The sequence below is a fragment of the Eretmochelys imbricata genome, chromosome 1, assembly GCF_965152235.1.
Source record: "Eretmochelys imbricata isolate rEreImb1 chromosome 1, rEreImb1.hap1, whole genome shotgun sequence".
Classification (NCBI taxonomy): domain Eukaryota; kingdom Metazoa; phylum Chordata; order Testudines; family Cheloniidae; genus Eretmochelys; species Eretmochelys imbricata.
In genome coordinates, this window is record NC_135572.1 from 7,440,403 (window position 1) to 7,511,840 (window position 71,438).

General features: G+C 47.0%; 3 protein-coding genes and 2 pseudogenes across 3 annotated transcripts in view; all 5 read right to left on the reverse strand.

The window, feature by feature from the left end:
• Positions 1 to 5,962: 5,962 nt before the first annotated feature.
• On the reverse strand, positions 5,963 to 6,898 carry LOC144279342 (olfactory receptor 51G2-like). Its single transcript, XM_077840807.1, has one exon. It carries the CDS (start codon positions 6,896 to 6,898, stop codon positions 5,963 to 5,965), a length of 936 nt encoding a protein of 311 aa, XP_077696933.1.
• Positions 6,899 to 31,534: 24,636 nt separating this feature from the next.
• On the reverse strand, positions 31,535 to 32,470 carry LOC144279358 (olfactory receptor 51G2-like). The gene has a single exon (XM_077840812.1). It carries the CDS (start codon positions 32,468 to 32,470, stop codon positions 31,535 to 31,537), a length of 936 nt encoding a protein of 311 aa, XP_077696938.1.
• A 24,562-nt stretch (positions 32,471 to 57,032) lies between these two features.
• Positions 57,033 to 61,903, reverse strand: LOC144259690 (olfactory receptor 51G2-like; annotated as a pseudogene).
• A 4,245-nt stretch (positions 61,904 to 66,148) lies between these two features.
• Positions 66,149 to 67,084, reverse strand: LOC144279366 (olfactory receptor 51G2-like; annotated as a pseudogene).
• Positions 67,085 to 69,089: 2,005 nt separating this feature from the next.
• Positions 69,090 to 71,438, reverse strand: part of LOC144259691 (olfactory receptor 51G2-like) — a 2,523-nt gene continuing 174 nt past the window's right edge. Inside the window, exons 1-2 of the mRNA XM_077807997.1 lie at positions 70,674 to 71,438; positions 69,090 to 69,149 (exon numbers count right to left, since the gene is read on the reverse strand). The exon at positions 70,674 to 71,438 is cut by the window's right edge and continues 174 nt beyond it. Coding sequence (XP_077664123.1) covers positions 69,090 to 69,149; positions 70,674 to 71,438 — 825 coding nt within the window. The remainder of the gene's footprint in view (positions 69,150 to 70,673) is intronic.

Genomic DNA, 71,438 nt, shown 5'->3' on the forward strand with positions numbered 1-71,438 from the left:
GATGGAACCCTATAAATTCAGCTGGGCTGGTCTCTCTCACACTGCTCTGCTGGTGACACAGCCAGCCTTTCCAGGCAGTGTTGTCACCCAACATGAGAGCAGGTGTTGCCACACACCCAACTGAGCTACTGAGTGCTTTACCTAAGCCACTCAAGGACAAACAGGAGACAACAAACAATTTCCCAGCTCCCCAGCCTTGCACCCTTGCTGAAGTATAAACCCAGAATTATACCCTCTTGCACTGCACAGGGATCTGTAAAAATTTATTAATATAGGTAGCTTTCCACTGAATGTGGGAAAGGTATGTAACTGCCTTTGTTTACAGAGCTGAGATTTTCCCAGATGCTTCAATCAAAATACCCTGGTTATGATAAAACCTAAAATAAGTTTATTAACTACACAAAGATAGATTTTACATTATTATAAGTGATAGCAAACAGATGAAAGCATATTACCTAGCAAATAAACAAAGCTGCAAACTAAGGGTAACACACTAGATAGATAGGTTTTGAAATAGCAATTTCTCATCCCTTCTGATGATCCATGTAGTGCACCAGGTTTCCATACACAGGTTAGAAATCCCTTTTCCCTGGGACCAGCACTTCCCCTAATTCAGTCTTTCTTCCTCAGTTTTTCTAGGAGTTTACTTGTGCGGGGAGTGAGGCCAAAGAGAGTATCAATCCCCACCTTATATAGTTTTTCCATATGGGTGGAAACCCTTTATTTTAAGCCAAGTTCCCAGCCCAGTTTGTGGGAAAATACAGGTACCAATATGGAGATCAATGCCATGAGATCTGGTCCCATGTCCTTGCATGCCTATTGAGCCATGATAGCCATTGCTCATAGGCTGGTGGAAACATTCACAGGAAGGTTTCAGAGTAACAGCCGTGTTAGTCTGTCTTCGCAAAAAGAAAAGGAGTACTTGTGGCACCTTAGAGACTAACCAATTTATTTGAGCATGAGCTTTCGTGAGCTACAGCTCACTTCATTGGATGCATCAAGTACTCCTTTTCTCCTTACAATGTGTATGATAATCAAGTTGGGCCATTTCCAGCACAAATCCAGGTTTTCTCACCCCCCCCACCCCCACACACAAACCCACTCTCCTGCTGGTAATAGCTTATCTAAAGTGGTCGCTTTACTTGGGCGAGTCTCACAATTCTCCCACTCTTTGAGATGGGAACACAATCCCAACTATGCTAAATGCTATCACCAAGAAGGTCTGAATGGAAACCTGAGTCTTTTCCATTCAGGGTTTGTGACCAGAGCTAAACAGTCACCTCCAGCTTCTTTAAAACTAATAGGTTTATTAGGAAACAGCAGAAAACATCAGAGAAAATGGTTTTAAAATAACAGGAAGCTGTCACACATCTACACTCATTTATCTCATGTATCACAACAACCTAAGTTAGACATGCTTTGCTCTGGAGATAGAGAAACAGAACGGCCCGACTTACATTCTTTCGGGAAGCCAAGGAGCTCTTGGGACACAGCCTAGTTTTCATGTGTCTCTGAGAGCATCTTCCCATCTGTTTTCCCCTTTCTTGTGGAAGCAGCTTGTGACGTTGCACTCCATGTCCTTGGGGAGGTATGCTTGTGAGTGTGAGTGTGATGTGGCTGGAATGCGCTTAACACGAGAGGTCTCTTGTGTGATGTTATTGGAAAGCTTGTGGTCTGCTGGGTATTTTCATCCTATTTGTTTGCATGTGTTGTTTCTGTGTCTGGAGCTGGGGAGATGGGATGTGGACTTATGTCACTGTTGTGGTCGTGCCGGGCAGGGGCTGTCAATGGGGCATTGGGAGCTTGATGGGTCCCATTGGTTGGGACAGTTGATGGTGGATGGTTTCTTTGCCTGAAGGCCTTCCTGTGTGCGTGGGGGTCAGCCCGAGGGGGGGTGGAGACTGGAGGTCTTGGAGATGTGGCTGTGTCGCAAGGTGGTGAAATCCATCTTGGATCTGCTACTTTTCCATTTAGTATGAGCGGTGGGTACCCAGAGAGATGGGGGATTCCCGGCTTGTGACAAGGTTATAAAAGAGGGTGGAGCAGGAATGCGGGGGGGGGGGGAGCTGCCAGTCATGAGAAAACTCCTGCTTTTCACCTGAGATGTCTGCTGGATCTAACAAAGACAGTACCAGAGTAAAGGGTTTGGCCCAGACTAGAAATGAGTACAGTCCTTGAAGTAAGCTTATTGGAACATCTTTGATGGTGAGATATTACCTGTAATCAGTTTCTTAATGTATTAGGCTTAGACTTCTGTGTTTTGTTTCATTTTGTTTGTGACTTACTTTGTTCTGTCTAAAGAAAAGGAGTACTTGTGGCACCTTAGAGACTAACAAATTTAGTCTCTAAGGAGCCAAAAGTATTCCTTTTCTTTTTGTGAATACAGACTAGCATGGCTGCTACTCTGAAACCTGTCTTTGTTCTGTTTGTTATAACTTGAAACCACTTAAATCCTACTTTTTATGCTTAATAAAATCACATTTGTTCATTAATAAACCCAGAGTAAGTGATTAATACCTGGGGGAATAAACAGCTGTGCTTATCTCTCTATCAGTGTTATAGGGGGCAGACAATTTATGAATTTACACTGTATAAGCATTATACGGAGTACATCAGATTTATTTGGCGGTTTGGATCCCATTGGAAACTGGGTGTCTGGGTAGTGGAGACAGGGAACCTGCTGACCTGTTTTCAGCTAAAACCTGTAGCTTTGGGAGTGTGTCCCAGACCCCAGGTCTGCATTGCATGTCTGCCTCAACAAGACAGGGTTCTGGAGTCCCAAGCTGACAGGAAAAACTGGCTCAGAGGTAATTTCAGCACATCAGGTGACAGTCCCAAGGGGATCTCTGTGACCGAATCCATCACACAGCCTTTACTGAAACCTGTGTGAGCCTGGGCCCAGTCACCATAGTAACCTTTGCCCTCAGACTCCTTTCTTCGAGACAGACCATCTAAGATGAGCCCCCTATGGCCATTGCTCGGCAGTTAGACCAATTCAGCCTCAATCGCTCACAAATACCGGTCCCCGTGAAGCTGCAACACTCCCCACAAAAATCCACTACTTACCCCTCACTGTCACCCGTGAGCATCCCCACATCTGCCACAGACACCAAGGGGTGGACTCATGGGGCTTCCCAGAAGAGAGCTGTCACAGGAGGCTGTGGTAAGAGGCCTTTGATAGACTAATGTCAGAGGTGTTGCTCTGTGGAACCCTGACACAGACCTGATCTTAGGGTCTCAGAGAATATGAGCATCTTGAATCTATTTATCCTCGCACCACTGCTGTGAGGCAGGGCAACACTATTACACACCTGAGCAAAGGTGCAGAGACTGCCTATATCTTACCCATGGTCACAGATGGCAGGGAATCAAACCCAGCTCTCCTGAGTCACAGAGCCATGCCCAGACTACAAGAAAAGCTTTCCAGCCCTCTGAGCAGCGACAGGCCCTGCTGGATTGTCTGCTGCACCAGCAGAGCTCCCCCATGGGCGGCAGAGAGCAGGGATGGCACGGAGCCAGTTAGAGAGGTTTGATTCGCTGGCCTGTTCTCCCCCTGCCTCACTGGAGTTTAGAGCAGCCTGAGGGCTGGGCTGACCTCCGCTGGGTGGTAATGGCTTCGAAGAGCCCCCGCTCCTGGACAAGCCTGAGCCTCCCTCACCCCCGTGACTGCCACCCAGTACCCTCCCCCGCCCCGTCTGCCACCACGCAGTTGTCTCTTCTTGAAGAACTTGAGCTTTTTACATGTGCCATGAAGGTTCCAGGGGAGCTGAGGAGGCTTCTGTGACACTTCCCCCATTGTCATCATTGTGATGTGATTATGACATAGTTATAACGCATCCTGTACCAAACGGGTCCTGTGAGGTGTCTATGGAAAAGCTCTGATTGGCAGAATATGATGATCCCACATGTACGCATTTTTATTTTTGCATCTGAAATTATGAATATTGACTATTTATCTGTGTAGCTACACCCGGCTGACACCCAATCGGGAAAATAATTACAGCCTAGACAGCTGGTTATGAAGGTCCTATTCTGGTTGTTGGCACATTAGGGAAAATAATAGACCCCAGGAAAAGCTTATCCCCTACCTGAGAAAAGCCTTCCTGAGACTTCTCCAGAAAGCCTATGGATAATGGAAGCTATGACTCAGCAGGGAATGCAAAGGCATGTGATCAGACCACATGACACTAAACTCCATTTTGCTACCTGTGGGGAGACAGGGTCATGGGATGGGGGCTGTTCTCGGGCCCCTGCTCCTGCTCTTCCTCTTTCCCCCCAATGCCAAGGGCAGATAGGGGGTCCATGGTTCCCCACGGAGGGCCAGGATCCCTGGGTGGCTCTTAACACAGCCTAGCTCTAACTGTCAGGAAGACGAGGAGGCGGGCCCTCAAGGAGAAGAGGAGGAGCAGAGCATGAAGCCTTGTGGGGGGAAAGATGGAGCAAAGGCCTTGGGGAAGAGGAGGAGGAGCGGGTGGAGCCTCAGGGGGGAGAAGAAGGGTAGGGGCAGGGTCACAGGGAGGCAGGACTCCTTCATGTGTCTTGCTTTTACCTTTTGACTAGGTGGTCACCCTAAACTGCATGAGCTAGGCTGCGATAGGAGCAAGCCGTGCCTCTCTGGGGGAGTTGAGGTGCATTTCCACCACTTTCCAAGCAGATGGGGGAGCACAAATTGGGTAAAGGGGAGGGAATCTGGGCCTGAGTCTCTTGGCAGGACTCGTGTGTGTCAGACCCTCACTCACACAAATAGTTCTGCTCTGCCTCTGTGGGAAGGGTGCTCAGCGGGTGTGCAGTGTGCACAGCCATCAGTATAGAATCATAGAATCATAGAATATCAGGGCTGGAAGGGACCTCAGGAGGTCATCAAGTCCAACCCCCTGCTCAAAAGCAGGACCAATCCCCAATTAAATCATCCCAGCCAAGGCTTTGTCAAGCCTGACCTTAAAAACTTCTAAGGAAGGAGATTCCACCACCTCCCTAGGCAACGCATTCCAGTGGAGGAGGGGATGCCTGAATGGGTTCTCCTGGGGCTCCTGTGTTAATCAGGTCTCTGACACCACTCAGACACAAGAATCTGGCTGAAGGCGTCGGGGAAGGGTTGGTGTCTCTGCCCAAGTAGTAGCCCCTGTCCACAGCTGGTGCAGCCCCATGAATCACGCAGCACCCAGAGCGCTGAGATAGGGTCCAGGACTGTGACAACAGAACAGCCCTGCAGCTTTTGTCATGGCCCATCTCCTCCCTCACCAATCCTTCTCCCCTTGCTCTGGCCTTAGACCCCATCTGGACCTCTCTCTACAAAGTGGAGATCAGTAGCTCCTGTCTTCTCAGATAAAAAGAACAGGAGTACTTGTGGCATCTTAGAGACTAACAAATTTATGAGAGCATAAGCTTTCGTGGGCTACAGCCCATTTCATCGGATGCATAGAATGGAACATATAGTAAGATATAGATAGATAGATAGATAGATAGATAGATAGATAGATAAGTTGGAAATCACCATATAAACTGTGAGAGGCTAATTAGTTAAGATGAGCTATTATCAGCAGGAGAAAAAAACTTTTGCAGTGATAATCAAGATGGCCTATTTCGACAGTTGAGAAGAAGATGTGAGGATACTTAAGTTAAGGAAATTGATTCAATGTGTGTAATGACCCAGCCACTTCCAGTCTCTATTCAAACTCAAGTTCATGGTATCTAGTTTGCACATTAATTCAAGCTCAGCAGTTTCTCATTGGAGTCTGTTTTTCAAGCTTTTCTGTTGCAAAATAGACACCCTTAAATCTTTTACTGAGTGGCCAGAGAGGTTGAAGTGTTCTCCTTCCAGTTGTTGAATGTTATGATTCCTGATGTCAGATTTGTGTCTACTTGTCTCAGATGTAAGGGTCCAAAATGGAATAGATGGCTGTGGCCTGTGTTTTTTGACTCCCAGGTTACTAGTATGGGAGCAGAGTGAGAAACTGACCCTTCAGTTGATGAACACCCTGATTATCCTTGCACGAAGTTGTTTGCTTTTCACACTGTACACAATGGGGTTCATTAGGGGTGGGACCAGCAGATAGAAGTAGCCCAGGACAAACTGAAGCAACTGAGAGGAGCTATTCCCAAATCTGTGTATCACAGACAAGCTGATCTCTGGTAGGTAGAAGAGCAGGATGGCACAGAGGTGGGAAACGCAGGTGTTCAAGGTCCTGAGACACTCCACATGGGACACGACGTTCAGCACTGTTTTGAAGATCATCACATAAGAGAGGAAGATGAGCAACAAGTCCAACCCAAAGGTTAAGACTAGAGTAGACAAGCCATAGATATTATTCACTGTGATATCCGAACAAGCCAGGTTCATGACCTCCTGATGTGTGCAGTAGGAATGGGAGAGAATATTAGTTCGACAGTATTGGAACCGTTTCAGCAGACAGGGGAACGGTAGAACTACTACCACCCCTCTTAGCACACACAGCAGTCCCATTTTGGATAACCTCCATGGAGTTAAGATGGAGGCATATCTCAGTGGGTTACAGATTGCAATAAAGCGGTCAAGGGCCATCAACAAGAGGAAGGAGGATTCCATACTTTGAAGCAAGTGGATGAAGAACAGCTGGGCAAAACAGGCATCAAGGCTGATCTCCCTAGAGTTGAACAAGAATATGCCCAGTATCGTCGGTATGGTAGACATTGATAAGCCAAGGTCTGTGACAGCCAACATGGAAAGAAAAATGTACATGGGCTCATGAAGGCTTGGATCTGTTTTTATAATGAACAGAATGACTGAATTTCCTACTATTGAAATAACATACATTAAGCAGAAGGGGATTGAGATCCAGAGATAGACGTCTTCCTTTCCAGGTATCCCGGTGAGAAGGAAAATTGTAAATTGGAATTTGGTATCATTGACAGCTGACATAATGGACTGGGCAGGTTCAAGGAGTTTTCAGTGTTCCTTCCTGAAAGGAAAAAGAACAGGAGACTAGCTGAAATTTAACTAGACATCTTTCTGCTCTGAGTGCAAGTCTAGAGACTCCCAGAAGTTCAAGAAAGATCAGCAAAAACATACTCTTAGATTTACACCATTAATAGGAAGATAGGCACTGGCAGACTGGATCAGACCTGCAGTCCATCTAGTGCACTATCCAGTGGCCAGTTCCAGAAGCTTCAGGGGCAGGTGGAAGAAACCCTGCAATAGGGAGCTATGAGATAACCAGTGCCCAAGGAAAGTTTCCTCCTGGCACCCATTAGTTAGACATATGTTGTGGTGTAAATCAGGAGGGTCTAGAGCACTTCCAAGCCTTTTTTTTTTAAATTGCTCACTAATGAATTTTTTTTTACAATTACCCCTAGAAGCATCCATTCCCTCTTTGAATCCTGGTATGCTCTGATCCCCAATGATATCTTGTGGCTGGGAGTTCCGCAGCCTATTTGATAACTGTGATTTTCAGTTGTAACTTTCACACAGACACCCTTTCTGGCCCTTCACTTCTGAGTGTGGCCCATTGTGTCATTACACGTGCATAAACACATGGCAAGTGCATTGTGAAAGTAGTCGTTGTATTATCTGTCCTCCATTGAAGCTATTTGTAAATGTGTTTCATTGCCTCATTATATACATTCTTTTTCACTTTCTTCACTCCTGTCAAGGTTCCCTCCCTACTCTGAACTCTAGGGTACAGATGTGGGGACTCTCATGAAGCACCCCCGAAGCTTATTTCTACCAGCTTGGGTTAAACACGTCCCCAAGGCACAAATCCTTCCTTGTCCTTGGATGGGTACTCCTGCCACCACCAAGTGAGTTAGAGAAAGATTCAGGAAAAGTACCACTTGGAGTTCCTGTTTCCTTAAAATATCCCCCCAAGTCCCGTCACCCCCTTTCCTCGGGAGCCTTGAGAATAATCTACTAACCAAATAGGTAAACCAGATTCTTCAAAAACAGAACTTTATTATAAAGAAACAAAGAAGTAAAAGAAGCACCTCTGTAAAATCAGGATGGAAGGTAACTTTACAGGGTAATCAGATTCAAAACACAGAGGATTCCCCTCTAGGCAAAACTTCAAAGTTACAAAAAACAGGGATAAATCTCCCTCTAAGCATAGGGAAAATTCACAAGCTAAAAACAAAAGATAACCTAACACGCCTTGCCTTATTTACTTACTCTTTTTGCAATACTGAGACTCATTTTAAGATGATTTTAGGAGAAGCAGTTTTCTGACCAGATGCTTCTCCGCTTCCCCAGAGAACACACAACACAGAGCACAAACAAAGATTTCTTACCCCCCGCCCCACCCCAATTTGAAAATATCTTCTTTCCTTATTGGTCCTTTTGCTCAGGTGCCAACCAGGCTATTTGAGCTTCTTAACCCCTTACAGGTAAGGAGGAATTCTACGTTACCCTCAGCAGTATGTTTATGACAACTCCTCAGAGTCAAAATTCTGCCACTGCCTCTTTGTAACACATGGGATCAATTTGCAGGGACAGGTTCTGAATTCAGTAACTGTGACTTCAACTGCATCACTCCAGATATAAATGTGTAAATATGATCAGAACCGAACTGTGTTAACTCTCCCTTACCAAATGCTCTTGGTGATACACCCTGACTCTCAAGAATCCCTCCAAGAGAAATTGAAGTGCTTTGCCTGGTCAGCATTGACTGATTCCAGAGAATTCAATCATCCAACAAGTTTCTCTTCATCCTCACAGGAACTGCATCATCTCCCCGTGCAAGGATCTGTGGATTTCAGGCAAGTTAAAAGATAAGACTGACAGTTACTTCAGCTAGGGGGAAGGGTTGGCTTCACAAATGGGTGAATAATGGAAACACTAGTTGTGCACTGATATCCAGCTGAGTGTGCAAGTTACTTCAGCCATGAGTGCGTAACAGCTGATGGGCGTAAATTATAGACAACCTCTATTACACTCCCCTTTGCTGCACATCGGCTTTGCTCTTTGCAGAAACACAGGCCAACAGTTCTGTACTCTCAGGGCTGTTTGGAAAGCCTTGCACAAGTCTTGCAGAGAGAATGAATGCAGGACCCTGAATGTATGTGTAAGACACAGCTTCTTGTGAGTTACTAGGAGACAGTATCATACAATGGTTCATTGAACAAAACAATTAATAGCACAAACCAATTGCAACCAGGATGTGGAGTACTTCTGAAATAGTTTCTAAAACAAAGGCCATTAACTGTGTCATGGAAAATTAACCACTCTGTTTTTCCAGTTTAAGCAAGTTTTGAGGGTAAATCACAGTCCAAGTGCGGTTAACAGTAGGCCATGGGTTATAACAGACTTATTGCAGTTAGGGGAAATTTAAGTGGAACTATCTGGATAATCAGGGGCCTTCAGATATTCTTTTGCTGCCATATTGTCAGTTGGACACCCACTAAGATGACCCTTTCCCATCCTTCTTAACACATAGAATTATGCTGCAATGGGACATCAAAAAACCTTATCAGATAATTTCTTCCACAACTGTTAACCGTGCTCCTTCCTATTGCGATTCCAACAGCTCTACTGCTAGCTTTGGCTAGACATGCATGTTATGAAACTTCGGTTTGTAATATTTGTATTATGATTAAAAGTTTTGGCATTAAATTTGCATATCTGTACTTTAGTCCACTTCTGCCAATCCATTCTTTCCCCTCTGATTTGCTTTCAGAGATGATTTCTCAGGTTAGAGTGGGACTTAAAACCTACTTTATCTCATCTGGATTTCTTCAAACCTGAAAAGATGACAGCATCTCGGCCCTCATTCAGTCCCTTGTCAGCAAACAAAAGTCTAGTCGCTCCTCTGTCCCTGGGTTAATAGCTGACTGGGTATCCTCAGCTTCTATTCTGTCAGTCTGTAGCCCGTCTCCGGAGTGGGAACAAGCATTGGGATTGCTAAAGAAAATATTCATTCCTTGAGCTCTCACTCACTAGCAGAAGGTAACCCCAGCACCTGTGATTCAGCCATGGTGAGAGCTTGCTGGACGTGGATTTCAAAGTCAAGTGCATGAGTATTCAGGGAAATGGAACCTCATTTCCCAGAGGAAAGTAGCCTATTGCTCTCTGGTTGCCTGTGTCCTGTATTCATAAAATGCAGAGCACTGGGAACGGCACTGTGACATCTATGGAGCTGAGCTGCCATAATGAATATGTGGGTTAAACCCAGTTCTGGGGATGTTTGCTGTAGAGCTGTATTGGGATGTTTGTGCTCCACCTATATTAGGAGAAACTCGTCTGGCTCATCTTAGTTTAGCAGCAGGCTGCTAAAAAAGAAGCAGGAAGAGAAGCAACAGCTCAAGAAAAGCCATCGCTCAGTGAGCACTTCAGGAAGGTTGAGAGACAACACAGGAGCTACAAGCTGGGAAGAGCCTATTTCCAGGCTCCAGCCACGTTACACAATGTGTTTTGCCAGCACTGGGAGTCTGTCCAGAGGTGGGGCAGCTGTTGCTCAGAAGCTCTTCAGGCTGACAGGCACAGACACGGCTGGGGAAGTCTAAAGGCTCTCAGCCTGCCTGGGTCCTCAACAGAGTGGGAGGGCTTGGACTCAGAGACATGTACAGACTGTCGTTTGAAAAAACCTCTTATTCTCCCATGTTACACTTTCTTCCTTCTCTTCAGATCAAACAGTCTTTTGGGTCAAGAAGGCTGGCTGGTCACTCCTCTCACCACTGGTCACAGACTCCCAGAGGGAAGAGCCAAAGGTGCCGAACACACTCAGACCTGGAGGGCCAGCCCACTGGACCCGCAGTGTGTGGTAGCCCAGAGCCCAGCCTGAGAGTGGGAGGATCACGGGATTCCAGCCCAGGAGAGGGAAAACTACAAGGTCTGATGTCTGGCACTCAGAGACCAGAGAGGGGGGAGAGATGCCAGTATCCCTGCAGCTCTGAGGGGTATAGGGCAGAAACGTTGGAGCCCTCAGCCAGTCAGGAAAAAGAAATATGCCATATTAGACCTCTTACTATAGAGCAACGCAGCTCTCAATTCCTGCATTCACAATCGAGCCAGAGAATAAAGCCTTTGAAAATGCATTTGCTGAATAAATTTCCAGCAGCAAATATACCTGAGGCGATTTGTAAACTAGTCACTGATATTCCATGGGGTCTCATCTCGCTCAAACACTGGCAGGATTGGGCCCATAAGAACATAAAAATAGGAACAGCCATACTGGGTCAGACCAAAGGTCCATCTAGCCCAGTGTCCCGTCTTCTGACAGTGGCCAATGCCAGGTGCCCCAGAGCGAATGACCAGAACAGGGAATCACCAAGAGATCCATCCTCTGTCACTCATTCCCAGATTCTGGCAAACAGAGACCAGGGACACCATCGCTGCCCAACCTGCTAATAGCCATTGATGGACCTGTCCTCCATGAACTTATCGAGTTCTTTTTTGAACCCCGTTATAGCCCAGAGCACACGGCACCTCTAGAAACATGACCCCTTGAAAAATCTGTACTTGGAGCATCAGGATTTTAACAGTCCGAGCTCACTTTGAATGTCAGATTTCTGTGTAGCTTGAACAAAACATCACCCAGCATGGGCAGATGTGGGGGAGGAGTTGCCAAGCTACCTAGCGCTGCCTGCCCTCCAGCCCCGTCACTGAGTGACCCCTAACAGCCCAGCTGAGTCCTCTGCTGCTGCACAGAACACCTGCCAATGGAAACAGCTTCCAGCCTTTCCCGTTCGCTTTGCATGTTAAAGACTGTAAAACCTGCCAACGTACCTAATTCCTGCTAGAGGAGGAGCCGCTGACACTAGAGGTCTTCACCCTAAATGACAAGGAGTCATTGGCAAGGCTGCACAGGCTGCAGGCAGTATCTGTTCACATCGGGAGGCAGCTCCCTTTATGAAGCCTGCCGGCACCTTCCCCTGGGGGCCACTTGGCCAACAGGGAGCCTCAGCTGCTTGACTTACTGTACACCAGCTTTAACTCCCGTCATGGCCAATGGCAAACGGCAGGAGGCCAAATCACAGGGGATGCTACACAACTGGACTGCAGTGCCAGCCCTGCTGCAGGCTCTATTCCTCGTATCTAGAAATGTCATCACTGTTTATATGATTCCGATTAGTCACATGGCTACGTTGGGTGCAGCCAAGTGGTAAGGATGATGCTATCTCAGCTGTGATCTTGCTGAAATAACATAATATAAAACAATAATAAAATAATAAAATAATAATAATAATATAGGGCCTTATTTCTCCTCAGCAGTCCCCTGTCCTACATTACAAACTGAGGGTACAGGCCAGGGAAGTGAAGGGAGTTTCCACAAGGCTCCTTACATGGAAATTTCCTTCAGATTGTTCCGGGACGGGAAGTCTCTTTCCATCTCCCTGAGGATTGACAAGGGGGACTCAGGATCCAGGGATACCCAAAGTGAGACACAGATCTCAGTGATGCACTGGTAGCTAGGTCCTCCACCCACAATCTCTGTGCCTCCACATCTTCTCTAGGACAGTCTCCAGCTCCCTGCTCGAGAATCGGAGAGTGCAGTGCAGAATGGGTAAGAAAACAGTCAGTATGTTACCTCCAGAAGAAGAAAGAGGAGAACCCATCCACCCCAGTGTAGATAGAGGTAAAAAACCATTTTCAGGCTCTCTGCACATGTACTATGGCGGAGAATAATTTGGAAGAGCCATCTGAAGGAAGGGATCAGAAGGAAACCCCATCAACCAGAAGGCATGGGATACATTGTCATAGGGATGGGGGTTCCACGAGGAGGAGATGAGTGGTGGGTTTTGGGGACAACCTTCTAAGGGGGACAGAGTTTTCCATCTGCAGTCCAGACGGGGAGACTCAAGAACTGTGCTGTTTGCCTGAGGCTAGAATTCAGGATGTGACAGAGCGTCTACTGAGACTGATCAAGCCCTGGGACCGCTAACCCTTCGTACTTCTCCACGTGGGTGTCAATGTACTGCCAAGAATGACCTTGAGTGGGTCACTGCAGGCTACGTGGCTTTGGATTCTTCGACCACAGGATGTTGTTCCAGGAAGAAGAGTTGCTATGAAGAGATGGGATCCACCTAACCAAGAGAGGGAAGAGCATCTTCACAGGCAGGCTTGCTAACCTAGTGAGGAGGGCTTTAAACTAGGTTCGCTGGGGGACGGTGACCTAAGCCCTGTGGTATGCGGGGAAGTGGGATACTGGGAGGAAACGCAATGAGTAGGGTGCAACAGGAGTGGTCTCCTGATTCCTACTGTGAAAGTAGTGGAATCGGTTAGTTATCTTAGGTGCCTGTATAGAAATTCAAGAAGCCTGGGAAACAAGCAGGAAGAATTAGAAGTCCTGGCAGAGTCAAGGAACTATGCTGTAACTGGAATAACAGAGACTTGGTGGGGTAGCTCACATGACTGGAGCACTGTCATGGATGGGTATAAACTTTTCTGGAAGGACAGGCAGGGGAGAAAAGGTGGAGGAGTTGCACTGTATTTAAGAGAGCAGTACTATTGCTCAGAGCTCCAGTTGCTCTGAACTGGGGAAAATCCTGTTGAGAGTCTTTGGGGTAAATTTAGAGGTGAGAGCAACAATGGTGATGTTGTGGTGGGAGTCTGCTATAGACCCCCAGACCAGGAGGATGAGGTAGACGAGGCTTTCTTCAGAAAACTAACAGAAGTTTCCAGATCACAGGCCCTTGTTCTCATGGGAGAGTTCAATCCCCCTGTGTCATAAATATAAAGGGAAGGGTAAACCCCTTTAAAATCCCTCCTGGACAGAGGAAAAATCCTCTCACCTGTAAAGGGTTAAGAAGCTAAAGGTAACCTTGCTGGCACCTGACCAAAGTGAGCAATGAGGAGACAAGACACTTTCAAAAGCTGGGAGGAGGGAGAAAAACAAAGGGTCTGGGTCTGTCTGGGTGAGGCTTTTGCCGGGGACAGAACAGGAATGGAGTCTTAGAACTTTTAGTAAGTAATCTATCTAGGTATGTGTTAGATTGTAATTTCTTTAAATGGCTGAGAAAATAGCTGTGTTGAATAGAATGAATATTCCTGTCTGTGTGTCTTTTTTGTAACTTAAGGTTTTGCCTAGAGGAATTCTCTATGTTTTTATTCTAATTACCCTGTAAGGTATTTACCATCCTGATTTTACAGAGATATTCTTTTTTACTTCTATTAAAAGTTTTCTTGTAAGGAAACTGATTTTTTTTTCATTGTTCTAAGATCCAAGGGTTTGGGTCTGTGGTCACCTATGCAAATTGGTGAGGATTTTTACCAAACTTTCCCCAGGAAGTGGGGTGCATGGTTTGAGAGGATTTTTGGGGGAAAAGACGTGTCCAAACTACATTTTCTCAGGAACACAGATAAAGTTTGGTGGTGGCAGTGGAAGTCTAAGGGTAAAATAGTTTGTACGTTGGGGAAGTTTTAACCTAAGTTGATAAAAGTAAGCTTAGGAGGCTTTCATGCAGGTCCCCACATCTGTACCCTAGAGCTCAGAGTGGGGAAGGATCCTTGATGTGGTGGCAGAGCGGTGGGATTAACTTGAAATCATTTTGAGATCAATTTGAGATTTTCTGAACCAGAAAAACAGATATTAAATGGAAATTTTTAAAATCCTTTGTGCTGCTAGAAAGCAGGTCTTCAACTGGCAATAGCTGGAAGTTTTTTTTTTTTTTTTTTGCTTTGCTATGGGGCCAGAGCAGAGACAAAAGGGAATTGTCTTTGGGAGCTGCAGTTTCTCTTCCTAAAGGCAGAGTCGTTACCCTCCTGCAGGGAAATTCACAAGTCTTCACAGACCTAAGAGCAACTAGAGGGGATTTCTACCTATTTGCCTGAAGACAAAAGTGTTAGTTTTGGGTCTTTTGTGGGGTTTTTTCTGGAATTTTCTTTGGGCTGACAATCACTATCAGAGAATAGGTATGCTATTCCAGCACAGCAAAATTTTACAAGTCAAGTTTTGTTTGTTTTATTTCTAAACCTTGGGCTTAAAGCTAGTTAAAAACAGAGAGGTTAGGATGACAGACTGCATGGCTCAACAAAAGCTGGAATTAGCCAGATTTCAGGCTGATGAAAAACAAAAGGAACATGAAAGACAGATAGAACTCGTGTGGCTGGAGAAGGAGGTACAGGAGGCTGCCCACAGGAGGGAGATGGAGGCAAGGGCCAAAGAAATGGAGGCAAGGGCCAAAGAAGTGGAGGAGAAGGAAAAAGAGAGGAAGCATGTGGAGGAGATGGAGAAGATAAAGGCTCAGCAGAATATACCAACAAACCCTAGCAATCCTTCTCCAGGTACCACTTCCCATCCCAGAAAGTTCCCCACCTACAAGGCAGGCGAGGATACTGAGGCCTTCTTGGAAAACTTGGAAAGGGCCTGCCTTGGGTACAGCATCTCGACTGACCAATACATGGTAGAGCTGAGGCCGCAGCTCAGTGGACCCTTAGCTGAGGTGGCAGCTGAAATGCCTAAAGAACAGATGAACAAGTATGAACTGTTTAAATCCAAGGTGAGAGTCAGAATGGGGATAACACCTGAGCATTCTTGTCAGAGATTCAGAGCCCTAAGGTAGAAACCAGATGTGTCATTTACCCGACATGCCTACCACACTGGGAAACATTGGGATGCCTGGATATCAGGAGCCAGTGTTGAATCTCCATTAAATTTGCCCTTCCTAATGCAAATGGAACAATTCTTAGAGGGTGTTCCTGAGGAAATAGAAAGATACATCCTAGATGGGAAGCCCAAAACTGTAATCGAGGCAGGAGAGATTGGAGCCAGATGGGTAGAGGTGGCAGAGAAGAAGAAAACTGGTTGCAGTTGGAGCGGAGTCCAGAAGCGACAACCCCAGACCACACCCTATTCCCGGAGGCCGCCCAAGGCCCCAGCTACATCCCCAAAAGATTACAGTTCATTGCACCAGAATCACACCAGAGATCCGCAGGCCCAGATACCTCCCAGATACCCTTGGAGCGGAGGGAAACTGTGAGTGTGGGTGGGAAGAAGGTCACCATGTGGAGGGACACTGGAGCATAAGTGTCAGCTATCCATGCTTCCTTAGTGGACCCCAATTTAATCAACCCAGAGATCCAAGTGACGATTTAACCCTTCAAGTCCAACTCTTTCAATTTGCCTACAGCCAAGTTGCCTGTCCAGTACCAGGGCTGGTCAGGAACGTGGACTTTTGCAGTCTATGATGATTATCCCATTCCCATGCTGTTGGGGCAAGACTTGGCCAATCATGTGAAGCGGGCCAAGAGGGTGGGAATGGTCACCCGCAGTCAGGCTGAACAAGCCAGGAGGCCTAGCTCTGTTCCGGAAACTTCTATCAGGACCCTGTCAGAGGAGATGGACCCGGACTCCAGGCCAATGTCTGCAACAGCAGTATAGAATCATAGAATCATAGAATATCAGGGTTGGAAGGGACCCCTGAAGGTCATCTAGTCCAACCCCCTGCTCGAAGCAGGACCAATTCCCAGTTAAATCATCCCAGCCAGGGCTTTGTCAAGCCTGACCTTAAAAACCTCTAAGGAAGGAGATTCCACCACCTCCCTAGGTAACGCATTCCAGTGTTTCACCACCCTCTTAGTGAAAAAGTTTTTCCTAATATCCAATCTAAACCTCCCCCACTGCAACTTGAGACCATTACTCCTCGTTCTGTCATCTACTACCATTGAGAACAGTCTAGAACCATCCTCTTTGGAACCCCCTTTCAGGTAGTTGAAAGCAGCTATCAAATCCCCCCTCATTCTTCTCTTCTGCAGGCTAAACAATCCCAGCTCCCTCAGCCTCTCCTCAAAAGTCATGTGTTCCAGACCCCTAATCATTTTTGTTGCCCTTCGCTGGACTCTCTCCAATTTATCCACATCCTTCTTGTAGTGTGGGGCCCAAAACTGGACACAGTACTCCACATGAGGCCTCACCAATGTCGAATAGAGGGGGACGATCACGTCCCTCGATCTGCTCGCTATGCCCCTACTTATACATCCCAAAATGCCATTGGCCTTCTTGGCAACAAGGGCACACTGCTGACTCATATCCAGCTTCTCGTCCACTGTCAGCCCTAGGTCCTTTTCCGCAGAACTGCTGCCTAGCCATTCGGTCCCTAGTCTGTAGCGGTGCATTGGATTCTTCCGTCCTAAGTGCAGGACCCTGCACTTATCCTTATTGAACCTCATCAGATTTCTTTTGGCCCAATCCTCCAATTTGTCTAGGTCCTTCTGTATCCTATCCCTCCCCTCCAGCGTATCTACCACTCCTCCCAGTTTAGTATCATCCGCAAATTTGCTGAGAGTGCAATCCACACCATCCTCCAGATCATTTATGAAGATATTGAACAAAACCGGCCCCAGGACCGACCCCTGGGGCACTCCACTTGATACCGGCTGCCAACTAGACATGGAGCCATTGATCACTACCCGTTGAGCCCGACAATCTAGCCAGCTTTCTACCCACCTTATAGTGCATTCATCCAGCCCATACTTTCTTAACTTGCTGATAAGAATACTGTGGGAGACCGTGTCAAAAGCTTTGCTAAAGTCAAGAAACAATACATCCACTGCTTTCCCTTCATCCACAGAACCAGTAATCTCATCATAAAAGGCGATTAGATTAGTCAGGCATGACCTTCCCTTGGTGAATCCATGCTGGCTGTTCCTGATCACTTTCCTCTCATGCAAGTGCTTCAGGATTGATTCTTTGAGGACCTGCTCCATGATTTTTCCAGGGACTGAGGTGAGGCTGACTGGTCTGTAGTTCCCAGGATCCTCCTTCTCCCCTTTTTTAAAGATTGGCACTACATTAGCCTTTTTCCAGTCATCCGGGACTTCCCCGGTTCGCCACGAGTTTTCAAAGATAATGGCCAATGGCTCTGCAATCACAGCCGCCAATTCCTTCAGCACTCTCGGATGCAACTCGTCCGGCCCCATGGACTTGGGCACGTCCAGCTTTTCTAAATAGTCCCTAACCACCTCTATCTCCACACAGGGCTGGCCATCTCTTCCCCATTTTGTGATGCCCAGCGCAGCAGTCTGGGAGCTGACCTTGTTAGTGAAAACAGAGGCAAAAAAAGCATTGAGTACATTAGCTTTTTCCACATCCTCTGTCACTAGGTTGCCTCCCTCATTCAGTAAGGGGCCCACACTTTCCTTGGCTTTCTTCTTGTTGCCAACATACCTGAAAAAACCCTTCTTGTTACTCTTGACATCTCTCGCTAGCTGCAGCTCCAGGTGCAATTTGGCCCTCCTGATTTCATTCCTACATGCCCGAGCAATATTTTTATACTCTTCCCTGGTCATATGTCCAACCTTCCACTTCTTGTAAGCTTCTTTTTTATGTTTAAGATCTGCTAGGATTTCACCATTAAGCCAAGCTGGTCGTCTGCCATATTTACTATTCTTTTGACTCATTGGGATGGTTTGTCCCTGTAACCTCAACAGGGATTCCTTGAAATACAGCCAGCTCTCCTGGACTCCTTTCCCCTTCAAGTTAGTCCCCCAGGGGATCCTGGCCATCCCTTCCCTGAGGGAGTCGAAGTCTGCTTTCCTGAAGTCCAGGGTCCGTATCCTGTACTGGATTCAGTCCCAGAGACCCGGACGGAACCAGTCCCACAACCAGCGGAACAGCCAGCACCAGACCCATTGCCAGCCCTGAATCCAGTACTTGCAACCTCAACACCAGAGGGCCCCACCAAACCTGAACCGGCAGCAGCCCATAACCCTACACAAAAGGCTCAGCCGGAGCCTGAACCCCAAGAGAGCATCCCAGCGGAGAGCGGTTCACAGTCAACGGAAACAGCCCTACTGCCTACATCGCTTCCAGAGGGACCAAGCATAAGTCCACAAAATAATGAGGAACTGATGTCTCCAGCATCAAGGGAACAGTTCCAGACTAAACAGGAAGCAGATGAAAGCCCTCCAGAGAGCTTGGATGGTGGCATGGAGCAATCCACCATCTCTCAGCTCTTCTAATCGATCCAGGTTTGTTGTAGAAAAAGGATTTTTATGCAAGAAAACTCTTTCTGGTGGACACCAGGAAGACTGGCATTCTCAGAGACAGTTGGTAGTTCCAACTAAATACCGGGCCAAGCTCTTGAGCTTAGCCCACGATCATCCTAGTGGCCATGTTGGGGTGAACATGACCAAAGACCGTTTGGGGGGTCATTCCACTGGGAGGGAATGGGCAAGGATGTTTCTACCTATGTCCAGTCTTATGAAGTATGCCAAAGAGTGGGAAAACCCCAAGACCAGGTCAAAGCCCCTCTCCACCCACTCCCCATCATTGAAGTTCCATTTCAGCCAGTAGCTGTGGATATTCTGAGTCCTTTTCCAAAAAAGACCCCCAGAGGAAAGCAGTCCATACTGACTTTCATGGATTTTGCCACCCGATGGCCGGAAGCAGTAGCTCTAAGCAACACCAGGGCTAAAAGTGCCAGGCACTAGCAGACATTTTTGCCAGGGTAGGTTGGCCCTCCGACATCCTCACAGATGCAGGGACTAATTTCCTGGCAGGAACTATGGAAAACCTTTGGGAAGCTCATGGGGTAAATCACTTGGTCACCACTCCTTACCACCATCAAACAAATGGCATGGTGGAGAAGTTTAATTGAAATTTGGGGGCCATGATACGTAAATTCGTAAATGAGCACTCCAATGATTGGGGCCTAGTGTTGCAGCAGTTGCTCTTTGGCTACAGAGCTGTACCACACCCCAGTTCAGGGTTTTCCCCTTTTGAACTTGTATATGGCCGTGAGGTTAAGGGGCCATTACAGTTGGTGAAGCAGCAATGGGAGGGATTTACACCTTCTCCAGGAACTAACCTTCTGGACTTTGTAACCAACCTACAAAACACCCTCCGAACCTCTTTAGCCCTTGCTAAAGAAAACTTACAGGATGCTCAAAAAGAGGAATGTTATGATAAAAATGCCAGAGATCGTTCCTTCAAAGTAGGGGACCAGGTCATGGTCTTAAAGGCGCTCCAGGCCCATAAAATGGAAGCATCATGGGAAGGGCCATTCACGGTCCAGGAGCGCCTGGCAGCTGTTAATTATCTCGTAGCATTCCCCACCTCCAACCGAAAGCCTAAGGTGGACCATATTAATTCTCTAAAGCCCTTTTATTAGAGAGAATTAAAGGTTTGTCAGTTTACAGCCCAGGGAGGAGACGACGCTGAGTGGCCTCAAGGTGTCTACTATGAAGGGAAAAGTGCTGGTGGTATGGAAGAGGTGAACCTCTCCATGACCCTTGGGCGTATGCAGTAACAGCAGATCAAGGAGCTGTGCACTAGCTACATGCTGACTTTCTCAGCCACACCAGGACTGACTGAATGAGCATACCTCTCCATTGACACAGGTAATGCTCACCAAATTAAAGTCCAACCTTATCGGGTGTCTCCTCAAGCTGAAACTGTTATAGAATGGGAGATCTAGGATATGTTACAGATGGGTGTAATCCGCCACTCTGGAAGTGCATGGGCATCTCCAGTGGTTCTAGTTCCCAAACCAGATGGGGAGATACGTTTTTGCATGGACTACCATAAGCTAAATGCTGCAACTCACCCAGACGAGTATCCAATCCATGCACAGGTGAACTATTAGAGTAACTGGGACGGGCCCAGTTCATCTCTACCTTGGACTTAACCAAGGGGTACTGGCAGGTACCGCTAGATGAATCTGCCAAGGAAAGTTCAGCCTTCACCACACATCTCGGGCTGTATGAATTTAATTTCCTCCCTTTCGGGCTGTGGAATGCACCCGCCACCTTCCAAAGACTTGTAGATGGTCTTGTAGCGGGATTAGGAGAATATGCAGTTACCTATCTTGACGAGGTGGCCATCTTTTCGGATTCCTGGGCAGAACACCTGGAACATCTACAAAAAGTCGTTGAGTGCATAAGGGAGGCAGGACTAAATGTTAAGGCTAAGAAGTGTCAAATAGGCCTAAACAGAGTGACTTATCTTGGACACCAGGTGGGTCAAGGAACTATCAGCCCCCTACAGGCCAAAGTGGATGCTATCCAAAAGTGGCCTGTCCCAAAGTCAAAGAAACAGGTTCAATCCTTCTTAGGCTTGGCCGGTTATTACACCTGATTAATACCGCAATACAGCCAAATCTCCGCCGCACTGACAGATCTAACCAAAAAGAAACAGCCAAATGCCGTTCAGTGGACAGAAGAGTGTCAGAAGGCCTTTAACCAGCTTAAAGGCACACTCATGTCTGACCCTGTGCTAAGGGCCCCAACTTTGACAAACCCGTTCCTAGTAACCACAGATGCGTCCGAGCGTGGTGTGGGAGCAGTTTTAATGCAGAAAGGACCTGATCAGGAATTCCATTCTGTCGTGTTTCTCAGCGAAAATCTCTCTGAGAGGGCAAGCAACTGGTCAGTCACTGAAAAAGAATGTTACGCCATTGTCTACACCCTGGAAAAGCCACGCCCATATGTTTGGGGATGGCGTTTCCACCTGCAAACCGACCATGCTGCGCTTCAGTGGCTTCATAACACCATGGGAAATAAAAAAAAAAAAAAAAAAAACTAATTCAGTGGAGTTTAGCTCTCCAAGATTTTGATTTCTATATCCAACACATCTCAGAAGCTTCTAACAAAGTGGCTGATGCACTGTCCCTTGGAAGTTTCCCAGAATCAACTGCTTAAAGTCATCCTCGAGATGTGGAAAATATTGTTAGTCTTTATGTACTTGGTAGTATATTTAGAGGTGCATGTGTCTTATTAACTCTGTTTTTTCCTAGAGCTGCAGGATGAAATCCCAGCCAGCGTCTCACCCTAGCTGAGATTTGGAGAGGGGTGTCATAAATATAAAGGGAAGGGTAAACCCCTTTAAAATCCCTCCTGGCGAGAGGAAAAATCCTCTCACCTGTAAAGGGTTAAGAAGCTAAAGGTAACCTCGCTGGCACCTGACCAAAATGACCAATGAGGAGACAAGATACTTTCAAAAGCTGGGAGGAGGGAGAAAAACAAAGGGTCTGGGTCTGTCTGGGTGAGGCTTTTGCCGGGGACAGAACAGGAATGGAGTCTTAGAGCTTAGTAAGTAATCTAGCTAGGTATGTGTTAGATTATGGTTTCTTTAAATGGCTGAGAAAATAGCTGTGCTGAATAGAATGAATATTTCTGTCTGTGTGTCTTTTTTGTATGTAAGCAGTGTCAGGATGAGCTCCACCCTGACATCTGGTGGTGAGGTGTGGCAAGTTGTGGAAAAGAACTTCAGGGGCCGATGTCATTTGCATAGGCACACCCACCACGCCTAGAATGAGACCATAGCTGCTCAAATGGTCACTTTGGCTGCTGTGGGATCCCCAGCGTCTCTGTTATTGGGGCAGGAAGAATAAATTGTTATTACCCTGATTATGGGAACTGTGCTTGGAACTGTACGTGGCCTTTCGTTGTGATGGAGGGATTCACCATCAACTAAGTAGCACTCGCTAGGCAAGGGTCATGGGTTCCAAAACTGTGTGAATAGAGAGAGGCTGGGGACAAGTATTAATACTTGGTGGCATGGGCCCCTTGGTGAGGGCCTTACATGCTAATTGCACTTCCTCCTCTCTCCACTGTGGAATATCAGAGCTAATTTTGATTTCATTAGAAGTCTAGTTATAGGCTGCTGAGCTCACTTTGGGCTGACAGTGCACCAGCACTGGGGCTCCCCTACTACAAGCTGAATTCACCTAAGAGCTGAAATCACTGAGTGTTGTGTTAAGTAGTGGGGGAGCCTGAAGATATATTGTGGAGCAGTTTGCGGCACGGCTGGTGAAGCAGTTCAACGCGGAGCAGTGTGTGGATGGCAGGAGCTGCTTGTGGGTCGTGGAGCTGAGCGAAGGAGTTCGTGGGGCAGCTGGTGGAGCGGAGCGCAGCGGAGCGAAGGAGTTCGTGGGGCGGCTGGCGGAGCGGAGCGCAGCGGAGCGAAGGAGTTCGTGGGGCGGCTGGCGGAGCGGAGCGCAGCGGAGCGAAGGAGTTTGTGGGGCGGCTGGCGGAGCGGAGCGCCGCTATGGAGCTATGGGGCGGTCAGCTTCAGATCATGTAAGGTGCCTCTTATCCCCGTCCCATTTCCACCCAGGTTGGGAGGTAAAGCTCCGCAGATAAACTTTCGAACTCTGGGGCTGCCCTGACCAGGGACAGAGAATTTTGGGGCATTGGACTTTTGGGACTTTGGGTGATTTGGGGTTGCTGGACTCAAGAACCAAAGGGAAAAGGGCATGCCCCAATTTGCCTGGGGTGGGTTTTTTTTTTGCTCATGGGTTGTGTTATGAATCCTGTTGGTGGTGTTTCCCCAACATAATGCCACATTGTTTCTCTCTGTTATTAAAAGGCTTTTGCTACACTCAGGCTATGTGCTTGCGAGAAGGGAAGTATTGCCTCTTGGAGGCGCCCAGCGGGGGTGGTATATATTTGTCCCAGGTCACTGGGTGGGGGCTCGAGCCGGTTTGCATTGTGTTATTGGAATGGATCCCCTAGATATTGAACCCGGCCCTTGTTGCTGCCAACTCTGACGGGCAGAAGGGTTACATGTAACTTAAGGTTTTGCCCAGAGGAATTCTCTATGTTTTTATTCTAATTACCCTGTAAGGTATTTACTATCCTGATTTTACAGAGGTGATTCTTTTTTACTTCTATGAAAAGTCTTCTTGTAAGGAAACTGATTTTTTTTTTATTGTTCTAAGATCCAAGGGTTTGGGTCTGTGGTCACCTATGCAAATTGGTGAGGATTTTTACCAAACCTTCCCCAGGAAGTGGGGTGCAAGGGTTGGGAGGATTTTGAGGGGAAAGACGTCTCCCAATTACGTTTACTCAGGAACCCAGATAAAGTGTGGTGGTGGCAGTGGAAGTTTGTACCTTGGGGAAGTTTTAACCTAAGCTGGTAAAAGTAAGCTTAGGAGGTTTTCATGCAGGTCCCCACATTTCTACCCTAGAGTTCAGAGTGGGGAAGGAACCTTGACACCCTGACATCTGCTGGGAGAGCAATACAGTAGTACACAGACAATCCAGGAAGCTTTTGGAGAGTGCTGGGGACAACTTCCTGGTGCAAGTGCTAAAGGAACAAACTGGGGGCCATGCTCCTCTTGACCAGCTGCTCACAAAAAAGGAAGAATTGGTAGGGGAAGTAGAAGTGTGTGGCAACCTGGGCAGCAATGACCATGAGAAGGTTGAGTTTGGGATCCTGACAAAAGGAAGCAAGGAGTGTAGCAAAACCTGCAACTTCGGACTTCAGAAAAGCAGACTCTGACTCTTTACGGGAAATAATGGGCAGGCTAAGGGGGAAAGGAGTCCCGGAGAGCTGGCTGTATTTTAAAGAAGCCTTACTGAGGGTGCAGGAAAAAACCATCCCAATGTGCAGAAAGAATAGCAATTACGGCAGGCTTAACAGAGAAAACTTCAGTAAGCTTAAGCACAAAAAGGAAGTTTACAAGAAGTGGAAATTTGAACAGATGACTAGGGAGGAGTAAAAAAATATTCTTCGAACATGCAGGGGTGTAATCAGGAAGGCCAAAGCACATTTGGAGTTGCAGCTAGCAAGGGATGTGAAGGGTAACAAGAAGGGTTTCTACAGGTATGTTAGGAACAAGAAGAAGGTCAGGGAAAGTGTGGGACCCTTAGTGAATGGAGGAAGCAACCTAGTGACAGATGATGTGAAAAAAGTACTCAATGCTTCTTTTTGCCTCAGTCTTCACAGACAAGGTCAGCTCCCATCCCGCTGCACTGGGCAACACAGTCTGGGGAGGAGGTGAGCAGCTCTTGGTTGTGAAAGAACAGGTTAAGGGCTATTTGGAAATATTGTTGTTTCAAATTCATGCATTCTTTACGAATTTGTCACACAAATGGGGGGATAACTGCCAAGGTAACCCAGGAGGGATGGGGGAGGAGGGAAGCACCGAGTGGGGTGCTGGAGGAGGGGAGGACGGAAGGACAAGGACACATTGCAATTCAAAACTTATTGAATGTCAGCTTTCTGTTGCTTGGGCAGTCCTCTGGGGTGGAGTGATTGGGTGCCCGGTGGTCCCCCCACCACGTTCTTGAGCGTCTGGGTGAGGAGGCTATGGAACTTGGGGAGGAAGGCGGTTGGTTACACAGGGGCTGCAGTGGTTTTCTGTGCTCCTGCTGCCTTTCTTGCACCCCAACCATATGCCGGAGCATATCAGTTTGATCCTCCAGTAGCCTTAGCATTGCATCCTGCCTCCTCTCATCACGCTGATGCCATCTCTCCTCTCGCTCGTCCCTCCTGTCCTCACATTGATTTTGTGCTTTCCTGGACTCTGACATTGTCTCACTCAACGCATTGTGCTGGGCTCTTTCAGCGTGGGAGGACTGCATGAGCTCAGAGAACATTTCATCACGAGTGCGGTTTTTTTTTTTCAGCTTCTCATCTTTGATAGCCTCTGGGATGGAGATGATTCGTGGAGCAATGAAACATTTTCAGCTGAAGGAGGGAGAAAAGGGAGATTAGTCTTTAAAAAGAGACATTTTAGAGAACAATGGGTTGACTCTTTCATGGTTAACCAAGTTGTTAACATTACATAGCAGGTGTAATTTCTTTACAAGGTTGCATTTTGCCTGTTATATCAAGGGCCTGCCAGTTTGGTGTGAGAGATTACACACACAGGGCTGGTGGACATCAGAATTTGGCTTGGAGGCACCATGGTAAGCCACAGTCTTTTGGGTTCTTTAGCCTTCCTAACATGTGGGAATGGTTTCAAACTCCAGTGCCCTCATTTCCCATACCAAGCACCCGTTGGGCTGGCCCTTTAAAAGGAGGGGCTGCAGTTTTCTGGTTAATGTGCAGCACAAACCCAACTAGCCCCCCACCCCTCCCACACACAAACACAATTCTCTGGGATGATCACTTCATCCCTGCCCGAATCGCAGGGATGATTTCTGTTCAGCCACAGGCAAACAGCCCAGCAGGAACGGCCATCTCTGAATGGCCCCTTAATAAAATTCCCTTATTTCAGCCAGGTGACCATGAATGATATCACTCTCCTGAGGATAACATAGAGAGATAAAGAATGGATGTTACTTGAATGCCAACAAAAATTGGGACCATACGCTGCCATGCTTTGTTATGCAATGATTCCAGACTACGTACTGCTTGCCTGCCGTGGTAAAGTGTCCTACTATGGAGGACGGAATAAGGCTACCCTCCCCAGAAACCTTTTGGAAAAGCTTTGGGAGTACATCCAGGAGAGCTTCACTGAGATGTCCCTGGAGGATTTCCGCTCCATCCCCATGCACGTTAACAGACTTTTCCTGTAGCTGTACTGGCCGTGAATGCATCTCAAGTCTTCAGGGCAAATTATCGTAGAATCATAGAATATCAGGTTTGGAAGGGACCTCAGGAGGTCATCTAGTCCAACCCCCTGCTCAAAGCAGGACCAATCCCCAATTTTTGCCCCAGATCCCAAATGGCCCCCTCAAGGATTGAACTCCCAACCCTGGGTTTAGCAGGCCAATGCTCAAACCACTGAGCTATCCCTCCCCCCAAATTAATCATTAAACATGCTTGCTTTTAAACCATGTATTATATTTACAAAGGTACACTCACCAGAGGTCCCTTCTCTGCCTTCTAGGTCTGGGAGCCCGCCTTTGGTGGGTTGCGGGTGGGGGGGGGTACTAGATCCAGGGTGAGAAACAGTTCCTGGCTGTCGGGGAAAATAGTTTCTCCGCTTGCTTGCTGTGCTTCAACCTCCTCCTCATCATCATCTTCCTTGTCTCTGAAATCCGCATCCCTGTTGTGTGAGAGTCCATTGATGAAGACCACGCACAGGGCTGGGGTAGCTGGAGGGGCACTCCCTAGAATGGCATGCAGCTCATCATAGAAACGACATGTCTGGGGCTCTGACCCGGAGCAGCCGTTTGCCTTTCTGGTTCTTTGGTAGGCTTGCCTGAGCTCCTTAAGTTTCATGAGGCAGTGCTGCGGGTCCCTGTTCTGGCCGCGGTCCTGATAGCACGGATTCATCTCCCCATACAGCGATCAGATCCAGTACCTCCCGTTCAGTCCATTCTGGAGCTCTTTTGCAATTCTGGGACTGCATGGTCACCTGTGCTGATGAGTTCTGCATGGTCACCTGTGCTGATCAACTCGCCACACTGGCCAAACAGGAAATGGAATTCAAAAGTTTGCGGGGCTTTTCCTGTCTACTTGGCCAGTGCATCTGAGTTGAGAGTGCTGTCCAGATTGGTCACAATGGAGCACTCTGGGATAGATCCCGGAAGCCAATGCTGTCAAATTGCATCCACACTACCCCAAATGTGACCCAGCAAGATCGATTCCAGTGCTAATCCACTCGTCGGGGAGGAGTACAGAGACCGGCTTTAAGAGCCCTTAAATTTGGAAAAAATGGCTTTGTAGTGTGGACAGGTGCAGGGCTAAATTGATTTAATATTGCTAAATCCGACCTAAATTCATAGTGTAGACCAGGGCTATGAATCATTGTCTTGAGTGGATCGTACCTTGGCTGCAACTTGAACAAGCTGCTCCTCTGAATGCTGACAGGTACTCAACAAAGATAGATGCTGGCCAAGAAAAATCTGGACTGCCACAATAAAGCCGGGATATATCATCTCTGTACCCTCTAAACCAGGTCCTTTCTTGTCTTGCGGGGAGTCTTATAATTGTCCCAGTTTTTGAGCTTGGAACAATACCCCATCTCTGCGAAATGCTTATCACCAAGCAGATCTGATTGGACACCTCAGTCTCTTTCATTTGGGATGCTTGTGACCAGAGCTATAGACTCACCCCCACCCTCCTTAAAACTAGTAGGTTGATTAGCAAACAGCACAAAGCATTGGAGAAAATTGTTATAAAATAGCAGGCAGCTCTCACACATCTACACTCATCTATCTCGGGTCTCACTACAAGCTGAGTTAGACAGATTTTGCTCTGGAGACAGAGGAACAGAACTGTCCCATTTACATTCTTTAGGGAAACCAAGGAGCTCTTGGGACACATCCTAATTTCCCTGTGTCTCTGAGAGCATCTTCCCATCTGTTTACTCCATTCTAGTGAAAGCAACCCTTGGTGCAACCTGTGTGACCTTGGGCCCAGGCACCATAGTGCTCAGCCATGTCCATGTTTCAGGGCCAAGGGGTGAGCTGACCTTTGCCCTGAGACCGTTTTCTCTCAGCAAAATATCTAAGATGAGGCCCCAGTGGCACTTGCTCCATTGCTTGGCTGTTAGACCGATTCAGCCTCAATGGCTTGCAAACACTGGTCCCGTGACTGTGCTGGAACTCCCGGCATCCCTGTGACACTCCATCGCTCCCCTCAGAGATCCAATAACTACCCCTCACTGTCAGCCCCAAGCATCCCCACATCTGCCACAGACACCAAGAGTCTGGAGTTACGGGGCTTCCCAGAAGACAGCTGTCACAGGAGGCTGTGGTAAGAGGCCTTTTATACACAAATGTCTGAGGTGTTGCTCTGTGGAACCCTGACAGTACCCTGATCTTTGGGTCTCAGAGTACCTGAGCACCTTAAATGTATTTATCCTCCTGCCACCGCTGTGAGACAGGGCAGGGCTAGTATACACCTGAGCAGAGGCTCAGACAGCCAACGGCTTGCCCACAATAGGGAATCAAACCCCGTTCTCTTGCATTGCGTTGCAGAGCCATGCCCAGACCACAGGACCAGCCTTCCAGACTCCTGAATGGTGACAGGCCCAGCTGGATTGTCTGCTGCGCCAGCAAAGCTCCCCCTGGGCTGCAGAGAGCAGGGATGGCACGGAGCCAGTTAGAGAGGTTTGATTCGCTGGCCTGTTCTCCCCCTGCCTCAGTGGAGTTTAGAGCAGCCTGAGGGCTGGGCTGACCTCCTCTGGGTGGTAATGACTTCCAAGAGCCTCCGCTCCTGGACAAGACTGAGCCTCCCTCGCCCCTGTGACTGCAACCCAGTACCCTCCCCCGCCCCATCTGCTACCACGTTGTCTCTTCTTGAAGAACTTGACCTTTTTACATGTGCCATGAAGGTTCCAGGGCAGCTGAGGAGGCTTCTGTGACACTTCCCCCATCGTCATCATTGTGGTGTGATTATGACATAGTTATAACGCATCCTGTACCAAACGGGTCCTGTGAGGTGTCTATGGAAAAGTTCTGATTGTCAGAATATGATGATCCCACATGTACGCATTTTTATTTTTGCATCTGAAGTTATGAATATTGTCTATTTATCTGTGTAGCTACACCAGGCTGACACACACTCGGCAAAATACTTACAGTCTAGACAGCTGGTTATGAAGGGCCTATTCTGGTTGTTGGTGCATTGGGGAAATAATAGACCCCAGGAAAAGCTTATCCCCTACCTGAGAAAAGCCTTCCTGAGACTTCTCCAGAAAGCCTATGGATAATGGAAGCTATGACTCAGCAGGGAATGCAAAGGCATGTGATCAGACCACATGACACTAAACTCCATTTTGCTACCTGTGGGGAGACAGGGTCATGGGATGGGGGCTGTTTTCGGGCCCCTGCTCCTGCTCTTCCTCTTGCCCCCCAATGCCAAAGGCAGATAGAGGATCCGTGGTTCCCCACGGTGGGCCAGGATCCCTGGGTGGCTCTGAACACAGCTTAGCTCTTGCTTTCAGGAAGACCAGGAGGCGGGCCCTCAAGGAGAAGAGGAGGAGCAGAGCATGAAGCCTTGTGGGGGGAGAGATGGAGCAAAGACCTTAGAGGAAGAGGAGGAGGAGTGGGTGGAACCTCAGGGAGGAGAAGAAGGGCAGGGGCAGGGTCACAGGGTGGCAGGACTCCTTCATGTGTCTTGCTTTTACCTTTTGACTAGGTGGTCACCCTAAACGGCATGAGCTAGGCTGGGATAGGAGCTAGCCATGCCTCTCGTGGGGAGTTGAGGTGCATTTCCACCACTTTCCAATCAGCTGGGGCAGCACAAATCGGGGGAAGGGGAGGGAATCTGGGCCTGAGTCTCTTGGCAGGACTCATGTGTGTCAGATCCTCACTCACACAAACAGTTCTGCTCTGCCTCTGTGGGAAGAGGGCTCAGCGGGTGTGCAGTGTGCAGAGACATCAGTAGGGGAGGGGATGACTGAATGGGTTCTCGTGGGGCTCCTGTGTTAATCAGGTCTCTGACACCACTCAGACACAAGAATCTGGCTGAAGGCGTCGGGGAAGGATGGGTGTCTCTGCCCAAGTAGTAATCCCTGTCCACAGCTGGTGCAGCCCCATGAATCATGCAGCAACGAGAGCATTCAGGAAGGGCCAGGACTGCGACAAGAGAAGAGCTCTGCAGCTTTTGTCATGGCCCCTGGATGTTTAGACAGAGACAGGGCAGAGACAGGCCAGGTGTAACGGGAAACAACATCCACATCCCTTCTCTTTACTGACTGTATCAACAGGAATTCTGAGTTTGGGGTAGCCACCGATACGGCTCTTTATGGGCCAACATCCCATTGCTCCCCTGGCTCCCAATGAACAGTGTCAGTTTGTAAATGCTGCTTCCGGCCTTGGTTTCCTTTCCTGACTGCGCTCTCCTCCCTCACCAGCCCCTCTCCCCTTGCTCTGGGCCTTCGACCCCATCTGGACCTCTCTTTACAAAGTGGAGATCAGTAGCTCATGTCTTCTCAGAAAAAAGAACAGGAGTACTTTTGGCACCTTAGAAACTAACAAATTTATGAGAGCATAAGCTTTCGTGGGCTACAGGCCACTTCATCGGATGCATAGAATGGAACATATAATAAGATATAGAGATATATACATACAGATAAGTTGGAAGTCACCATACGACCTGTGAGAGGCTAATTAGTTAAGATGAGCTATTATCAGCAGGAGAAAAAAACTTTTGTAGTGATAATCAAGATGGCCCATTTCAACAGTTGACAAGAAGGTGTGAGGATACTTAAGTTAAGGAAATTGATTCAATGTGTGTAATGACCCAGCCACTCCCAGTCTCTGTTCAAACTCAATTTCATGGTATCTAGTTTGAACATTAATTCAAGCTCAGCAGTTTCTCGTTGGAGTCTGTTTTTCAAACTTTTCTGTTGCAAAATTCCCACCCTGAAATGTTTTACTGGTTTTGTAATGTTATGCTTCCTGATGTCAGATTTGTGTCCATTTGTCTCAGATGTAAGGGTCCAGGATGGAATAGATGGCTGTGGCCTGTGCTTTTTGACTCCCAGGTCACTAGTGTCAAAGTTTGACTCAGACTCACAATTTATCAGACCACTCTGTTTTATTAGCAAAGCTGCTCTGCTAATATATTTAGAAATGAGCCCCCCAAGTGGGCCTTGTGTCTCTTAATTTATACAGCTTGCTGGAGAACAAGTTACAGAGAAATTACAGAAAAAAGAAGAAAAAGATTTTAGTCACCACCCTCCGAGATCCCTGAGACCAGTCATCTATCTTCAATTACCTGGCACCCTTAACAATCTCCTTTAACAGCTTCAAGTTAACTTAACTAATTGCCCTTCACACCTTCCATTCAGATGCCTGCTTCTTAGATGTGCTGGCTCTATCTTAATTGCTTCTCCATTCAAAAGCTAACTGTCCCTACGTGTGCTCCCTCAGATACTTTGTAATATGTTTTGGCATGCCCTCTCATATACAATAAATCCAGCATGTCCCCTTATACAACGTTATACTTATACAATGTTATACTTCCACACTAGTATGGGAGCAGCGTGAGGAACTCACCCTTCAGTTGATGAACATCCTGATTATCCTAGCACGAAGTTGTTTGCTTTTCACGCTGTACACAATGGGGTTCATTAGGGGTGGGACCAGCAGATAGAAGTAGCCCAGGACAAACTGAAGCAAGTGAGAAGAGCTATTCCCAAATCTGTGTATCACAGACAAGCCGATCTCTGGTAGGTAGAAGAGCAGGACGGCACAGAGGTGGGAAACGCAGGTGTTCAAGGCCTTGAGACACTCTGCATGGGACACGACATTCAGCACTGTTTTGAAGATCATCACATAAGAGAGGAAGATGAGCAACGAGTCCAACCCAATGGTTAAGACTAGAGTAGACAAGCCATAGATATTATTCACTGTGATATCCGAACAAGCCAGGTTCATGACCTCCTGATGTACACAGTAGGAATGGGAGAGAATATTAGTTCGACAGTATTGGAACCGTTTCAGCAGAAAAGGGAATGGTAATACTAAGACCACCCCTCTTAGCACACACAGCAGTCCCATTTTGGATAACCTCCATGGAGTTAAGATGGAGGCATATCTCAGTGGGTTACGGATTGCAATGAAGCGGTCAAAGGCCATCAACAAGAGGAAGGAGGATTCCATACATTGAAGCAAGTGGATGAAGAACAGCTGGACAAAACAGGCATCAAGGCTGATCTCCCTAGAGTTGAACAAGAACATGCCCAGTATCGTCGGTATGGTAGATATTGATAAGCAAAGGTCCGTGATGGACAACATGGAAAGGAAAATGTACATGGGCTCATGGAGGCTTGGATCTGTTTTTATAATGAACAGAATGACTGAATTTCCTACTATTGAAAGAACATATATTAAGGAGAAAGGGACAGAGATCCAGAGATAGACGTCTTCCTTTCCAGGTATCCCGGTGAGAAGGAAAATTGTAAATTGGAATTTGGTATCATTGACAGCTGACATAATGGACTGGGCAGGTTCAAGGAGTTTTCAGCATTCCTTCCTGAAAGGAAAAAGAACAGGAGACTAGCTGATATTTAACTAGACATCTTTCTGCTCTGAGTGCAAGTCTAGAGACTCCCAGGAGCTCAAGAAAGATCAGCAAAAACACACTCTTGGATTTACACCATTAATAGGAAGACAGGCACTGGCAGATTGGATCAGACCTGCAGTCCATCTAGTGCACTATCCAGTAGCCAGTTCCAGAAGCTTCAGAGGCAGGTGGAAGAAACCCTGCAATAGGGAGCAATGAGATAACCAGCGCCCAGGGAAAGTTTCCCCTTGACAACCACTATTTAGACATATTTTGTGGTGTAAATCAGGAGGGTCTACAGCTCTTTCCAATTACCCCTATAACCATCCAGTCCCTCTTTGAATCCTGCTATAGTCTCATCCCCAGTGATATCTTGTGGCCGGGAGTTCCGCAGCCTATTTGATAACTGTGATTTTACAGTTGTAACTTTCACACAGACACCCTTTCTGGCCCTTCACTTCTGAGTGTGGCCCATTGTATCATGACTCGTGCATGAACACATAGCAAGTGCATGGTGAAAGCGGTCGTTGTATTATCTGTCCTCCATTGAAGCTATTTGTAAATGTGTTTCATTGCCTCATTATATACATTTTTTTTCACTTTCTCCACTTCTGTCAAGGTTCCTTCCCTACTCTGAACTATAGGGTACAGTTGTGGGGACCCGTATGAAGGACCCCCGAAGTTTATTTCTACCAGCTTATGTTAAACACTTCACCAAGACACAAATCCTTCCTTGTCCTTGGATGGGTACTCCTGCCACCACCAAGTGAGTTAGAGAAAGATTCAGGAAAATGACCACTTGGAGTTCCTGTTTCCTTAAAATATCCCCCCCAAGTCCCGTCACCCCCTTTCCTGGAGAGCCTTGAGAATAATCTACCAACCAAATCGGTGAACCAGATTCTTCAAAAACAGAACTTTATTATAAAGAAGTAAAAGAAACACCTCTATAAAATCAGGATGGAAGGTAACTTTACAGGGTAATCAGATTCAAAACACAGAGGATTCCCCTCTAGGTAAACTTTAAAGTTACGAAAAACAGGGATAAATCTCCCTCTAAGCAAAGGGAAAATTCACAAGCAAAAAACAAAAGATAATCTAACACGCCTTGCCTTATTTACTTACTCTTTTTGCAATACTGAGACAAACAAAGCCTTCTTCCATCCCCCTCCCCACAACCCCAATTTGAAAATATCTTCTTTCCCCATTGGTCCTTTTGCTCAGGTGCCAACCAGGTTATTTGAGCTTCTTAACCCCTTACAGGTAAGGAGGAATTCTAGGCTACCTTCAGCTGTATGTTTATGACAATTCCTCAGAGTCAAAATTCTGCCACTGCCTCTTTGTAGCACATGGGATCAATTCGCAGGGCCAGGTTCTGAATTCAGTAACAGTGTCTTCAACTGTAGCACTCCAGATATAAATGTGTAAATATGATCAGAACCAAACTGTGTTAACTCTCCCTTACCAAATGCTCTTGGTGATACACCCTGACTCTAAAGAATCCCTCCAAGAGAAATTGAAGTGTTTTGCCTGGTCAGCATTGACTGATTCCAGAGAAATCAATCATCCAACAAGCTTCTCTTCATCCTCACAGGAACTGCATGATCTCCCTGTGCAAGGATCTGTGGATTTCAGGCAAGTTACAAGATAAGACTGACAGTTACTTCAGCTGGGGGGAAGAGTTAGCTTCAAAAATGGGTGAATAATGCAAACACTAGTTGTGCACTAATATCCAGCTGAGTGTGCAAGTTACTTCAGCCATGAGTGCGTAACAGCTGATGGGCGTAAATTATATACAACCTCTATTGCACTCCCCTTTGCTGCAGCTCGGCTCTGCTCTTTGCAGAAACACAGGCCAGCGGTTCTGTTCTCTCAGGGCTGTTTGGAAAGTCTTGCACAAGTCTTGCACAGTGAATGAATGCAGAACCCTTAATGTATGTGTTAAAAACAGCTTCCTGTGCGTTACCAGGAGATAGTATCATAGAATCGTTCACTGAACAAAACAATTAATAGCACAAACCCATTGCAACCAGGGTGTGGAGTACTTCTGAAATAGTTTCTAAAAAAAGGCCATTAACTGTGTCATGGAAAATTAACCACTCTTTGTTTTAGGAATCAGAATTGCCTGACACTTTTTTTTATTTTAGAGAGTCAGCATAGCCCCACACAGGGTGGGAAGCTGCTCTGTTTTCCATACACTTTAACAGAGTTATCCAGGATTTTCGGTGGCATTTTCAAACAATACACTTCTGCATGGGTACTTTTCCACAGACCCTTCCAACAATGCCTTGTAAGGACAAAATCATACATATTGCAGTGATAAGTAATTTTTCCAGTTTAAGCAAGTTTTGAGGGTAAATCATAGTCCAAATGCCATAGTGTCTCTTGGCCACCCACTAAGATGACACTTTCCCATCCTTAGCACATACAATTATCCTGCAATAGGGGCATCACAAAACCTTATCAGATAATTTCTTCCACAACTGTTACCAGTGCTCCTTCTTATCGCAATTCCAACAACTCTACTGTTAACTTTGGCTAGACATGCATGTTATGAAACTTTGGTTTGTAATATTTGTATTATGATGAAAAGTTTTGGCATTCCATTTGCATATCTGTACTTTAGTACACTCATTCCAACTCATTCTTTCCCCTCTGATCTGCTTTCAGAGATGTTTTCTCAGGTTAGAGTGGGACTTAAAACCTAGTTTATGTCATCTGGATTTCTTCAGAACCTGAAAAGATGACAGCATCTCGGCCCTCATTCATGTCCCTTGTCAGCAAACAAAAGTCTAGTCGCTCCTCTGTCCCTGGGTTAATAGCTGACTGGGTCTCCTCAGCTTCTGTTCTGTCAGTCTGTAGCCTGTCTCCGGAGTGGGAACAAGCATTGGGATTGCTATAGAAAATATTCATTCCTTGAGCTCTCACTCACTAGTACAAGGTAACCCCAGCACCTGTGATTCAGCCATGATGAGAGCTTGCCGGACGTGGATTTCAAAGGCAATTGCATGAGTATACATGGAAATGGAACCTCATTTCCCACAGGAAAGTAGCCTATTGCTCTCTGGCTGCCTGTGTCCTGTATTCATAATATGCAGAGTACTGGGAACGGCACTGTGACATCTATGGAGCTGAGCTGCCATAATGAATGTGTGGGTTAAACCCAGTTCTGGGGATGTTTGCTGTAGAGCTTTATTGGGTTAAGTAAAAGTGTCCTGTATTCATAAAATGTGGTGCATTGGGAACGGCACTGTGCTGCCATAATGAATGTGTGGGTAAACCCAGTTCTGGGGATGTTTGCTGTAGAGCTGTATTGGGTTAAGTATTGGGATATTTGTGCTCCACCTATATTAGGAGAAACTCGTCTGGCTCATCTTAGTTTAGCAGCAGGCTGCTAAAAAAGAAGCAGGAAAAGAAGCAACAGCTCAAGAAAAGCCATCGCTCAGTGAGCACTTCATGTAGGATGAGAGACAACACAGGAGCTACAAGCTGGGACGAGCCTATTTCCAGGCTCCAGCCACGTTACACAATGTGTTTTGCCAGCACTGGGAGTCTGTCCAGAGGTGGGGCAGCTGTTGCTCAGAAGCTCTTCAGGCTGACAGGCACAGACACGGCTGGGGAAGTCTAAAGGCTCTCAGCCTGCCTGGGTCCCCAACAGAGTGGGAGGGCTTGGACTCAGAGACATGTACAGATTGTCGTTTGAAAAAACCTCTTATTCTCCCATGTTACACTTTCTTCCTTCTCTTCAGATCAAACAGTATTTGGGGCAAGAAGGCTGGCTGGTCACTCCTCACCACTGGTCACAGACTCCCAGAGGGAAGAGCCACAGGTGCCAAACACATTCAGACCTGTAGGGCCAGCCCAGTGGACCCGCAGTGTGTGGTAGCCCAGAGCCCAGCCTGAGAGTGGGAGGATCGTGGGATTCCAGCCCAGGAGAGGGAAAACTAAAAGGTCTGATGTCTGGCACTCAGAGGCTAGAGTGGGGGTAGCGATGCCAGTATCCCTGCAGCTCTGAGAGGTATCTACAGGGCAGAAACGTTGGAGCCCTCAGCCAGTCAGGTAAAAGAAATATGCCGTATCACACCTCTTACTATAGAGCAACGCAGCTTTTAATTCCTGCGTTCAAAATCGAGCCAGAGAATAAAACCTTTGAAAATGCATTTGCTGAATAAATTTCCAGCAGCAAATATACCTGAGGCGATTTGTGAACTAGTCACTGATATTCAATGGGGTCTCGTCTCACTCAAACACCAGCAGGATTGGGCCCATAAGAACACAAAAACAAGAACGGCCATACTGGGTCAGACCAAAGGTCCATCTAGCCCAGTGTCCTGTCTTCCGACAGTGGCCAGTGCCAGATGGCCCAGAGGGAAAGACCAGAACAGGGAATCACCAAGTGATCCATCCCCTGTCACTCATTCCCAGCTTCTATCAAACAGAGTCCAGGAACACCATCCCTGCCCAACCTGGTTAATAGCCATTGACGGACCTGTCCTCCATGAACTTATCTAGTTCTTTTTTGAACCCCGTTATAGCCCAGAGCACATGCCACCTCTAGAAACATGACCCCTTGATAAATCCGGCCTTGGATCATCAGGATTTTAACAGTCCGAGCTCACTTTGAATGTCAGATTTCTGTGTAGCTTGAACAACACACCACCCAGCATGGGCAGATGTGGGGGAGCGGTTCCCAAGCTACCTAGTGCTGCCTGTCCTCTAGCCCCATCACTGAGGGACCCCTAACAGCCTCGCTGAGTCCTCTGCCACTGCACAGAACACCTGCCAAAAGAAACGGCTTCCAGGCTTTCCCCTTCACTTCGCATTTTAAAGACAGTGAAACCTGAAAACGTACCCAATTCCTGCTGGAAGAGGAGCTGCTGACACTAGAAGTCTTCACCCTAAACGACAAGGAGTCATTGGCAAGGCTGCATGGGCAGCAGGCAGTATCTGTTCACATCGGGAGGCAACTCTCTTTATGAAGCATGCCGGCACAGTCCCTTGAGGGCACTTGGCCATCAGGGAATCTCAGCTGCTTGACTTACTGTACACCAGCTTTAACTCCCATCATGGCCAATGGCAAACTGCAGGAGGCCAAATCACAGGGGATTCCTGGGGATGATAGAAAACTGGACTACATTGCCAGCCCTGCTGCAGACTTTATTCCTGGTATCTAGGTCTGTCATCACTGTTCATATGATTCCGATTAGTCACATGGCTATGTTGCGTGCAGCCAAGTGGTAAGGATGATGGTGTCTCAGCTGTGATCTTGCTGAAATAACATAACATAAAACAACAATAATAATAATATAGGGCCTTATTTCTCCTCAGCAGTCCCCTGTCCTACATTACAAACTCAGGGTGCAGGCCAGGGAAGTGAAGGAAGTTTCCACAAGGCTCCTTACATGGAAATTTCCTTCAGATTGTTCCGGGATGGGAGGTCCCTTTCCATCTCCCTGACGATTGACAAGGGGGACTCAGGATCCAGGGATACCCAAAGTGAGACATAGATCTCAGTGATGCACTGGTAGCTACGTCCCCCAACCACAATCTCTGTGCCTCCACATCTTCTCTAGGACAGTCTCCAGCTCCCTGCTGGAGAATCGTAGAGGGCAGTGCAGAATGGGTAAGAAAACAGTCAGTATGTTACCTCCAGAAGAAGAAAGAGGAGAACCCATCCACCCCAGTGTAGATAGAGGTAAAAAACCATTTTCAGGCTCTCTGCACATGTCCTATGGCGGAGAATAATTTGGAAGAGCCATCTGAGAAAAAGGGATCAGAAGGAAACCCCATCGCCCAGAAGGCATGGGATGCATTGTCCTAGGGATGGGGGTTCCATGAGGAGGAGATGAGTGGTGGGTTTTGGGGACAACCTTCTAAGGGGGACAGAGTCCTCCACCTGCAGTCAGGACGGGGAGACTCAAGAACTGTGCTGTTTGCCTGGAGCTAGAATTCAGGATGTGACAGAGCGTCTACTGAGACTGATCAAGCCCTGGGACCGCTAACCCTTCGTACTTCTCCACGTGGGTGTCGATGTACTGCCAAGAATGACCTTGAGTGGGTCACTGCAGGATACGTGGCTTTGGATTCTTCGACCACAGGATGTTGTTCCAGGAAGAAGAGTTGCTATGAAGAGATGGGATCCACCTAACCAAGAGAGGGAAGAGCATCTTCACAGGCAGGCTTGCTAACCTAGTGAGGAGGGCTTTAAACTAAGTTCGCTGGGGGACGGTGACCTAAGCCCTGTGGTATGCGGGGAAGTGGGATACTGGGAAGAAACACAATGAGTAGGGTGCAACAGGAGTGGCCTCCTGATTCCTACTTTGAAAGTAGGGCAATCAGTTAGTTATCTTAGGTGCCTGTATAGGAACGCAAGAAGCCTGGGAAACAAGCAGGAAGAATTAGAAGTCCTGGCACAGTCAAGGAACTATGCTGTAATTGGAATAACAGAGACTTGGTGGGGTAGCTCACATGACTGGAGCACTGTCATGGATGGGTATAAACTGTTCTGGAAGGACAGGCAGGGGAGAAAAGGTGGAGGAGTTGCACTGTATGTAAGAGAGCAGTACTATTGCTCAGAGCTCCAGTTGCTCTGAACTGGGGAAAATCCTGTTGAGAGTCTTTGGGGTAAATTTAGAGGTTAGAGCAACAATGGTGATGTTGTGGTGGGAGTCTGCTATAGACCACCAGACCAGGAGGATGAGGTAGACGAGGCTTTCTTCAGAAAACTAACAGAAGTTCCAGATCACAGGCCCTTGTTCTCATGGGAGAGTTCAATCCGCCTGTGTCATAAATATAAAGGGAAGGGTAAACCCCTTTAAAATCCCTCCTGGACAGAAGAAAAATCCTCTCACCTGTAAAGGGTTAAGAAGCTAAAGGTAACCTCGCTGGCACCTGACCAAAATGAGCAATGAGGAGACAAGATACTTTCAAAAGCTGGGAGGAGGGAGAAAAACAAAGGGTCTGGGTCTGTCTGGGTGAGGCTTTTGCCGGGGACAGAACAGGAATGAACTTTTAGTAAGTAATCTATCTAGGTATGTGTTAGATTGTAATTTCTTTAAATGGCTGAGAAAATAGCAGTGCTGAATAGAATGAATATTCCTGTCTGTGTGTCTTTTTTTAACTTCAGGTTTTGCCTAGGGGGATTCTCTACGTTTTGATTCTAATTACCCTGTAAGGTATTTACCATCCTAATTTTACAGAGATGATTCTTTTTTACTTCTATTAAAAGTTTTCTTGTAAGGAAACTGATATTTTTTTTCATTGTTCTAAGATCCAAGGGCTTGGGTCTGTGGTCACCTATGCAAATTGGTGAGGATTTTTACCAAACCTTCCCCAGGAAGTGGAGTGCAAGGGTTGGAGGATTTTGCGAGGGAAAGACGTGTCCAAACTACATTTTGTCAGGAACACAGATAAAGTTTGGTGGTGGCAGTGGAAGTCCAAGTGTAAAATAGTTTGTACGTTGGGGAAGTTTTAACCTAAGCTGGTAAAAGTAAGCTCAGGAGGTTTTCATGCAGGTCCCCACATCTGTACCCCAGAGCTCAGAGTGGGGAAGGATCCTTGACATGGTGGCAGAGCGGAGGGATTAACTTGAAATCATTTTGAGATCAATTTGAGATTTTTTGAACCAGAAAAACAGATTTTAAAAGGAAATTTTTAAAATCCTTTGTGCTGCTAGAAAGCAGGTCTCCAACTGGCAATGGTTGGAAGTTGGCTTTTTTTGCTTTGCTTTGGGGCCAGAGCAGAGACAAAAGGGAATTGTCTTTGGGAGCTGCAATTTCTCTTCCTAAAGGCAGAATAGTTAACCTCCTGCAGGGAAATTCACAAGTCTTCACAGACCTAAGAGCAACTAGATGGGATTTCTACCTATTTGCCTGAAGACAAAAGTGTTAGTTTTTGGGTCTTTTTTTTTTTTTTTTTTTTGGATTTTTCAGTAGGCTGACAATCACTATCAGAAAATAGGTATGCTATTCCAGCACAGCAAAATTTTACAAGTCAAGTTTTGTTTGTTTTATTTCTAGACCTCGGGTGTAAAGTTAGTTAAAAACAGAGAGGTTAGGATGACAGACTCCATGGCTCAACAAAAGCCGGAATTAGCCAGTTTTCAGGCTGATGAAAAACAAAAGGAACATGAAAGACAGATAGAACTCATGCGGCTGGAGAAGGAGGTACAGGAGGCTGCCCACAGGAGGGAGATGGAGGCAGGGGACAAAGAGATGGAGGCAAGGGACAAAGAGATGGAGGCAAGGGACAAAGAGATGGAGGCAAAGGACAAAGAAAGTGAGGCAGCGAAAGAGGCAGAAGAACACCAAGCGGCTACTCACAGGAGAGCTATGGAAGCAAGGGCCAAAGAAATGGAGGCAAGGCCCAAAGAAGTGGAGGAGAGGGAAAAAGAGAGGAAGCATGTGGAGGAGATGGAGAAGATAAAGGCTCAGCAGAATATACCAACAAACCCTAGCAATCCTTCTCCAGGTACCACTTCCCATCCCAGAAAGTTCCCCACCTACAAGGCAGGCGAGGATACTGAGGCGTTCTTAGAAAACTTGGAAAGGGCCTGCCTTGGATACAACATCTCTACCTGCCAACATATGGTAGAGCTGAGGCCGCAGCTCAGTGGACCCTTAGCTGAGGTGGCAGCTGAAATGCCTAAAGAACAAATGAACAAGTATGAACTGTTTAAATTCAAGGTGAGAGTCAGAATGGCGATAACACCCGAGCATTCTCGTCCGAGGTTCAGAGCCCTAAGGTGGAAACCAGACGTGTCATTTACCCGACATGCCTACCACATTGTGAAACATTGGGATGCCTGGATATCAGGAGCCAGTGTTGAATCTCCATTAAATTTGCCCTTCCTAATGCAAATGGAACAATTCTTAGAGGGTGTTCCTGAGGAAATAGAAAGATACATCCTAGATGGGAAGCCCAAATCTGTAATCAAGGCAGGAGAGATTGGAGCCAGATGGGTAGAGGTGGCAGAGAAGAAGAAAACTGGTCGCAGTTGGAGCGGAGTCCAGAAGCGACAACCCCAGACCACACCCTATTCCCGGAGGCTGCCCAAGGCTCCACCTACCTCCCAAAGAACACTCCAGACACCTTATCATCCCACCACCCAGTTCTCCAGCAACCCGCCTCGTCCCAGTGACCTGTCAGCTGGATGATGTTTTAAATGTAACGAGCTGGGGCATGTAAAGGCCAACTGCCCCAAGAACCCCAACAGATTACAGTTCATTGCACTGGAATCACACCAGAGATCCGCAGGCCCAGATACCTCCCAGATACCCTTGGAGCAGAGGGAAACTGTGAGTGTGGGTGGGAAGAAGGTCACCGTGTGAAGGAACACTGGAGCACAAGTGTCAGCTATCCATGCTTCCTTAGTGGACCCCAATTTAATCAACCCAGAGATCCAAGTGACGATTCAACCCTTCTAGTCCAACTCTTTCAATTTGCCTACAGCCAAGTTGCCTGTCCAGTACCAGGGCTGGACAGGAACATGGACTTTTCCAGTCTATGATGATTATCCCATTCCCATGCTGTTGGGGGAAGACTTGGCCAATCATGTGAAGCGGGCCAAGAGGGTGGGAATGGTCACCCGCAGCCAGGCTAAACAAGCCGGGAGGCCTACCTTTGTTCCGGAAACTTCTATCAGGACCCGGTCAAGGTGATGGAGCTGGACCCCAGGCCAATCTCTGCAACAGCAGTAGTGAATCAAGTCCCAGAGACCCAGAGGGGACCAGTCCCAGGACCGGAACCAGCAGAATAACCAGCACCAGACCCATTGACAGCCCTGAATCCAGTACTTGCAACCTCAACACTAGAGGGCCCCACCGAACCTGAACCGGCAGCAGCCCATAACCCTACACAAGAGGCTCAGCCAGAGCCTGAAGCCCAACATAGTGTCCCAGCAGAGAGCGATTCACAGTCAACGGAAACAGCCAAATCCCCTACATCACTTCCAGAGGGACCAAGCATAGGTCCACAATCCAATGAGGAACTGATATCTCTAGCATCAAGGGAACAGTTCCAGACTGAACAGGAAGCAGATGAAAGCCTCCAGAGAGCTTGGACGGTGGCACGGAGCAACCCACCGCCTCTCAGCTCTTCTAATCGATCCAGGTTTGTTGTAGAAAAAGGACTTTTATACAAGGAAACTCTTTCTGGGGGACACCAGGAAGACTGGCATTCTCAGAGACAGTTGGTAGTTCCAACTAAATACCGGGCCAAGCTCTTGAGCTTAGTCCACGATCATCCTAGTGGCCATGCTGGGGTGAACAGGACCAAAGACCATTTTGGGGGTCATTTCACTGGGAGGGAATGGGCAAGGATGTTTCTACCTATGTCCGGTCTTCTGAAGTATGCCAAAAAGTGGGAAAACCCCAAGACCAGGTCAAAGCCCCTCTCCACCCACTCCCCATCATTGAAGTTCCATTTCAGCGAGTAGCTGTGGATATTCTGTGTCCTTTTCCAAAAAAGACCCCCAGAGGAAAGGAGTCCATACTGACTTTCATTGATTTTGCCACCCGATGGCCAGAAGCAGTCGCTCTAAGCAACCCAAGGCCTAAAAGTGTGTGCCAGGCACTAGCAGACATTTTTGCCAGGGTAGGTTGGCCTTCCGACATCCTCACAGATGAAGGGACTAATTTCCTGGCAGGAACTATGGAAAACCTTTGGGAAGCTCATGGGGTAAATCACTTGGTCACCACTCCTTACCACCATCAAACAAATGGCATGGTGGAGAAGTTTAATGGATCTTTGGGGGCCATGATACGTAAATTCTTAAATGAGCACTCCAAAGATTGGGACCTAGTGTTGCAGTAGTTGCTCTTTGCCTACAGAGCTGTACCATACCCTAGTTCAGGGTTTTCCCCATTTGAACTTGTATATGGCCGTGAAGTTAAGGGGCCATTACAGTTGGTGAAGCAGCAATGGGAGGGATTTACACCTTTTCCAGGAACTAACCTTCTGGACTTTGTAACCAACCTACAAAACACCTCCGAACCTCTTTAGCCCTTGCTAAAGAAAACTTACAGGATGCTCAAAAAGAGCAAAAAGCCTGGTATGATAAATATGCCAGAGAGCGTTCCTTCAAAGTAGGGGACCAGGTCATGGTCTCAAAGGTGCTCCAGGCCCATAAAATGGAAGCATCATGGGAAGGGGCATTCACAGTCCAGGAGCGCCTGGGAGCTGTTAATTATCTCATAGCATTCCCCACCTCCAACCGAAAGCCTAAGGTGGACCATATTAATTCTCTAAAGCCCTTTTATTAGAGAGAATTAAAGGTTTGTCAGTATACAGCCCAGGGAAGAGACGACGCTAAGTGGCCTGAAGGTGTCTACTACGAAGGGAAAAGTGCTGGTGGTGTGGAAGAGGTGAACCGCTCCATGAACCTTGGACGTATGCAGCGACAGCAGATCATGGAGCTGTGCACTAACTACGTGCCGACATTCTCAACCACCCCAGGACCGACTGAAAGGGCATACCACTCCATTGACACAGGTAATGCTCACCCAATTAAAGTCCAACCTTACCAAGTGTCTCCTCAAGCTAAAACTGCTTTTGAACGGGAGATCTAGGATATGTTACAGATGGGTGTAATCTGCCCCTCTGGAAGTTTATGGGCATCTCCAGTGGTTCTAGTTCCCAAACCAGATGGGGAGATATGTTTTTGCATGGACTACCGTAAGCTAAATGCTGTAACTTGCCCAGACAAGTATCCAATGCCATGCACAGATGAACTATTAGAGAAACTGGGACGGGCCCAGTTCATCTCTACCTTGGACTTAACCAAGGGGTACTGGCAGGTACCGCTAGATGAATCCGCCAAGGAAAGGTCAGCCTTCACCACACATCTCGGGCTGTATGAATTTAATGTACTCCCTTTCGGGCTGCAAAATGCACCCGCCACCTTCCAAAGACTTGTAGATGGTCTCCTAGTGGGATTAGGAGAATATGCAGTTGCCTACCTTGATGAGGTGGCCATCTTTTCGGATTCCTGGGCAGAACACCTAGAATATCTACAAAAAGTCAGTGAATGCATAAGGGAGGCAGGACTAACTGTTAAGGCTAAGAAGTGTCAAATAGGCCTAAACAGAGTGACTTACCTTGGACACCAGGTGGGTCAAGGAACTATCAGCCCCCTACAGGCCAAAGTGGATGCTATCCAAAAGTGGCCTGTCCCAAAGTCAAAGAAACAGGTTCAATCCTTCTTAGGCTTGGCCGGTTATTACAGATGATTTGCACCACAATACAGCCAAATCGCCTCCCCACTGACAGATCTAACCAAAAAGAAACAGCCAAATGCCATTCAGTGGACCGAAGAGTGTCAGAAGGCCTTTAACCAGCTTAAAGTGACATTCATGTCTGACCCTGTACTAAGGGCCCCAGACTTTGACAAACCATTCCTAGTAACCACAGAAGCGTCCGAGCGTGGTGTGGGAACAGTTTAATGCAGAAAGGACCGTATCAAGAATTCCACCCAGTCATGTTTCTCAGCAAAAAAACTCTCTGAGAGGGAAAGCAACTGGTCAGTCAGTGAAAAAGAATGTTATGCCATTGTCTATGCCCTGGAAAAGCTACGCCCATACGTTTGGGGACGGTGTTTCCACTGAAAACTGACCATGCTGTGCTACAGTGGCTTCAGACCACCATGGGAAATAACAAAAAATTATTCAATGGAGTTTAGCTCTCCAAGATTTTGATTTCAACATCCAACACATCTCAGGAGCTTCTAACAAAGTGGCTGATGCACTCTCCCGTGAAAGTTTCCCAGAATCAACTGGTTAAAATCATCCTTGAGATGTGGAAAATATAGTTAGTCTTTATGTACTTGGTAGTATATTTAGAGGTGCATGTGTCTTATTAACTCTGTTTTTTCCAAGAGCTCCAGGAAGAAATCCCAGCCAGCGTTTCACCCTAGCTGAGATTTGGGGGGCATGTCATAAATATAAACGGAAGGGTAAACCCCTTTAAAATCCCTCCTGGCCAGAAGAAAAATCCTCTCATCTGTAAAGGGTTAAGAAGCTAAAAGTAACCTCTCTGGCACCTGACCAAAATAAGCAATGAGGAGACAAGACACTTTCAAAAGCTGGGAGGAGGGAGAAAAACAAAGGGTCTGGGTCTGTCTGGGTGATGCTTTTACCGGAGACAGAAAAGGAATGGAGTCTTAGAATTTAGTAAGTAATCTAGCTAAGTATGTGTTAGATTATGATTTCTTGTAATGGCTGAGAAAATAGGTGTGCTGAATAGAATGACTATTCCTGTCTGTCTGTCTTTTTTGTAACTTAAGGTTTTGCCTAGAGGGATTCTCTATGTTTTGAATCTAATTACCCTGTAAGGTATTCACCATCCTGATTTTACACAGATGATTCTTTTTTACTTCTATGAAAAGTCTTCTTGTAAGGAAAAGAATAGCAGAAAGAATAGCAATTACGGCAGGCTTAACAGAGAAAACTTCAGTAAACTTAAGCACAAAAAGGAAGTCTACAAGAAGTGGAAATTTGGACAGATGACTAGGGAGGAGTACAAAAATATTGCTCGAACACGCAGGGGTGTAATCAGGCAGGCCAAAGCACATTTGGAGTTGCAGCTAGCAAGGGATGTGAAGGGTAACAAGAAGGGTTTCTACAGGTATGTTAGGAACAAGAAGAAGGTCAGGGAAAGTGTGGGACCTTAGTGAATGGAGGAAGCAACCTAGTGACAGATGATGTGAAAAAAGTACTCAATGCTTCTTTTTGCCTCAGTCTTCACAGACAAGGTCAGCTCCCATCCGGCTGCACTGGGCAGCACAGTCTGGGGAGAAGGTGAGCAGCTCTTGGTGGTGAAAGAACAGGTTAAGGGCTATTTGGAAATATTGTTGTTTCAAATTCATGCATTCTTTACGAATTTGTCACACAAATGGGGGGATAACTGCCAAGGTAACCCAGGAGGGATGGGGGAGGAGGGAAGCACCGGGTGGGGTGTGGGAGGAGGGGAGGACAGAAAGACAAAGCCACATTGCACTTCAAAACTTATTGAATGCCAGCTTTCTGTTGCTTGGGCAGTCCTCTGGGGTGGAGTGATTCGGTGCCCGGATGTCCCTCCACCACGTTCTTGGGCATCTGGGTGAGGAGGCTATGAAACTTGGGGAGGAGGGCGGTTGGTTACACAGGGGCTGCAGTGGTTTTCTGTTGTCCTGCTGCTTTTCTTGCATCTCAACCATATGCCGGAGCATATCAGTTTGATCCTCCAGTAGCCTCAGCATTGCATCCTGCCTCCTCTCATCACGCTGACGCCATCTCTTCTCTCGCTCGTCCCTCCTGTCCTCTTGCTCGTCCCTCCTGTCCTCACGTTGATTTTGTGCTTTCCTGGACTCTGACATTGTCTCACTCAACACATTGTGCTGAGCTCTTTCAGCGTGGGAGGCCTGCATGAGCTCAAAGAACATTTCATCACGGTTTTTTTCAGCTTCTAATCTTTGATAGCCTCTGGGATGGAGATGATACGTGGAGCAATGAAACATTTTCAGCTGCGGGAGGGAGAAAAGGGAGATTAGTCTTTAAAAAGAGACATTTTAGAGAACAATGGGTTGACTCTTTCATGGTGAACCAAGCTGTTAACATTACATAGCAGGTGTGATTTCTTTACAAGGTTGCATTTTGCCTGTTATATCAAGGGCCTGCCAGTTTGGTGTGAGAGATCACACACACAGGGCTGGCGGACAACAGAATTCGGCTTGCAAGGAGCCATGGTAAGCCACAGTCTTTTGGGTTCTTTAGCCTTCCTAACATGTGGGAATGGTTTCAAACAGCAGTGCCCTGATTTCCCATACAAAGCACCCGTTGGGCTGGCCCTTTAAAAGGAGGAGCTGCAGTTTTCTGGTTAATGTGCAGCACAAACCCAACTAACTCCCCATCCCACACACACACACAGACACACAATTCTCTGGGATGATTACTTCATCCCTGCCCGAATCGCGGGGCTGATTTCTGTTCAGCCACAGGCAAACAGCCCAGCAGGAATGGCCACCTCTGAATGTCCCCTTAATAAAATTCCCCTATTTCAACCAGGTGACCATGAATGATATCACTCTCCTGAGGATAACACAGAGAGATAAAGAATGGATGTTGCTTGAATGCCAACAAAAACTGGGACCATTCGCTGCCATGCTTTGTTATGCAATGATTCCAGACTACGTACTGCTGGCCTGCCGTGGTAAAGTGTCCTACTATGGAGGACAGAATAAGGCTGCCCTCCCCAGAAACCTTTTGCAAAGACTTTGGGAGTACATCCAGGAGAGCTTCAATGAGATGTCCCTGGAGGATTTCCGCTCCATCCCCATGCCCGTTAACAGACTTTTCCTGTAGCTGTACTGGCCGCGAATGCATCTCAAGTCTTCAGGGCAAATTAATCATTAAACATGCTTGCTTTTAAACCATGTATTATATTTACAAAGGTACACTCACCAGAGGTCCCTTCTCTGCCTTCTAGGTCCAGGAGCCCGCCTTCGGTGGGTTGGGGAGGGTACGAGATCGAGGGTGAGAAACAGTTCCTGGCTGTCGGGGAAAATGGTTTAGATTCATAGATTCATAGATTCATAGATATTTAGGTCAGAAGGGACCATTATGATCATCTAGTCTGACCTCCTGCACAACGCAGGCCACAGAATTTCACCCACCACTCCTACAAAAAAAACCTCACACCTATATCTGTGCTATTGAAGTCCTCAAATTGTAGTTTAAAGACCTCAAGGAGCAGAGAATCCTCCAGCAAGTGACCCGTGCCCCATGCTACAGAGGAAGGCGAAAAACCTCCAGGGCCTCTTCCAATCTGCCCTGGAGGAAAATTCCTTCCCGACCCCAAATATGGCGATCAGCTAAACCCTGAGCATATGGGCAAGATTCATCAGCCAGATACTACAGAAAATTCTTTCCCAGGTAACTTGGATCTTACCCCATCTAAAACCCATCACAGGCCATTGGGCCTATTTACCATGAATATTTAATTACCAAAACCGTGTTATCCCATCATACCATCTCCTCCATAAACTTATCGAGTTTAATCTTAAAGCAAGATAGATCTTTTGCCCCCACTACTTCCCTCGGAAGGCTATTCCAAAACTTCACTCCTCTGATGGTTAGAAACCTTCGTCTAATTTCTAATCTAAATTTCCTAGTGGCCAGTTTATATCCATTTGTTCTTGTGTCCACATTGGTACTGAGTTTAAATAATTCCTCTCCCTCTCTGGTATTTATCCCTCTGATATATTTATAGGGAGCAATCATATCTCCCCTCAGCCTTCTTTTAGTTAGGCTAAACAAGCCAAGCTCCCTGAGTCTCCTTTCATAAGACAAGTTTTCCATTCCTCGGATCATCCTAGTAGCCCTTCTCTGTACCTGTTCCAGTTTGAATTCATCCTTCTTAAACATGGGAGACCAGAACTGCACACAGTACTCCAGGTGAGGTCTCACCAGTGCCTTATATAACGGTACTAAAACCTCCTTATCCCTACTGGAAATACCTCTCCTGATGCATCCCAAGACGACATTAGCTTTTTTCACAGCCATATCACATTGGCAGCTCATAGTCATCCTATGATCAACCAATACTCCAAGGTCCTTTTCCTCCTCCGTTACTTCTAGTTGATGCGTCCCTAGCTTATAACTAAAATTCTTGTTATTAATCCCTAAATGCATGACCTTACACTTCTCACTATTAAATTTCATCCTATTCCTATTACTCCAGTTTACAAGGTCATCCAGATCCTCCTGTAGGGTATCCCTGTCCTTCTCTAAATTAGCAATACCTCCCAGCTTTGTATCATCTGCAAACTTTAGTAGCACACTCCCACTTTTTGTGCCCAGGTCAGTAATAAAAAGATTAAATAAGATTGGTCCCAAAACCGATCCCTGAGGAACTCCACTGGTAACCTCCCTCCAACTTGACAGTTCACCTTTCAGTAGGACCCGTTGTAGTCTCCCCTTTAACCAATTCCCTATCCACCTTTCAATATTCCTATTGATGCCCATCTTATCCAATTTAACTAATAATTCCCCATGTGGCACCGTATCAAACGCCTTACTAAAATCTAAGTAAATTAGATCCACTGCGTTTCCTTTATCTAAAAAATCTGTTACTTTCTCAAAGAAGGAGATCAGGTTGGTTTGGCACGATCTACCTTTTGTAAAACCATGTTGTATTTTGTCCCATTTACCATTGACTTCAATGTCCTTAACTACCTTCTCCTTCAAAATTTTTTCCAAGACCTTGCATACTACAGATGTCAAACTAACAGGCCTATAATTACTTGGATCACTTTTTTTCCCTTTCTTAAAAATAGGAACTATGTTAGCAATCCTCCAATCATACGGTACAACCCCTGAGTTTACAGATTCATTAAAAATTCTTGCTAATGGGCTTGCAATTTCTTGTGCCAATTCTTTTAATATTCTTGGATGAAGATTATCTGGGCCCCCCGATTTAGTCCCATTAAGCTGTTTGAGTTTCGCTTCTACCTCAGATATGGTGATGTCTACCTCCATATCCTCATTCCCATTTATCATGCTACCATTATCCCTAAGATCCTCTTTAGTCTTATTAAAGACTGAGGCAAAGTATTTGTTTAGATATTGGGCCATGCCTAGATTATCCTTGACCTCCACTCCATCCTCAGTTTTTAGCGGTCCCACTTCTTCTTTCTTTGTTTTCTTCCTATTTATATGACTATAGAACCTTTTACTATTGGTTTTAATTCCCTTTGCAAGGTCCAACTCTACTTGACTTTTAGCCTGTCTCACTTTATCCCTACATATTCTGACCTCAATAAGGTAGCTTGCCTTACTGATCCCTCCCTTCTTCCACTCCCTATATGCTTTCTGCTTTTTCTTAATTACCTCTCTAAGATGCTTGCTCATCCAGCTTGGTCTACAACTCCTGCCTATGAATTTTTTCCCCTTTCTTGGGATGCAGGCTTCCGATAGCTTCTGCAGCTTTAATTTAAAATAATCCCAGGCCTCCTCTACCTTTAAACCCATAAATTCTTCAGTCCAATCCACTTCCCTAACTAATTTCCTTAATTTTTGAAAGTCAGCCCTTTTGAAATCAAAAACCTTAGTTGCAGATTTATTTTTGTTAATCCTTCCATTCAGTTTGAACTGAATTAGCTCATGATCACTTGAGCCAAGATTATCCCCTACAACCATTTCCTCTATGAGGTCCTCATTACTCACCAAGACCAAATCTAAAATAGCATCCCCTCTAGTCGGTTCAGCAACTACTTGCTGAAGGAATCCATCAGCTATCGCATCTAGGAAAACCTGAGCCCTATTATTATTACTAGCACTCGTCCTCCAGTCTATATCTGGGAAGTTAAAGTCTCCCATGATCACACAGTTTCCATTAGTATTTACTTTATTAAAAACATTAAAAAGGGCTCTATCCATATCCAAATTAGATCCCGGCGGTCTATAGCACACCCCAAGCACTATCCCAGAGGAGGCTCTAATAGTTTTCTTCCCCAATTTAATTTTTGCCCAGACAGACTCAGTCATATCCATTTCATCGCTTCTTATTTCTTTACATTCTATCTCATCATTGATATACAGTGCTACTCCACCACCTTTACCTTTATTTCGGTCTTTCCTAAACAGCACATACCCTTCAATACCTGTAGCCCAGTCATGACTACTATTCCACCAGGTCTCTGTTATACCTATAATATCTGGTTTCACTTCCTGCACCAGTAACTCTAGTTCCTCCATTTTGTTACCTAGGCTCCTTGCATTAGTGTACAAACATCTTAATTTTTGCTGTTTAGCCTCACTCACATTCTGTACCCTATTAGGCACGGTTATTTTACTACCAGTATAACCTATTAGACTTGTATCTACACTGCCCTTCCTCCTACCTACAGCGGTTTCTCCGCTTGCTTGCTGTGCTTCAACTTCCTCCTCATCATCATCTTTCTCATCTCTGAAATCCGCATCCCTGTTGTGTGAGAGTCCATGGACGGAGTCCACGCACAGGGCTGGGGTAGCTGAAGGGGCATTCCCTAGAATGGCATGCAGCTCATCATAGTAACGACATGTCTGGGGCTCTGCCCCGGAGCAGCCATTTGCCTTTCTAGTCCTTTCGTAGGCTTGCCTGAGCTCCTTAAGTTTCACGCGGCACTGCTGCTGGTCCCTGTTCTAGCCGCGGTCCTTCATACCCTTGGAGACTTTTTCAAATATTTTTGGCATTTTCTCTTTTAGAATGGAGTTCTGATAGCACGGATTCATCTCCCCATACAGCGATCAGATCCAGTACCTCCCGTTCGGTCCATGCTGGACCTCTTTTGAGATTCTGGGACTGCATGGTCACCTGTGCTGATGAGCTCTGCATGGTCACCTGTGCTGATCAACTCGCCACACTGGCCAAACAGGAAATGAAATTCAAAAGTTTGCGGGGCTTTTCCTGTCTACTTGGCCAGTGCATCTGAGTTGAGAGTGCTGTCCAGATTGGTCACAATGGAGCACTCTGGGATAGATCCCGGAAGCCAATGCTGTCATATTGCATCCACACTACCCTAAATTGGACCCAGCAAGGTTGATTCCAGTGCTAATCCACTCGTCGGGGAGGAGTAGATAAACCTGTTTTAGAGCCCTTAAATTCAGAAAAAATGGCTTCGTAATGTGGACAGGTGCAAGGCTAAACTGATTTAATATTGCTAAATCTGACCTAAATCATAGAATCATAGAATATCAGGGTTGGAAGGGACCTCAGAAAGTCATCTAGTCCAACCCCCTGCTCAAAAGCAGGACCAATCCCCAATTAAATCATCCCAGCCAGGGCTTTGTCAAGCCTGACCTTAAAAACTTCTAAGGAAGGAGATTCCACCACCTCCCTAGGCAACGCATTCCAGTGTTTCACCACCCTCCTAAAAAAAAGATTTTCCTAATGTCCAACCTAAACCTCTTCCACTGCAACTTGAGACCATTACTCCTTGTCCTGTCCTCTTCTACCACTGAAAATAGTCTAGAACCATCCTCTCTGGAACCACCTCTCAGGCAGTTGAAAACAGCTATCAAATCCCCCCTCATTCTTCTCTTCTGCAGACTAAACAATCCCAGTTCCCTCAGCCTCTCCTCATAACTCATGTGTTCCAGATCCCTAATCATTTTTGTTGCCCTTCGCTGGACTCTTTCCAATTTATCCACATCCTTCTTGTAGTGTGGGGCCCAAAACTGGACACAGTACTCCAGATGAGGCCTCACCAATGTCGAATAGAGGGGGACGAACACGTCCCTCGATCTGCTCGCTATGCCCCTACTTATACATCCCAAAATGCCATTGGCCTTCTTGGCAACAAGGGCACACTGTTGACTCATATCCAGCTTCTCGTCCACTGTCACCCCTAGGTCCTTTTCCACAGAACTGCTGCCTAGCTATTCGGTCCCTAGTCTGTAGTTGTGCATTGGGTTCTTCCGTCCTTAGTGCAGGACCCTGCACTTATCCTTACTGAACCTCATCAGATTTCTTTTGGCTGAATCCTCCAATTTGTCTAGGTCCCTCTGTATCCTATCCCTGCCCTCCAGCGTATCTCCTCCCAGTTTAGTATCATCCACAAATTTGCTGAGAGTGCAATCCACACCATCCTCCAGATCATTTATGAAAATATTGAACAAAACCGACCCCAGGACCGACCCCTGGGGCACTCCACTTGACACCGGCTGCCAACTAGACATGGAGCCATTGATCATTACCCGTTGAGCCTGACAATCTAGCCAACTTTCTACCCACCTTATAGTGCATTCTTCCAGCCCGTACTTCTTTAACTTGCTGACAAGAATACTGTCGGAGACGGTGTCAAAAGCTTTGCTAAAGTCAAGAAACAAGAAATTCGTAGTGTAGACCAGGGCTATGAATCATTGTCTTGAGTGAATCATACCTTGGCTGCAACTTGAACAAGTTGCTCCTCTGAAGGCTGACAGGCACTCAATAAGGATAGACGCTGGCCAAGAAAAATTGGGACTGCCGCAATAAAACCAGGATATATCATCTTTGTACCCTCTACACCAGGTCCTTTCCTGTCTTGGGGGGAGTCTTACAATTGTCCCACTTTTTGAGCTTGGAACAATGCTGCATCTGTGCTAAATGCTTATCAACAAGCAGATCTGATTGGACACCTCAGTCTCTTCCATTTGGGATGCTTGTGACCAGAGCTATAGACTCACCCCCACCCTCCTTAAAACTAGTAGATTGATTAGCAAACAGCACAAAGCATTGGAGAAAATGGTTATAAAATAGCAGGCAGCTCTCAAATGTCTACACTCATCTATCCCGCGTCTCACTACAAGCTGAGTTAGACAGACTTTGCTCTGGAGACAGAGGAACAGAACTGGCCCATTTACATTCTTTAGGGAAAGCAAGGAGCTCTTGGGACACATCCCACTTTCCCTGTGTCTCTGAGAGCATCTTCCCATCTGTTTACTCCATTCTCGTGAAAGCAATCCTTGGTGCCACCTGTGTGAGCTTGGGCCCAGTCACCATAGTGCTCAGCCATGTCCATGTTTCAGGGCCAAGGGGTGAGCTGACGTTTGCCCTGAGACTGTTTTCTCACAGCAAGATATCTAAGATGAGGTCCCAGTGCCGCTTGCTCCATTGTTTGGCAGTTAAACCGATTCAGCCTCAATGGCTTGCAAACACTGGTCCCGTGACTGTGCTGGAACTCCTGACATCCCTGTGACACTCCATCGCTCCCCTCAGAGATCCAATACCTACCCTTCACTGTCAGCCCCAAGCATCCCCACATCTGCCACAGACACTAAGGGGCTGGAGTCATGGGGCTTCCCAGAAGACAGCTGTCACAGGAGGCTGTGGTAAGAGGCCTTTTATACACAAATGTCTGAGGTGTTGCTCTGTGGAACCCTGACACCACCCTGATCTTTGGGTCTCAGAGTGTCTGAGCACCTTCAATGTATTTATCCTCCTGCCACTGCTGTGAGGCAGAGTAGAGCTATTATGCACTTGAGCAGAGGCTAAGACAGCCAACGGCTTGCCCACAGTAAGGGAATGAAACCCAGTTCTCTTGCATTGTGTTGCAGAGCCATGCCCAGACCACAGGACCAGCCTTCCAGACTCCTGAATGGTGACAGGCCTGGCTGGATTCTCTGTTGCGCCAGCAGAGCTCCCCCCTGGGCGGCAGAGAGTGGGGAAGGCACGGAGCCAGTTAGAGAGGTTTGATTCGCTGGCCTGTTCTCCCCCTGCCTCATTGGAGTTTAGAGCAGCATGAGGGCTGCGCTTACATCGGCCCAGGTAACAGCTTCCTAGAGCACAGCAAACTCTGGCCAAGTCCCTGTGAACAGGATCCACCCTATGTTGCCTCCTTCAGGCCTGAGGTGGCCCTGTAGGCACACTGACCTTCCCTCTAAGAATCATAGAATATCAGAGTTGGAAGGGACCTCTGGACGTCATCTAGTCCAACCCCCTGCCCAGAGCAGGACCAATCCCCAACTAAATCATCCCAGCCAGGGCTTTGTCAAGCCTGACCTTAAAAACTTCTAAGGAAGGGGATTCCACCACCTCCCTAGGTAACCCATTCCAGTTTTTCACCACCCTCCTAGTGAAAAAGATTTTCCTAATATCCAACCTAAATCTCCCCCACTGCAACTTGAGACCATTACTCCTTGTTCTGTCATCTGCTATCACTGAGAATAGTCTAGATCCATCCTCTTTGGATCCTCCTTTCAGTTTATAAAAAGCAGCTACCAAATCGCTCCTCATTCTTCTCTTCCTTAGACTAAACAATCCCAGTTCCCTCAGCCTCTCCTCATAAGTCATGTGTTCCAGATCCCTAATCATTTTTGTTGCCCTTCGCTGGACTCTCTCCAATTTTTCCACATCCTTCTTGTAGTGTGGGGCCCAAAACTGGACACAGTACTCCAGATGAGGCCTCACCAAGGTCGAATAGAGGGGAACGATCACATCCCTTGATCTGCTGGCAATGCCCCTACTTATACACCCCAAAATGCCATTGGCCTTCTTGGCAACAAGGGCACACTGTTGACTCATATCCAGCTTCTCGTCCACTGTCACCCCAAGGTCCTTCTCTGCAGAACTGCTGTCGAGCCATTCGGTACCTAGTCTGTAGTGGTGCATTGGATTCTTTGGTCCTAAGTGCAGGACTCTGCACTTGTCGCTTTTGAACCTCATCAGATTTCTTTTGGCCCAATCCTCCAATTTGTCTAGGTCCCTCTGTATCCTGTCCCTACCCTCCAGCGTATCTATCACTCCTCCCAGTTTAGTGTCATCCGCAAACTTGCTGAGGGTGCAATCCACACCATCCTCCAGATCATTAATGAAGATATTGAAGAAAACCGGAAGGAGAACCAACCCTGGGGGCACTCCACTTCATACTGGCTGCCAACTAGACATGGAGCCATTGATCACTACCCGTTGAGCCCGACAATCTAGCCAACTTTCTACCCACCTTGTAGTGCATCCATCCAGCCCATACTTCTTTAACTTGCTGACAAGAATACTGTGGGAGACCATGTCAAAAGCTTTGCTAAAGTCAAGGAATAACATGTCCACTGCTTTCCCCTCATCCACAGAACCAGTTATCTCATCATAGAAGACAATTAGATTAGTCAGGCATGACCTTCCCTTGGTGAATCCATGATGACTGTTCCTGATCACTTTCCTCTCCTCTAAGTGCTTCAGAATTGATTCCTTGAGGACATGCTCCATGATTTTTTTCCGGGGACTGAGGTGAGGCTGACTGGCCTGTAGTTCCCAGGATCCTCCTTCTTCCCTTTTTTAAAGATTGGCAGTACATTAGCCTTTTTCCAGTCTTCCGGGACTTCCCCTGATCGCCATGAGTTTTCAAAGATAAGGTCCAAGCAATGACTTACTCTCAACCTGTGATACTTAAAAGAGGAGCCCCCTTTGTGGGGTCACATTAATTTAATCTTCTCCAACACACAGGCTGTCCGACCCTCCAGCCCCATCTTCCTCCTTTACTCAGGAACCCCCACACCCCTGCATCCTACTTGCTGGGGTCAGCGTTTGTCCAGACTTGCCCCTACTTCCCCTTTTTCCTCTAAAGCCTTGCTCCCTGCCCCATCTCTTCCACTAAGTCCTGCCCCCTGCTCCTCCTCTTTCCTTGACTCTCTGCCTCCCAGCCAGGCCAGAGTCGGGCTATGGTAAGAGCTGCTACCAGAACTCAGGCTGCTGTTTTAATCCCTGAACTGTCCACCTTCCATGGGTTTCACATCCTGGGTGGGTAAAATGTGGAGAGTCTCTGGCTCCTCACGGTGTTGTGGTCTCTGGGTAGCTCTTACCATGTCCTGGCTCTGGGCTGTAGCCTGGGGCTGGGGAAGAGTCTCGGGTAAAGGGGAGTAGTTGGGGTGGGACCTTGGGGGAAGAGATAGGGCAGAGAGAGGGGCCTTAGGGTAAAAGGAACCAGGATGGAACAGGTGGCCGTGGCTGTCACCTGTGTTTTTTGTCTACTGTGTGTCCAGTGCTGGAGATGGGGGATGAAATCACTCTTCACTTGACAAACGCCCTGATTATCCTCACACGAAGATGTTTGCTTTTCACGCTATACACGATTGGATTCATCAGGGGCGGGACCAGAAGGTAGACATATCCCAGGAGAATCTGAAGCAAGTGAGAAGAACCATTCCTGAATCTGTGTATCACAGCCAGGCCGATGTTTGGTGTGTAGAAGAGCAGGACGGCGCAGAGGTGGGAGACGCAGGTGTTCAGGGCCCTGAGGCAGTCCGTGTGGGATGCGATGCTCAGCACTGTTTTGAGGATCATCATGTAAGAGAGGAAGATGAGCAAAGAGTCCAATCCAAACGTGAAGAGAGTAGTAAATAAGCCATAGATGTAGTTGACTGTGATATCCGAACAAGCCAACTTCATGACATCCTGGTGCAGGCAGTAGGAATGGGAGAGGACGTTGGCTCGACAGTATCGGAACCGTTTCAGGAGAATGGGGAATGGTAATGCTACAGCCACCCCTTTGAGCAGAAACATCAACCCCATCTTGGCTATTTTTGGTGGAGTTAAGATGGAAACTTATCTCAGTGGGTTACAGATTGCGATGAAATGGTCAAAGGCCATCAGTAACAGCATGGAGGATTCAATTTTTGCAAGTGAGTGGATGAAGAAGAGCTGAGCAAAACAGGCATTGAGGCTGATGTCCCTAGTGTTAAACAAGAATATGCCCAGTATCGTCGGTATGGTGGCTATCAATAAGCCAAAATCTGTGACAGCCAACATGGAAAGGAAAATGTACATGGGCTCATGAAGGTTTGGATCTGTTTTTATAATGAACAGAATGACTGAATTTCCTATTATTGAGATAACATATATAAAGCAGAAAGGAATAGAGATCCAGAGATGGAGGTATTCCTGTCCAGCTATGCCAGTGAGAAAGAACACAACAGATTTGAATTTGGTGTCATTGACAGCTGACGTAATGTCATGGGTAGGTCCAAGGAGTTTTGAGCTTTCCTTCCTGAAAGGAAAAAGAACAGGAGACTTGATAATATTTAACAAGACTTCATTGTGCTCTCAATGTAAGTCTAGAGACTCTTAGGAGCTCAAGGAAGATCAGCAAAAACGTAGTCTTGGATTTACATCTTTGATAGGAAGACAGGCACTGCAAAACTGGATCAGACCTGAAGTCCATCTAGCTTAGGATCCAGTAGCCAGTTCCAGATGCTTCAGAGGAAGGTGGAAGAAACCTTGCAATAAGCAGCTATGATATAACCTGCTCCTTGGGAAAGTTTCCCCCTGAAACCCATTAGTTGGACATATTTTGTGGTATAAATCTGGAAAGTTTAAGACCCTTCCAAGACTCTTTTAACATTATCCTCACTACTGTATTTTGATTTTTTGGTTACCCATATAGACATCTAGTCCCTTTTTGAATCCTACTATACTCTTGGCCCCATTGATATCTTGTGGCTGGGAGTTCCACAGCCCGCTTCAGCAACGTGTGAATTTACAATGTGACTTTCCCACAGACTCCCTTTCTGGCCCTCCACTTTTGAGTGTGGCCCATGGTATCATGATATCTGTGTAAACACAAGGCAACTGCATGGTGAGAACAGTCATTGAATTTATTTATTTATTTATTTGTCCTGCACTGATGGCCTCACTATCTGTATATTTTTTTTATTTTCTCCACTGCTGAGTGTTCAAATTATGCCACTGCCTCTTTGATAATCTCCTGAGGTCTTTTCCAATCCTAATCTTCTGATTCTATGATTCTACACTTCTGAAATACTTTCTAAAGCAAAAGCCATTAAACAGTAAAATTACTACTGCTCCTTCCTGTAGAGATTCCAACAACTCTGCTGCAGGCTTTCGATATACATGCATGTCTGAAAGCTTAGTTTGTAATATTTGTATTACAATGAAAAGTTGTGGCATAACATTTAGATGTCTGTACTTTCATACACACATGTGAACCCATTCTTTCCCATCAGAGATGATTTTGCAGGTTAGAGAGGGGCTGAAAAGTAGCGTCTCTTATCTGGATTTCTTCAGAATCTGAAAAGATCTCAGATCACAGCCCTCATTCAGTCCCTTATCAGCAAACAAAAGTTTAGTAGCTCCCTGTCCCTGGGTTAATAGCTGACTGGTTCTCCTCAGGTTCTGTTCTGTCAGTCTGTGGCCTGTGTCCGGCGTGGTAACAGGCATTGGGGTCAGGATAGAGAAGATTCACTCTCTGAGCTCTCCCTCTCTAGTACACAAAAAGAAAAGGAGGACTTATGGCACCTTAGAGACAAACCAATTTATTTGAGCATAAGCTTTTGGGAGCTATGCTCAAATAAATTGGTTCGTCTCTAAGGTGCCACAAGTCCTCCTTTTCTTTTTGTGGATACAGACTAACACGGCTGCTACTCTGAAACCTCTAGTACACAGTGACCCCAGCACCTATTATTCAGGCATGATGAGGGTTTGCAGGAAGTGATTTCAAAGTCAAATGCATGGGTATTCATGGAAATGGAACTTCATTTCCCACAGGAATGTAGTCCATTGCTCTCTCTGTCTCTCAGACTGCCTATGTCCTCTATTCATAAAATATCTAGCACACTGGAACAGCATTGTGACAGGCATGGAGCTGCACTGCTATAATGAATGTGTATGTTAAACCCAGTTCTTGGGATGTTTCCTGCATAGTGACAGGGGTGAACTATTGGGATGTTCATGTTATGGCTACATTCAGTGAAACCAGTATGGCTCTTCTGAGTTTAATAGCAGGCTGCTGAAAAACAAGAAGGAAGGGAAGCAATAGTTCAAGGAAAGCCATTGCTCAGTAACCACCTCAATGAGGTTGAGAGACAGCACCAGAGGTACAAGCTAGCAGAGCCTATTTCTGGGCTCCAGCCACGTTACTGGATTCAGAAGGCTGTGAAGCTCTTCAGAGCGACAGTCATGGACACGGCTGGGGAAGCCTGCAGGCCCTCGGCCTGCGTGAGTCCCGGTCAGAGTGGGAGGACTTGGGGTCAGAAAGTGTGCTGTTGTTGAAAACCCTCTTTTTTGCTCATGTTACTCTTTATTCCTACTGGTTAGACTAAACAGTAGTTTGGTTCAAGAAGGCGGGCTGGTCACTCATGTCATCACCACTCACAGGCTTCCAAAGGGAAGAACCATTGGTGTCGAGCCCACGCAGACCTGAGGGGCAAAGCAGAGTTGGCCTGCAGTGTCCTGTAGCCCAGGGCGCAGTCTGAGGGTGGGAGGATCACAGGATTCCACCCTAGGAGAGGGCAGATTCTGAGGTCTGACATCTGGCTCTTAGAGACCAGAAAAGGGCAGAGATGCCAGTAACTTTGAGTGGTATCCAAAGGGCAGAAGTGCTGGAGACCTCGGCCAGTCAGGAAATAGAAATATGCCCTACTGGACCTGTGACCACAGAGTAACACAGCTCTGAATTCCTGCGGTTACAGTCCAGCAAGAAAATAAAACCTTTGAAAATGCATTTACTGATTAAATTTTCAGGAATAAATAAACCTGAGGCGATTTGGGAACTAGTCACTGACATTCCATGGGGTCTTGTCTCTCTCAGTGCCTGGCAGTATTGGGGCCAGAGCACACGGCACCTCTAGACATGGTAGCCCTTGAGAAATCCTGACGTGGGGCATTGGGGTTTTAACGCTCGGAGATTGCTCACATTCAATGTGAGATATTTGTGCAGCTTCAGCAGCCCCATGGAGCGTGGGCACATGCAGAGAAGGGGTTCCCAAGCGAGCTAGCATTGCCCTGCCGCCAGCCCCATCACTCAGCCACCCAGAAAAGCCCAGCAGAGAACCCTCTGCCGCTGCACAGAACATCTGCCCATGGAAACAGCTTCCAGCCTTTACACATCACTTCACATTTTAAAGACAGTGAAACCTGCCAACGTATCCAGTTCCTGCTCGGCGTGGAGCTGCTGACACCAGAGGTCTTCGCCCAAAAGGACAAGGAGTCATCTTAGAGATTGCACAGGCAGCAGGCAGTATCTGTTCAGACGGGGAGGTAGGTGTATTTATGAAGCCTGCCGGCACATTCCCCTGGGGACCACTTGGCCTCCAGGGAAGCTCAGATGCTTGGCTTTGGGTGCAACAGCTTTAACCCCAGACAGACAATGGCAAACTGCAGGAGGCCAAATCACAGAGGATGTGTGGTGATCCTACCTAACTAGACCACAGCACAAGCCCTCCTACAGCCTGTATTTCTGGAATCCGGGCTTGTCATCACTTCTTGTATGGTTCTGATTAGTCACATGGCTACCTTGGGGATGGCTGAGTCATAACGACAATGCTGTCACAGTTGTGATCTTGCTGAAAGAAAATAAAATAGACTAATAATAATTATATTATACCCCCCAGCAACCCCCTTTCCTGCAGTACAAATCCAGAGTGCAGGCCAGGGAAGGAGGATTCCACAATATTTCCTGGGATCATTATGGTGTGGGAGGGATCCCTTCCCTTCTCCATGAGGAATGAAAAAGGGGACGCAGGATCCTGGGATCCCCAAAGCTTGGCACAGAGCTCAGTGACCCACTGGTAGCTAGGCCCCCCCACCCACAATCTCTGGGACTCCACAACTGCTCTAGGACCCTCTCCAGCTCCCTGCTACCACAGGCTCATCAGAGATGTGCTCCTAGGGCCTGTCACAGTAGCCACTGCCGACAGCATCTGCTGAACAGGGTGGCGGGTGCTGCAGAGAGATGGGAGGGCTGGTTAGAGTAGCTGATGGGCACAATGTCCCAGCCACAGACTGGTCGGAAGGTTTCAACCTTTCCATACCCAGAGTGCAGCCAGAGACTCGGTCAGTGCAACCTTCATTTCCATGATGAGGGAGAGGCGATCAAAGGCCTCCAGTTTCTCTTGGGGATCCAGGCAGCTGCAGCTGGGCAGCATCCTAGCAGCTGAGCTTTCAGAGAACAATCATCCATTTTTTATGAAAACTCACCTGCAAAAATGGGGGAAAAGGCAACATTTCATCTGAGTCAAAAATTTTCATGGAGGGGGGAGGGGGACGGGACTCTCTTGTTTTCCAGCCCAACTCTCGCTCCACCCATGAGCCCAGCTCCCTCATGCTACAGGACCACACCCCTGGGTGGCAGCACTCATCCCCCATTGGCCTCCCATGCAGAGCACCCGCTTAGGGTGACCATATTTCCCAAGGACAAAACTGGAGACCTCCAGTTTCTCTCCCCATACGAGACTGTTGACCATCGCTGGAACCCTACAGGGGCCCACTGAGGTCTCAAGAGGCTGTCACTTTGGCTGGAATGCTGAACACCCTCCCCCGCTCCTCTGCCTCACCCTTTTTGGGGCTGGCGTCTCCCGTTACCTCCCCAGAACTTTCTTCCGTTCCCCACTTCCCCACTTTTCTCACAGAAGTGGGAATTAGTCCTGTTTCCTCCTCCCAACTGATAAAGTCATCAAGAGCAACCGGGACAAATGGCTCATTTGGAGTGTGTATGGGGGAAATAAAAAGATGAGGGAGGCTGAGAGAGGGCTTAAAAAAGGAATTGCCCTGGCCAAATCAGGAAGTATGGTCCCCCTAACATGGACATCTGTTCGGATGGCTACAACAGCCCTATAACAGAGGGATCCCTGTGGAAAAGGCTTCTCTGCACCAGCCCATCTATCAGAGGAACAATTTAAGAACAGAAGAATGGCCATATGGATTCAGACCAATGTCCATCTAGCCCAGTGTCCTGTCTTCTAATAGTGGCCAGTGCAGTAGGCTCAGATGGAAGGAAAAGAACAGGGCAATTATTAAGTGACCCATCCTCCCTTGTCTCCTCCTATCCTCTGGCAGTCAGAGTTTTAGAGACACCCACAGCATGGGGCTGCATCCCTGACCCTCTTGGCTAAGAGCCATTGATGGACCTATCCTCCATGAACTTATATAATTCTTTTTTGGACCCAGTTAAGAATTGTATTGAGTGGAATGTTATCTTGGATGCAACTTGAACAAGTTGCTCCTCTAAATCCTGATAAGCACTCAACAAAGATATATACTGGCCAAGAAGAATCGGGATTGTTGCTCTAAAACTGGCATATATGGTCTCTTTACCCTCTTAACCAGGTCCTTTCCTCTCTTGGGGGGAGTCTCATAATTGTCCCACTCTTCCAGCTGGAAACCACGCCTCATCTATGCGAAAAGATTATCGCCAAGCAGGTTCAATTGGACAGCACAATCCCTTCCCTTTAGGGGGCTTTGTGACCAGCACTACATAGTCCACCCCAGCCTCCTTCAAAGTAGACGGTTTATTGTCAAATAGCACAAAGCATTAGAGAAAATGGTTTTAAAATAACAGGCAGCTGTCACACATCTACACTCATCCATCTCACGTCTCACTACCAACTGAGTTAGACAGTGTTTGCTCTGTAGATAGAGGAACAGAGCTGGCCCATCTTACGTTCTTTTGGAAAGCCAAGGAGCTCTTGGGACACAGCTTAGTTACCCTGTGTCTATGAGAGCATCTTCCCATCTTTTGGCCATTTTCTTGTGGAAGCAGCCTTTGCTGAAACCTGTGTGAGCCTGGGCCCAGTCACCACAGTGCTCAGCCATGCCCAAGTTACAGAGCTGAGGTGTGAAACTGACTTTTGCCCCGAGACTGCTTTCTCTCAGCCAGACATCTAAGATGAGGCCACAGTGACCCTTGCTCCACTCTTTGGCAGTTAGACCCATTGAGCCTCAACGGGTTGCAAATACCGACCGGGTGACTGTGCTGAAACTCCTGGTATCCCTGTGACACTCCATCACTCCCCTCAGAAATCCACTACCTACCCTTCACTCTCACCCCCGAGCACCCCCAAATGTGTCGCAGACACTAAGGTGCTGGAATCATGGGGCTTCCCAGAGGCCAGCTGTCACAGGAGGCTGTTGTAAGAAGCCTTTTATCAACAAATGTCAGAGGTGATGCTCTATGGAACCCTGACACCGCCCTGATCCTAGGGTCTCAGAGTGTCTGAGCACCTGGAATGTCTCGCCACTGCTGTGAGGCAGGGCAGGGCTCTTATCCACCTGTGCAGAGGCTGAGAGGCAGCCAATGGCTTGGCCACGGTGACACATGGCAAGGGAAGCAAACCCAGCAGTCCTGAGTCACAGAGCAGTGTCTGGAGCACAGAACCAGACTTCCAGTCCCCAGAGTGGTGACAGGCCTGGCTGGATTCTCTGCTATACCAGCAGATCTCCCCTCTGCGCTGTGGAGATTGAGGATGGTAAGGAGAGGTTTGATTCACTGGCCTGTTCTCACCTTACCACAGTGGAGTTTAGGGCAGCCTGGGGCCTGGGCTGGCATGCTGTAGCAATGCGGCCTCTGACGGGACATCTCTGAAAGTATCAATTCAGGACAAATTGCTTGGAGCAGGGCAGTCACAGCCCAAGGCTGTGGGTCCTTCACAACTAAGGCACACCAAACCAGGCAAACACAGAGAACTTCGGTTTTACCCCACTCGCTAACCAGAAATCATTTAAGCAATTCCCTCAGACACTCCAGTTTCCCAGTATCACCGCTAGCACCACTGCTTATGGAAATGAATGGTTATGAAAACCAACACCCCAGTGAAAGGAAAAAGGGTCTCCTGATCCCAAAGGACCAAACCCCAGACCCAGGTCAATACACAAGTCAGATCTTACCTACAAATTATGCTGTTGCCAATCTTTTAGAATCTAAAACCTAACGGTTTATTCATAAAAGAGAGAAATATAGATGAGAGCTAAAATTGGTCAAAGTGATCAATTACATACAGCAATGGCAAAGTTCTTGGTTCAGGCTTGTAGCAGTGATGGAATAAACTGCAGGCTCAAATCAAGTCTCTGGAGTCCATCCACAGCTTGGGTGGGTCATTCAGGCCATTATTAAGAGCTTCAGTGTAGCAAAGTTCCTCCAGGGGTAAGGAGCAGGATTGAAGACAGCATGGAGAAGATGCAGCTGCCTTTTATAGTCTCTGATTCCAGAAACAAGCTTCCCAGCACAGGGCATGGTAAAACCAGTTCTGTCCATAGGCATGTCCCTGGCTGTCTCGCTGAGTCACAAGGTGTACCTGCCTTCTCTCAAAGGGTCAACTGTATAGCTGATGATTGGCCATCAAGCAGGCTAGGTACTGCTAATGCCAAATTGTCTTGGGTGTCACCCAGAAGTATAGCGCAAGTTTGGAATACAGACAGCATAGAACCAATACTTATAACTTTAAGTACAACAGCAATACATGCATACAGACAGCATGATCATCCCCAGCAAATCATAACCTTTTCATAGACACCTTATACAACAAGCTTTACAATATTTGGTGCCACTATAGGACCTTGGTTGCAACAATGATCAATACGGTCACAGTTCATGTCAATAACTTCACACATACTCCCATTGGTAACAGCTTCTTAGAGCACAGCACACTCTGGCTAAGTCGCTGAGCACAGATGCCACCTCAGGGTGCCTCCTTCAGGCCTGAGGTGGCCCTGCAGGCAAGCTGACCTTCCCTCTGAGATTCTTGCAGTGGCTTACTCTCAGCCTGGGATACTTAAAAGAGGAGCCCCCTTTGTGGGGTCACATTAATTTAGTCTTCTCCAAAACACAGGCTCTCCGATCCTCCGGCCCCATCTTCCTCCTTTACTCAGGCACATCCCCACCATCATGCGTGCTGGGGTTACATTTGTTTCAGACTTGCCACATCCCCTACTCCCTTTTTTCCCCTGGAGCCCCACCCTGTATCCCATCTCTTCCCACTAAGCCCTGCCTCCTGCTTCTCAACTTTCCCCGATGCTCCGCCTTACATGCAGGCCTGAGTCAGGCCATGGTAAGAGCTGCTCCGGGAGCACTGGCTGCTGTGAGGAACTCCAGACTGTTCACTTTCCCTGACTTGTACATCCTTGGGGGTAAAATGTGGGGAGTCTGGGGCACCTCACAGTGGCTGTGGCTGTCTGGGAAGCTCTTACCATGGCCCAGCTCTGGCTTCCAGCCAGAAGAGGGAGGAAAGTCTCAGTTAAAGGAGAATAGTAGGGATGGGGCCTTGGGGGAAGAGATGAGGCAAAGAGAGGAGCCTCAGGGAAAAAGGAACCAGGATGGAATAGGTGGCCATTGCCATCACTCATGTTTTTTTCTCTCTTCTTTCACACATGCTGGAGCTGGGTGAAGAACTGACCCTTCATTTGACGAAGGCCCTGATTATCCTCACACGAAGATGTCTGCTTTTCACGCTATAAACGATTGGGCTTATCAGGGGCGGGACCAGGAGGTAGACGTATGCCAGGAGAATCCTAAGTAAGTGAGAAGAGCTATTCCCAAATCTGTGTATCACAGCCAGGCCAATGTCTGGTATATAGAAGAGCAGGAGGGCGCAGATGTGGGAGAAGCAGGTGTTCAGGGCCCTGAGGCACTCCGTGTGGGATTCGATGCTCAGCACTGTTTTGAGGATCATCACATAAGAGAAGAAGATGAGCAGCGAGTCCAACCCCAATGTGAAAACTGTAGTAAACATGTCGTAGATGGTGTTGACTGTGATATCTGAACAAGCCAACTTCATGACATCCTGGTGCAGGCAGTAGGAATGGGAGAGGACGTTGGCTCAAAAGTATTGGAACCTTTTCAGGAGAAAGGGGAATGGTGATGCTACAGCAACCCCTCTTAACAAAAACACTAATCCCATTTTGGCTATTCTCGGTGGAGTTAAGATGGAAGCATATCTCAGTGGGTTACAGGTGGCAACAAAGCGGTCAAAGGCCATGAACAAGAGTACAGAAGATTCAATTTTTGCAAGAAAGTGGATGAAGAACAGCTGGGCAAAACAGGCATTAAGGCTGATCTCCCTAGAGTTAAACAAGTATATGCCCAGGATTGTCGGTGTGGTGGATATCGATAAGCCAAGGTCTGAGACGGCCAGCCTGGAAAGGAAAATATACATGGGCTCATGGAGGCTTGGATCTGTTTTTATAATGAACAGAATGACTGAATTTCCTACTATCGAAATAGCGTACATTAAGCTGAAGGGGATAGAGATCCAGATATGGACGTCTTCCTGCCCAGGTATCCCAGTGAAAAGGAACATTGCAGAGTTGAATACGGTGTCATTCGCAGCTGACATAATGGACTGGGCCGTTCCAAAGAGTTTTGAGATTTATTTCCTAAAAGATAAAAGAACAGGAGACTAGATGAAATTTAATGAGACATTTTTCTGCTCTCTGTGCCGCTTGAGAGACTTTCAGGAACTTAAGGAAGATCAGTAAATACATATCCTTGGATTTGCAGCACCAGTAGGAAGATAGGCACTGCCAGAGTGGATGAGACCCGCAGTTCATCTAGCCCAGTATCCAGTGACCAGTTCCAGATGATACAGAGGAAAGTGGAAGAAGCCCTGCAATAGGCAGCTATGAGATAACCTGCTCCCAGGAAAAGTGTCCCCCTGACACCAACTAGTTTGACATATTTTGTGATGTAAATCTGGAAGGTTTAGAGCTCTTCCAAGACTTTAAAAAACAAATCCTCATGACTGTAATTGGATTTTCTGGTTACCCATATCAACCTCCAGTCCCTCTTTGAATCATACTTAGCCCTTGGCCCCATTCGTATCTTGTGCTTTGAGTTCCACAGCCTACTTGAGCACTGTGTGCTTGTACAGTTGCGACCTTCCTAAAGACACCCTCTCTGGCCCTCCACTTCTGAGTGTGACCCGTTGTATCATATGTATCAGATGGTAAAGACATGGCAAGTGCAGTGAAAAGAGTCATTCTATATAGCTGAAAACAGTGATTCTATTTAGCTGTCCTGCATTGAAGCTACGTATAAACAGGTTTTATTGCCTCTGTAGAGGTGATGATCTACTGAATCTATTAAGCCTGTTTGTATGCATGTCTCATTTCTGTATTCGAAATTATGAATATTGGCTGCATACTTGTTTAATTCTGAGTAGGTTTCAGTGAAGCAGTTGGTCAGATTCGTGAGAAAAGACTATTCTCAGTAAGTGCCCGATCAAGAAGCCCTTATGCCAACAATGAACTAGGAGATGCCGATCCACATCTGGGCTTTCCCAGGAATGTGGCTTGGCTGATAGGGAACTCAGTCATGCGTGGACATGTGACTTGCCTGGGGGACCCCAAAACTCCATTTTGCAGATGGACTTTGTCTAGGGGAGTGGAGGGGGTCTCCACCCACAAGATGTTCTATCTTAAAAATAAAGGGAAGGGTAACCACCTTTCTGTATACAGTGCTACGAAATCCCTCCTGGCCAGAAGCAAAGTCCTTTTACCTGTAAAGGTTAAGAAGCTCAGGTAACCCGGCTGGCACCTGACCCAAAATGACCAATGAGGGGACAAGATACTTTCAAACCTGAAGTGGGGGAAAGGCTTTTGTCTGTCTGTGTGATACCTTTGCCGGGAACAGATCAAGGATGCAAGCCTTCCAACTCCTGTAAAATTAGTAAGTAATCTAGCTAGAAAATGAGTTAGGTTTCCTTTGTTTTGGCTTGTGAAATTCGCTGTGCTGGAGGGAATGTGTATTCCTGTTTTTGTGTCTTTTTGTAAACTAAGGTTTTGCCTAGAAGGATTCTCTTTGTTTTGAACCTAATTACCCTGTATGGTATATACCATCCTGATTTTACAGAGGTGATTCCTTTACTTCTATTAAAAGTCTTCTTGTAAGAAAACTGGATGATTTTTCATTGTTCTAAGATCCAAGGGTTTGGGTCTGTGGTCACCTATGCAAATTGGTGAGGATTTTACCAAACCTTTCCCAGGAAGTGGGGTACAAGGGTTGGAGGATTTTAGGGGGAAAGACGTGTCCAAACTACGTTTCCCAGTAAGCCCAGTTAAAGTTTGGCGGTGGCAGTGGAAATCCAGGGGCAAAGGATAAAATTAATTTGTACCTTGGGGAAGCGTTAACCTAAGCTTACACTAAACTCCATTTTGCTACTTGTGGGGAGTCAGTGTCATGGGATGGGGGCTGTTTTCCAGCCTCTGCTCCTGCTCCTCCTCTTGCCCCCCCCATGCCCAGGGAAGATAGGGGGTCCATGGTTCCCCACGGTGGGCCAGGATCCCTGGGTGGCTCTTAACACAGCCTAGCTCTATCTTTCAGGAAGACCACGAGGTGGGCCCTCAAGGATAAGAGGAGGAGCAGAGCATGAAGCCTTGTGGGGGGAAAGATGGAGCAAAGGCCTTAGAGGAAGAGGTGGAGGAGTGTGTGGAGCCCCAGGGGGGAGAAGAAGGGCAGAGGCAGGGTCACAGGGAGGCAGGACTCCTTCATGTGTCTTGCTTTTACCTTTTGACTAGGTGGTCACCCAAAACTTCATGAGCTAGGAGCTAGCCGTGCCTCCCTGGGGGAGCTGAGATGCATTTCCAACACTTTCCAATCACCTGGGGCAGCAGAAATCGGGGGGCGGGGAGAGAAACTGGGCTGAGTCTCTTGCCAGGACTCGTGTGTGTCAGACCCACACTCACACAAATAGTTCTACTCTGCCTCTGTGGGAAGAGGGCTCAGTGGGTGTGCAATGTGAAGAGCCATCAGTAGGGGAGGGGATGCATGAATGGCTTCTCCTGGGGCTCCTGTGTAAATCAAGTCTCTGACACCACTCAGACACAAGAATCTGGCTGAAGGCGTCGGGGAAGGGTGGGTGTCTCTTCCCAAGTAGTAGCCCCTGTCCACAGCTGGTGCAGCCCCATGAATCATGCAGCACCCAGAGCGCTCAGGAAGGGCCAGGACTGCGACAAGAGAAGAGCTCTGCAGCTTTTGCCATGGCCCCTGGGTGTTTAGCCAGAGATGGGACAGGGACAGGCCAGGTACAAGGGTAAACAACATCCATGTCCCTTCTCTTTACTGACTGTATCAACAGGAATTCTGAGTTTGGGGTAGCCACCGATACAGCTCTTTTTGGGCCAACATCCCACCGCTCCCCTCCCTCTCCATGAACAGCGTCACTTTGTAAATGCTGCTTCCGGCCTTGGTTTCCTTTCCCGACTGCACTCTCCTCCCTCGCCAGTCCCTCTCCCCTTGCTCTGGGCCTTAGACCCCATCTGGACCTCTCTCTACAAAGTGGAGATCTGTAGCACCTGTCTTCTCAGATAAAAAGAACAGGAGTACTTGTGGCACCTTAGAAACTAACAAATTTATGAGAGCATAAGCATTTGTGGACTACAGCCCATTTCATCGGATGCATAGAATGGAACATATAGTAAGATATAGATAGATATATACAAACAGATAAGTTGGAAGTCACCATATGACCTGTGAGAGGCTAATTAGTTAAGATGAGCTATTATCAGCAAGAGAAAAAAACTTTGGGAGAGATAATCAAGGTGGTCCATTTCGACAGTTGACAAGAAGATGTAAGGATACTTAACATAGGGAAATAGATTCAATATGTGTAATGACCCAGCCATTCCCAGTCTCTATTCAAACTCAAGTTCATGGTATCTAGTTGGCATATTAATTCAAGCTCAGCAGTTTCTCGTTGGAGTCTGTTTTTTCAAGCTTTTCTGTTGCTAAATTCCCACCCTTAAATCTTTTACTGAGTGGCCAGAGAGGTTGAAGTGTTCTCCTTCCAGTTTTTGAATGTTTTGATTCCTGATGTCAGATCTGTGTCTATTTGTCTCAGATGTAAGGGTCCAGGATGGAATAGATGACTGTGGCCTGTGTTTTTTGACTCCCAGGTCACTAGTATGGGAGCAGTGTGAGGAACTGACCCTCCAGTTGATGAACACCCTGATTATCCTTGCACGAAGTTGTTTGCTTTTCACGCTGTACACGATGGGGTTCATTAGCGGTGGGACCAGCAGATAGAAGTAGCCCAGGACAAACTGAAGCAAGTGAGAAGAGCTATTCCCAAATCTGTGTATCACAGACAAGCCAATCTCTGGTATGTAGAAGAGCAGGACAGCACAGAGGTGGGAAACGCAGGTGTTCAAGGCCCTGAGACACTCTGCATGGGACACGACATTCAGCACTGTTTTGAAGATCATCACATAAGAGAGGAAGATGAGCAATGAGTCCAACGCAGTGGTTAAGACTAGTGTTGACAAGCCATAGACATTGTTGACTGTGATATCCGAACAAGCCAGGTTCATGACTTCCTGATGTACGCAGTAGGAATGGGAGAGAATATTAGTTCGACAGTATTGGAACCGTTTCAGCAGAAAAGGGAGTGGTAATACTACGACTACACCTCTTAGCACACACAGCAGTCCCATTTTGGATAACCTCCATGGAGTTAAGATGGAGGCATATCTCAGTGGGTTACAGATTGCAATGAAGCGGTCAAAGGCCATCAACAAGAGGAAGGAAGATTCCATACATTGAAGCAAGTGGATGAAGAACAGCTGGGCAAAACAGGCATCAAGGCTGATCTCCCTCGAGTTGAACAAGAACATGCCCAGTATCGTCGGTATGGTAGATATTGATAAGCCAAGGTCTGTGATGGACAACATGGAAAGGAAAATATACATGGGCTC

Bases quoted from the DNA above. Each gene is read 5' to 3' on its own strand.
- LOC144279342 (XM_077840807.1), bottom strand. From the start codon at position 6,898: ATGTCAGCTGTCAATGATACCAAATTCCAATTTACAATTTTCCTTCTC.
- LOC144279358 (XM_077840812.1), bottom strand. From the start codon at position 32,470: ATGTCAGCTGTCAATGATACCAAATTCCAATTTACAATTTTCCTTCTC.